This window comes from Rhizophagus irregularis, chromosome 22 (genome assembly GCF_026210795.1).
Source record: "Rhizophagus irregularis chromosome 22, complete sequence".
Classification (NCBI taxonomy): Eukaryota; Fungi; Glomeromycota; class Glomeromycetes; order Glomerales; family Glomeraceae; genus Rhizophagus; species Rhizophagus irregularis.
Genome location: NC_089450.1, coordinates 3,010,730 through 3,082,818, shown reverse-complemented (window position 1 = coordinate 3,082,818; position 72,089 = coordinate 3,010,730). Strand labels below are relative to the sequence as shown.

The 72,089-nt window shown below is 26.8% G+C and overlaps 12 protein-coding genes across 12 annotated transcripts; 5 read left to right on the top strand and 7 right to left on the bottom strand.

Annotated features, from left to right (window-relative positions):
* Positions 1-9,341: 9,341 nt before the first annotated feature.
* OCT59_014843 (uncharacterized protein) lies at positions 9,342-10,217 on the bottom strand (the record flags this gene model as incomplete). The annotated part of the gene is made up of 1 exon (XM_025330011.2): positions 9,342-10,217. The coding sequence occupies one exon, from the start codon at positions 10,215-10,217 to the stop codon at positions 9,342-9,344; it is 876 nt and encodes a 291-aa protein (XP_025186813.1).
* Positions 10,218-27,851: 17,634 nt separating this feature from the next.
* On the top strand, positions 27,852-28,436 carry OCT59_014842 (uncharacterized protein; the record flags this gene model as incomplete). Its single annotated transcript, XM_025313667.2, has 1 exon — positions 27,852-28,436. One exon carries the CDS (start codon positions 27,852-27,854, stop codon positions 28,434-28,436), a length of 585 nt encoding a protein of 194 aa, XP_025186810.2.
* Positions 28,437-31,783: 3,347 nt separating this feature from the next.
* OCT59_014841 (uncharacterized protein) lies at positions 31,784-33,476 on the bottom strand (the record flags this gene model as incomplete). The annotated part of the gene is made up of 8 exons (XM_066150280.1): positions 31,784-32,005; positions 32,072-32,077; positions 32,337-32,486; positions 32,579-32,656; positions 32,723-32,811; positions 32,976-33,050; positions 33,136-33,346; positions 33,468-33,476. The coding sequence occupies 8 exons, from the start codon at positions 33,474-33,476 to the stop codon at positions 31,784-31,786; spliced, it is 840 nt and encodes a 279-aa protein (XP_066002461.1).
* A 4,868-nt stretch (positions 33,477-38,344) lies between these two features.
* OCT59_014840 (uncharacterized protein) lies at positions 38,345-38,929 on the bottom strand (the record flags this gene model as incomplete). Its single annotated transcript, XM_025313665.2, has 1 exon — positions 38,345-38,929. The coding sequence occupies one exon, from the start codon at positions 38,927-38,929 to the stop codon at positions 38,345-38,347; it is 585 nt and encodes a 194-aa protein (XP_025186808.2).
* A 1,931-nt stretch (positions 38,930-40,860) lies between these two features.
* OCT59_014839 (uncharacterized protein) lies at positions 40,861-41,631 on the bottom strand (the record flags this gene model as incomplete). Its single annotated transcript, XM_066150279.1, has 4 exons — positions 40,861-41,038; positions 41,166-41,293; positions 41,369-41,386; positions 41,515-41,631. 4 exons carry the CDS (start codon positions 41,629-41,631, stop codon positions 41,023-41,025), a joined length of 279 nt encoding a protein of 92 aa, XP_066002460.1. The 3' UTR covers positions 40,861-41,022.
* Positions 41,632-41,692: 61 nt separating this feature from the next.
* OCT59_014838 (uncharacterized protein) lies at positions 41,693-42,107 on the bottom strand (the record flags this gene model as incomplete). The annotated part of the gene is made up of 3 exons (XM_066150278.1): positions 41,693-41,810; positions 41,879-41,905; positions 41,971-42,107. The coding sequence occupies 3 exons, from the start codon at positions 42,105-42,107 to the stop codon at positions 41,693-41,695; spliced, it is 282 nt and encodes a 93-aa protein (XP_066002459.1).
* A 31-nt stretch (positions 42,108-42,138) lies between these two features.
* On the bottom strand, positions 42,139-43,389 carry OCT59_014837 (uncharacterized protein; the record flags this gene model as incomplete). Its single annotated transcript, XM_066150277.1, has 7 exons — positions 42,139-42,150; positions 42,224-42,288; positions 42,371-42,485; positions 42,569-42,646; positions 42,712-43,147; positions 43,218-43,306; positions 43,381-43,389. The coding sequence occupies 7 exons, from the start codon at positions 43,387-43,389 to the stop codon at positions 42,139-42,141; spliced, it is 804 nt and encodes a 267-aa protein (XP_066002458.1).
* Positions 43,390-57,550: 14,161 nt separating this feature from the next.
* Positions 57,551-58,456, bottom strand: OCT59_014836 (uncharacterized protein; the record flags this gene model as incomplete). The annotated part of the gene is made up of 1 exon (XM_025310040.1): positions 57,551-58,456. One exon carries the CDS (start codon positions 58,454-58,456, stop codon positions 57,551-57,553), a length of 906 nt encoding a protein of 301 aa, XP_025186805.1.
* A 1,399-nt stretch (positions 58,457-59,855) lies between these two features.
* Positions 59,856-60,245, top strand: OCT59_014835 (uncharacterized protein; the record flags this gene model as incomplete). The annotated part of the gene is made up of 1 exon (XM_066150275.1): positions 59,856-60,245. The coding sequence occupies one exon, from the start codon at positions 59,856-59,858 to the stop codon at positions 60,243-60,245; it is 390 nt and encodes a 129-aa protein (XP_066002457.1).
* Positions 60,246-64,591: 4,346 nt separating this feature from the next.
* On the top strand, positions 64,592-65,778 carry OCT59_014834 (uncharacterized protein; the record flags this gene model as incomplete). The annotated part of the gene is made up of 3 exons (XM_025329327.2): positions 64,592-65,432; positions 65,536-65,663; positions 65,740-65,778. 3 exons carry the CDS (start codon positions 64,592-64,594, stop codon positions 65,776-65,778), a joined length of 1,008 nt encoding a protein of 335 aa, XP_025186803.1.
* An 871-nt stretch (positions 65,779-66,649) lies between these two features.
* OCT59_014833 (uncharacterized protein) lies at positions 66,650-66,871 on the top strand (the record flags this gene model as incomplete). Its single annotated transcript, XM_066150274.1, has 1 exon — positions 66,650-66,871. The coding sequence occupies one exon, from the start codon at positions 66,650-66,652 to the stop codon at positions 66,869-66,871; it is 222 nt and encodes a 73-aa protein (XP_066002456.1).
* Positions 66,872-70,740: 3,869 nt separating this feature from the next.
* OCT59_014832 (uncharacterized protein) lies at positions 70,741-71,118 on the top strand (the record flags this gene model as incomplete). The annotated part of the gene is made up of 1 exon (XM_025324315.1): positions 70,741-71,118. The coding sequence occupies one exon, from the start codon at positions 70,741-70,743 to the stop codon at positions 71,116-71,118; it is 378 nt and encodes a 125-aa protein (XP_025186802.1).
* Positions 71,119-72,089: the final 971 nt, after the last annotated feature.

The following is a 72,089-nucleotide window of genomic DNA, read 5'->3' as shown; positions in this document are numbered from 1 at the left end:
GTAACCAATCATACATTGACCTATAAAATAAGTGATGTTGCCCCCTGTACAATAATATTATTATCGTTTGGAACTGACCATAACATTTAAAAGCTTAAAAAAGTTTATTTAAAAGTTTAATTTTTTACTGTTTATATTGAAAAAATGATTTACAAATTGTGCTTTTTTCTCTTGCTGACTCTTTAGTATTTTTATAATAATGCCACCACAAAAATCTCAAAATAAAAGTAAAAAAGTAATATTTATTTGTATTCATTCAGTTAATATTTTATTTTATTTTTTTTTTGCATTTTATTAAAGATTTTTTTTTAGAATAAAAAAACTTTCACATATGTGGCCCCTACTGAAGAAGAAATAAAAAGTATGCAAACAGCAGCTCGTGGCAAAGCTACACATAATTCTACAAGTACTTGGATTAATGCACTTGAAACTTTTCGTAAGGATATTGGATTACCTGGAAAAATAGATGATGTGAATTCTAAAGAAGAGTTAGAGCATCAACTTGTTTTATTTTTTGTTTCATGTAAGCAGCAAAATGGAGCTGAATATTCAGTACAATCAATAAAATCAGCAAGATTTGCTATTGCACGACATATCAACACATATTCTAAAATTCGTCCACAAGAAATTACAAATAAAAATATATATTCTGAATTATATAACGCAATTACTGGCAAGATCAAACTTTTAACTGATCAGGGATTAGGTGAAATACATGGTGCAGATGCTTTTACTCAAGATGAGATTAGGAAAATTATTAATCATCCCACAATGCAACCAGATTCACCAAAAGGACTTATACGACGCATATTTTGGCATAATGCTTTTGAATTAGCTCTTCGAGGTGGAGAGCATTATAATCTAAAAATACAACAATTTAAAAAAAGAAAGGATGGTGGTATTGACGTTACATTTTATAGATCTAAGTGTAATCAGAGATCTTTAAGTGAATCTAATTCTAAAGCTGAAGTAATTTCAATACCTGCTGATAATGCTGTTATTCAAGATTATGAGCTTTATTTTAGTAAAAGACCACCAATTTGTGAAGATGCATTTTACTTGCAACCTTGCAACAATAATGAAGGTAATTATTTATCATGTAGTAATTTATTATTTTTTTTTACCTTTCTTTTAATTTCAAATAGTTGAGTTTACGGGTTATTGGTTCAAATCTGCTCAAATGGGAGAAAAATTGGTAAAAGGACTTATGAAAGAAATTGCAACAATAACTGAAATCGATTGTGATAAAAGAAAGTTCACAAATCATAGTGGACGAAAAACCTTTATTCAAATTTCAAAAAGTGAAGGAATTAGTGATAATGATGTGATGTCTGTGTCACGGCATAAAAATCCTCACTCTTTGGCTTATTATGAACGTCCTAAGTCTATATTGCAACAAAATACATTATCGCAAATTAATTCTTTAATTTATAATGGTAAGAAAAGAATTGCACCTGTGGTTTTAATGTAAAAGTAATATACAATATATTTATTATTTTTCTTTTCATTAGATACATTATTGTCAAATGACAAAACTGCAAATTCTTTTTCTTCAGCCTTAGAAACTTTTAATGGTAAGATTTAACTTATGAACTAATAATTCTTATGGTATAAAAAATTTAATTTTTTTTAGAATCACGGTCACCACTTCAGCAGCTCAACTCAAACGATTTAAACGAATTAAATGATGATCAACAAAATCAAGAAATTAACGGAAATGATGAGACCATTAAAAAAATTCTCCATGGGAATGTTTTTCAGAATTGTAATATTACATTCAATGTGAATAAATGATTTTTATACGAATTTTATTATATGTACACTTATAAATAGCTTATTTTAATAATATAAAGTATAAATAGCTTATATAAAGTATAAATGGTTTATTATGATATTATAAAGTATAAATAAAATATCTAAAAATATAGTATGTTATGATCATATGTACCCGAACGATAATTATATATTATTGTATAGGGGAGGAGCAATATCACTTATTTTAGTATAGGTCAATGTATGATTGGTTTTAATTTTGCCACGTCAGTGGCAAAATTAGTAACCAATCATACATTGACCTATAAAATAAGTGATGTTGCCCCCTGTACAATAATATTATTATCGTTTGGAACTGACCATAACATTTAAAAGCTTAAAAAAGTTTATTTAAAAGTTTAATTTTTTACTGTTTATATTGAAAAAATGATTTACAAATTGTGCTTTTTTCTCTTGCTGACTCTTTAGTATTTTTATAATAATGCCACCACAAAAATCTCAAAATAAAAGTAAAAAAGTAATATTTATTTGTATTCATTCAGTTAATATTTTATTTTATTTTTTTTTTGCATTTTATTAAAGATTTTTTTTTAGAATAAAAAAACTTTCACATATGTGGCCCCTACTGAAGAAGAAATAAAAAGTATGCAAACAGCAGCTCGTGGCAAAGCTACACATAATTCTACAAGTACTTGGATTAATGCACTTGAAACTTTTCGTAAGGATATTGGATTACCTGGAAAAATAGATGATGTGAATTCTAAAGAAGAGTTAGAGCATCAACTTGTTTTATTTTTTGTTTCATGTAAGCAGCAAAATGGAGCTGAATATTCAGTACAATCAATAAAATCAGCAAGATTTGCTATTGCACGACATATCAACACATATTCTAAAATTCGTCCACAAGAAATTACAAATAAAAATATATATTCTGAATTATATAACGCAATTACTGGCAAGATCAAACTTTTAACTGATCAGGGATTAGGTGAAATACATGGTGCAGATGCTTTTACTCAAGATGAGATTAGGAAAATTATTAATCATCCCACAATGCAACCAGATTCACCAAAAGGACTTATACGACGCATATTTTGGCATAATGCTTTTGAATTAGCTCTTCGAGGTGGAGAGCATTATAATCTAAAAATACAACAATTTAAAAAAAGAAAGGATGGTGGTATTGACGTTACATTTTATAGATCTAAGTGTAATCAGAGATCTTTAAGTGAATCTAATTCTAAAGCTGAAGTAATTTCAATACCTGCTGATAATGCTGTTATTCAAGATTATGAGCTTTATTTTAGTAAAAGACCACCAATTTGTGAAGATGCATTTTACTTGCAACCTTGCAACAATAATGAAGGTAATTATTTATCATGTAGTAATTTATTATTTTTTTTTACCTTTCTTTTAATTTCAAATAGTTGAGTTTACGGGTTATTGGTTCAAATCTGCTCAAATGGGAGAAAAATTGGTAAAAGGACTTATGAAAGAAATTGCAACAATAACTGAAATCGATTGTGATAAAAGAAAGTTCACAAATCATAGTGGACGAAAAACCTTTATTCAAATTTCAAAAAGTGAAGGAATTAGTGATAATGATGTGATGTCTGTGTCACGGCATAAAAATCCTCACTCTTTGGCTTATTATGAACGTCCTAAGTCTATATTGCAACAAAATACATTATCGCAAATTAATTCTTTAATTTATAATGGTAAGAAAAGAATTGCACCTGTGGTTTTAATGTAAAAGTAATATACAATATATTTATTATTTTTCTTTTCATTAGATACATTATTGTCAAATGACAAAACTGCAAATTCTTTTTCTTCAGCCTTAGAAACTTTTAATGGTAAGATTTAACTTATGAACTAATAATTCTTATGGTATAAAAAATTTAATTTTTTTTTAGAATCACGGTCACCACTTCAGCAGCTCAACTCAAACGATTTAAACGAATTAAATGATGATCAACAAAATCAAGAAATTAACGGAAATGATGAGACCATTAAAAAAATTCTCCATGGGAATGTTTTTCAGAATTGTAATATTACATTCAATGTGAATAAATGATTTTTATACGAATTTTATTATATGTACACTTATAAATAGCTTATTTTAATAATATAAAGTATAAATAGCTTATATAAAGTATAAATGGTTTATTATGATATTATAAAGTATAAATAAAATATCTAAAAATATAGTATGTTATGATCATATGTACCCGAACGATAATAGCAATTATGATGTAATATTAAAGGATAGTGAAACATAACCCTAAAATAAGTACCCTAAATTAGTTATATAAGGAGTAACTTTTGGGGAAGTTTAGAAGAGTTTCTCACGTTCTAATGTTTAATCTTTACATTAGAATTATTTTCACAATGTAATAATTTTAACCCAATAAAATTTATCTTTTATTAACTCAAAATTCGTATCTTATATTTTTATGTAATAATAAACCAAGCAATGTATTTTATTTAATAAACCTAACGTCACTTGTCATGGAAAAGGTGGCAGCTTTTTTCGCACGGCACTGCTATTCAAAATTTTACTTCAAAGAAACATATAAACAGAATAAAAATAAAAATAAAAATTCTGAAATGCATTTACACGAAAAATAAAGTATCACATTAGCATTTCATCCTTATTCATTATCATTTATTCTTTATTTACCAAAACTTTTTTATTATTTTTCTTAAATTAAAATTTATTTATTTACCAATTATTATGCAAGAACCAAATGGTCTAGAGCAATGCAAAGGACAATAATTCTTGCATTTTATTTTTCGTTTTTTCTTAAATTTAAAATTTATTTATTTTACCAATTATTATACAAAAATCATTGTCCAGAGCTACAATGATTCTTACATTTTATATTATTTTCTTTATGAATTTTTCTAACTATCACCGGGGTGATGATCACTGGTGACTGAAATTATGACAATCGACCAGCATTAAAAAAATATAGTGCCGGTAAAAATTGATAATCCTGGCCAACGGTGCCCCGGTGATGTGAAGTAAAAACCTTTCTTATTTAAAATTTAATTTATTTTACCAATTATTATGCAAGAATATTGAATATTGTAAAAAACGAAAATTCTTGTATTCTTTATTCTTAAATTTAAAATTTAAATTTTATCCCCTCGCTTTTCTCTTGCTTTCCCTCTTTCCTTCCTAGGAACCCAGCTCGTTTATAAGACTAGCGATCCACAGACAATTCTAGGTAGTTTTAATGCGCAATTACAGGGCAAGCTCCTCCTCTTGCTTGAGGAAATGCCCACAGAAAAAAAGCCAGTGGAATTCATTGTATCGCTCCCTCAAAGATAAGGTAACGAATGACAAAATAGAAATCCACGAGAAATACAGGACGCCAACACAGTACAAGAACTTCATGTCGACTATCTCCTTTCCTTTCTTCTCTCTCATTCCCTTTCATTTTCCCATTCCCATCCCTCTCACTCTTCTTTCTCTTTCCAATTATTATGCAAGAATATTGTTCAGAACGTAACAAAAGACATTAGTTTTTGGACAATAGTTCTTGAATTTTTTCTCTTAAATTTAAATCTTGATTCTGATAATGAATATAGAGAGGAATGAGGACAATAACATTAAGAACAAGACAATTAGTTTCTCCGTGATTGATCACGTGAGTGAAGAACACATGATTTAGAAGGTGATGTAGAAAAGTTAGAATGTCACTCTTCAACGCAGTTTCCGACTCCAAACACGAAATTTATTTCATTTTACATCAATTGGTCCCGCAGAGCCTGGTAGCAAACAAAGCTGCGCTTACGCGCCAAATCATATTTGAATTTTTTACATCTGTTCAACAATTACTATACCAAACGATTTGAACTAAACATAATAATAACCTTTGTGAATGGGAAAAATCTCAGCACATTTCCAAGAAAAACAAACGATGATATAGACGTCCTACAAAAACAACTAGTACTAATCTGACATCACATACCACGCAAGACTCACCGAACCTATCCCCGGATGATATAATATTAACTCCACCTCCTGCACCCATGCATTTGCACCCATTTTTTTTACCTTTTCCGTACAATGCTGGTAATGCCTAGTGTTGTTTTATAAATAACAGGAAATACGATTTCTTCTTTGAGGAGGTTGGGTTTATAGGCGTATAGTGGGTAAAGTAGTTTTCCTTTTGCAAGGGCTCCCATCATTGTCTAAATTTTTAAAATAAAATAAATAAATATCAATGAAGCTTTAAAATGGCTAACTAAATCAGCAGAAAACGGAAATAGAGAAACGAATAAAACAAGGAAACCATCAAATTATTTTTAATGAACATGAAAATTCATGACTTTACTTTAGTAAATACTTATTAAAGTAAAGAAGCAAATTACTGAATTAAAAATAAAGATATATTAAATTATATAAACGAAATCTATAAGACTGAAAAGATGACTAAATCTAAGATATAGACCGAAACGCAAAACGATAATTCAAATCTTTTATTAGTTTATTCTCAATATTTTAAATTTAGTAAATTTAGTTCAATCATTATCATTTAGTTCAATTAAATTCAAAGGGAAAATTTCTAGACGAACTTATTAGTTTCTTAATAGAAATGCAAAGTTTATAGATATCTCTTTTTATTTTAATTTTTGTGTATTCATTCATTCATGACTTAAAATTTAATAAATCTTGAATATTTTTTTTTTTTAAGTAAAAATTTTTGTATTATCAAAATAATAATTAATCATGTTCGATCAAAAAAAAAAACTGAAGTTCTATATATAAAATAATATGACTAATAATCATTTTGCAGCATCAATATAATAATATAAATAATGTAACGGTTGTTCCGGCTCTGTGGCAGGACATAATTATTAATTTATGCAGGCCAAAAAAAATCCTAATGCAGGCCATCAAGCATAGTAATATATCATTGTACATATCAAGAAATATGAACTAATTTAGGCAAATTACTACATTATTTCTCTTTTTTTTTTTAAAAAAAAAATAATTTTATTTAACTTGCATGCATTTACGTAAAAAGTATGTATAACCACGCAGTCATCGGATAAGGGATTTGAAGAATGTATGCATTACTCATAAATAAATCTCAAAATAGTTTATTTTTTTTTTTAACCTTATGAATGCATCATTAAAATTACTTGGTACAAACCTTTTGTGCTCCAACAAAAAAATTTTTTCGTGATATATATTTATTGTGATAACAACTCCGAAGAGAATTTTGTGCATGTAACAACAAAAATTTAGAAATAAATTATTTGCAAGTACCATCGTTATATTTTCATCAGTTCAATATTTGTAATAATTCAATTAATTTTCCTTAGGTTTGAACTTATAAAAAATGTGCAAATATAACCTCGATTATCGTTATTTACCACTTATTTACCACTTTGAACGAAGGTAATGCGTGAAATACCATAAATAATCGTGATTGTACAGAGAAAATAATCGTGATTATACAGAAAGTTCAATCATGCACATCATGTATATCATTAATTTTAATTTTATAATGCCTATAGCTTAGGATCATCAATTGGGCAGACTTATAGCAAAAGGGAGGGCTCAGCCAAAAATTTTTTTTTGAGATTTTATTTTAATTATATATTACTTTATTTAACCTTTCAGAAAAAAAAAATTTGTTTGTAATATATTAATAAAAAAAATTTTTTATTTAAGAATTTGCAAATTTTGTATTTTTCTATTATTGCATTTAACAAATAATATAAATGTTTTAGAAAAAAACTAATGCTTTTAATGAATTTCTTGCAAAATTTTACCCTAGTTTGCAAAAAATTGATTTTAAAAATCTTTAAAAATAATGGAATAAATTATAATTTATTAATTAACCAATAATATTAAACTGCAGTTTTTTTGGAAATCACGTGATTGTCCGAGCCCCACCTGCCCAATTATCGATCTATCAAAATTTAAAAGTTCAAAATTACGGGTTAAAATTTTCAAATTATTTTTTTAAAGAAAAACTAAATAAATAAATAAATAAAATAAATTATCCAAATATGTTCATTTATTGACTACTTTCCTTTGAAAAATGCCTCATTTAGGTTCTTTATTTTTTATTAAAAAAAAATTTTATCATAACAAAAAATGACATATGATCAATTCTGAAACGCCAAACGCCAACGTACATCGGAGTTCTTCTTAAAAGTGTAATATTTTTTTAGAATTATCATTTAAAACCTGTTAAAAATAAGCAAAACTTGATTAACCAACTAAAGATTTCTATTTTTTTTTTGTTTATGTAAAAATTCATTGAAAATTTTTTTTGCTACATATTTATTTACGTATTCATTTATTATTCGTTTATTTTTATGTTTCACATATATTTGCATCAGTTATTCTATGATTAGATTAAAATAATCAATATATTTTATAATGAATAATTTTTTTTTCAATCACCTCAATCACTCCTTTTACAGAAATTAATATCTAAAAAAAGTCTCATGAAATACGCCCTCGATGATCACATTGTTCTACAGCATTTTTTTGCATTTTTTGCGTATTCATTTAGTCTTTCTTCGTTTAAACGCGAAAAAGGAAATCGCGTGATTCATGTGATATCTGATAAGGTGATACCTGGCCAAGATTGTGTTGGTTTGGCCAAAGGATCTGCAAATTTTGTTAAGGCATTATATAAACAATTGAGTATATTTATAGACTAACGTGTATTTTACAAAGTCAACATTGTTATTATGGCAAAATTTTTTTTGTTGAATTAACTTAAGGGATGTACAATATCAAACGTCTAATTTATTATACGCATTAATTGCTGCGTTTATTATGCACGATTTTCTTGCAAGATGTTATGTTAATCAAAGAATTGGCTTGGAGAGGCCTTAATCGTTAATTGTACATTACTGATATATTTACTGCGGCCTTTCTTATTAATAAAAAAAAGAAAAAGAAACGAAGCATTGGATGAACACTTCTGGAAGTGCAGACCCTTTATCGACAATAAAAGAAGTCGAAAGTTTCAAATTTCTTAGAAAAGATAATGAACGTATATGATATTAAAGTATTGTTAATATTTAGCTTGAATTTTTTTGCATATGTTTATATGTCATCAAACAAAAGACTTTTTTTACAAGTCTTATTTTAAAATCCGATTTTGTATTAGGTCATATAGCGGCGAGTTCCTTTTCAAAATATATATATATATATATATGATGTAAAGAAATATATTTATACTATTTTATACTATATCGGGACGACACTAGAAATTATATCATTAATCGCCACATATTTTTTTTTTTAAAAAAAAAGGATCATTATTCCCGGATTGATAAACAACTTGACTGCTGAAAGTGCAAAATTATTCAAGTTTCTCCTTGAAATCACATGTTATTGAACATTACTTGTAAAAAGACGAAAATTTTTTATTTTTTGACGCTTTGCAATTTTTGGTGGTACTTACTTCCAATCAAAGTAATTTATACGATTTATACATTATCATAATATATTCAAATATTTTTATCATAATGAATATAATTGTAAAATACATGGGAAAAAAAATTTATAATAAAATAATATCTAACTAATAATAAGATCTATTATCTTGATTACCATTATTTTGAGAGCTAACTATTTGAAAATTATCATTCTGTTGAGAAAAAGGAAGAGGAGTATTTGTATAATATTGTTGATGAGAATGATTATTAGGTACATATGTATTAGAATTTATCATACTTACATAAGTACGATAATCTTGAATAAATCTCTTTTGTTCATTATAATTATGCTCACAAACAATTTTTGGTTTCAAAAAATGAATTAAGTCATTTTTCAAATGAACTTTGAGATATTCCCGATGTCTCCTAGAAAATTCTTGTTGATGTTCATACTTAAAGAATTGAATATTATAATTAATTCTATTTAAAAATTGAAATAAAAATGTATGTGAAATCATTTCACATGTTATTTGATAAATTTTCTTAATTTCAGGTGGTTCATGGTGAAACACAAAAATGTTGTTAGGTTGAACGTAATCATTCATCAAGTTATTCTCAGTATTGCTTATTAACTGAGATGCGCTTATTTCTTTACAAATGATATGATATAATTGATTATCATTGCGTGGCGTATAAAAGAACGAATGTTCACTCACAGTTTCTTGAGAATGAGCTAATAAAGATGGATGAGATACTTGTTGATAATATTGCATAGGTAGTAAAGCATTATTTGGAGCTACTGCTTGAAGGTTGTGAGCTTGATTCTCATTCTGTGGCGTAGTTAGTGGCGGGATAATAGGGATCATTGTCGAAACTTGAGAGATATGATCGTCAAAAGCGACTGGAATGTCTCGCGCATCATTTACATACGATGAAACGTTGAGAGTAGTATCAAGTTGAGGAATAAATGAAGTATTGGTGAATGAAATTGAATTAATTATTGGATCTTCAAAATTTTGCATAGTAAGCTTGAGGACGTTGATATATTCTAAATAATAGAATTTAAAAAAGAAGTACAGGAATAAGAAACTTTTCAAAAAAAAAATTTTTCTAATTTTTGACCGTTTTTATATTAAATCTCATCTTCAATCAAGGACTGAAAGAAAAGGAATAATGCTTGGAGTTAGTGTACGGTGAAACAAAACAAATAAGTCGTCCAAAACCTTGTTGTAGATTACTAAGATAAGGCAGGATCGTAAAATTTGGAATAAGCTTTAGAATTGTGGACTCAGAACTGACTCAGGTTCAAACTAAGATGATAATGATAATAATATAAAAAAAAAGATAATAATAAAAAAGAGTTATATACAGTATATATATATATACAATAGATTAATTATATAACGTATTATAAAGGTATATTGAAAGTAAATGTTAAACAATTAATGAATGCAAAAATAAATTGTAATACTAAAATTAATGTCAATTTCAATAGATAAATTTTTACAATAAAATAAAATGATTTTCTTTGACAAACTGCTTTAGTTAGTTAAGTCAAATTGAACGTTTTTGAACGATTTACAAAGTAAATCTGGCTTTATATTGGAGTCTCTCTTTGAATCATCGGAATAGTAAATACCCGATTTAACCGAATTTATAAATAATAATAGTAATATTAAATCTATTTATGATAAATAAAAATTGGGTTATTTACCCACCAACCCACCAATTAAGTCAATTATAAGCATCTAAGATTTCCAAATTTTAGATGAAAAAGACCTCGACTGAATAAAAACGAATTCTTTCTTTTTTGACTCCCGTTCGGTTGACGATTCAGAACTGAGATCGTCTTGAAGAGACCATTTAAAATAGGTTGCGTTATGAGAAATTCTTTTTCCCGCAAAAAATAATGAAATTGCTCATTTTTTCGTAGAATTTTCCAAAATTTCAGTTAATTTATTTATAATCAATGAAGATAATTCGAGGGAAATTTTCAATTTTTAAGTTTGAACGCGAGTTTAATAAAGTTTATTTTTATTATTATAATAAACTTAATAATTTTTCCACAGTTATTTTCATTTGAAAATTCACTATATTTTCAACATTTTTTTTTACAAGTAAACAGTATTAAACTTAACTAATTTATTAATACAATTTATCTGATAAACTAATGAATTACGATTAATTGTTCAATCAAGATCTTGATAAATTTAATCCTAGTTCGATTATCAGTTGTAATAATTTTAAAATTTTCATTGTTCAAATAAATTGTTGCTTTTGGTGATATTAAACCAATTTTATAACTTGAATTCCCCTTATTTTCTTCCAATTCATCTATTCTAATCCATATTAATAATAATAAAGAAATTGGTAATATATTTTATTATACCTGCACTCGTATTGGGTTCGGCCTTACATTACCCGAATTTCTTTTGGGAAACCAAACCATTTTGAGATCTCTTTTCTTTCATACCTTATTGACTGTTAATCAAATATCAATTGGGAGATATATAGGTTTTATTTGTAAGCCTTCAAACATTCAGGATTCTTTTTAATTAGTCACACGAAGAAGTATATAGTATTAATATATATAATAATAGTTATAACGTACAAACCTGTAAATGTCGTTGAATTATTTGAATTATTTCCCAATTTCCTAATAAAATTGATGCCTGCACCACTATGTAATGAGACAACGCATAAGTTCCTGATATTTTTTCCTGTAATGAACTACCAGCCCTAGATACATAGTATAATACCGATTACTTTTGATGAGGCATCGGATTAGTCTCTCGGTACACATCCTAATGACACGAAAAAGTATTTAACAAAAATTAGTTCCATTTGGTTCTTATTTTATTGTTATCAATAATTATCGCCATTTTTTGAAAAAAAAAAGAAACCCGAAAACCGGACGAAAACCGGACGAAATATAGACAAAAAAAGGATGAAAACCGGGCGAGTATTGGTATTCGAATATACAATCACAAATAAACTGCGTACACCATTTTGAAAACGGCGATAATTAATATACCACTTCCACATACTGTATATTAGAGATTCCTCAGCTATAGGAGAAAAGGGAATACGAATCGCTTTACCAATACAAGATTGAATGACTGCTATTGAATATAAAGATCGCGCAATATTTCAATCAACAGTGATGCCAGTAAAATTATTCGTAGACTCACGTTGTGAATAAGTTCGACTTTGAAATGCATTATCATTTGAAAGTTACCTTACCGCCCAAATAAAACTGTAGGTTCCATAGAATAAATAAATCATTCCTTTGAAATCAGTATATTCAATAATATATGTATAAGGTAAAGCCAACAATGTGATTTAAATTTTTTTTTATTGTGTGAAAAATTATTTCCTTTTTTTTGCAAACTCCGGTCTCGCGCTACAAAGATTAAACAAAGAATCTAAACAAACAAAACAAACAAACAAATTTTATATGAACATACTTATTTCATGTTAAATAAATATATTTATGGTAAGTTATTGCCTTTTTTTAAGTTGATTGAACTTTCATTTTTATATCACTAAATTAAGTTAAGTTGGCAGAAAACATTTTGATCAAATCAGTTAGTACAATAATACAACAGACTACTTCTAAAACTCATTTTTTATAGTTAGTTACATATGCATAATTTAAGCATATCGGCGGGTTTTGCGTAATCATATGTCATTTTGACTATTATAAAAGAGTGAAAGTGTGAGACATTAAACAATAACATTGGACTTTCAAATTGTCTAATCATAATTGTGTAAAGTGAATAAAAATTTATTTTAAAAGAAACATAATTTTTTGCATTACAATACCGCATATGGTTCAATTTTATCAATTTATAAAATTCAATAAGGAAAATTCAATATAATATAATTTCTCAAGAAAATGTTTATAATTTCCCCAGAATATAAATAAAAAAAAAACTTTTTTTGTGAACGAAGAATACATGCACATATATATTCTATTATATACGAATTTATACGAATTTTGAAAAAAAATTTAAAATATATAAATAAATAAATAAAATTTTAAATGCTATCGATGAGTTCATCATGACGTTATTGGCAAAATATTTGTGCAGAATTAATAAACATTATTTTGCAGCCATTCCCTAATTTAGGAGTTTATGAATGATTCTTCAATTTGTCTTTATTGAATGAAATTATATTTGTCATGATGAAACGTTTTCCTTATATCGGTTCATTCATACAGCAGCAAGATTATCAATTTCACAGATAATATTAAGAGATCATCGAATCACGTGCTTATGTGAAAAATCATCGAATTGAACTTAAAAAAAATTTCCGAACAAAACTTTGTTCTTGGCTCTTTAAAGGTTAAAAGTATCTGATAATATGGATTTAAGTACAAGTTGTTATTTAATGAAATTAAATTTTTATTAATACCATTTAACCTTATTAATGTTCATGTATTTTCTATGCTAACATTCAAGTGCAAAAATATCAAATACTTTAGAAAGTAATAATTGAATTATTGTAATTTTATAATGAAATGAAAGAGCAAATAAAGTAGTTTCAATATGTAAAAAATTATGGTAATATATCAGAAATTTATAATGATATTAATTTCCCAAATATTTAAAAATATTTTTAAGGATATTTGCATATATTATTCCAGAAAGACTAATAAATGATTAAAATAGTAAGAGCCAAGCATTTGCCTTCTTTTTGAATATAATTCTAAGAAAATTTATTTGGTGATTGATGAGATATTAAACTTTTTCGTAAATTTCATTATTTTTCGTTTGAATTTCGTGATCACGTGATCACAATAAATGATCGTCATAAATTTCGGCTGCTGAAATTGTAGTAATCGCAGTAACAACACTAATTATTTTAATTATCTGTCAGTTAGTAATATTCAGTATATAAAGACTTATTTATAATACAATATGTTCATTAATTTAAATTTTTTGAGATTATGATTTTTTTACGTAAATGTATACATACAATAATTAGAAGTGACCAAAAATTAATTATACTTGTTAATAATTAAATAAATAAAATTTTGAGCTACTATATTAAAACTGAGAATCACAAATTTGTCGTTTGGAATTCATTCCTAACACTTTTAAACAAAAATTTCAAAAATTTCAAATTCTTTAAACAAGTTCGCGTTCAAAATTTTAATACATATTTGGCCGGTCAAAGAAAATTTTTAGATTTAGATTTTACTAATTCTCGTAATATCTATTTTATTTTAATTTTAGAAAGATGGTCAGGTAATTCTCGTTACTATATAATTTAAATTTTTAGCATCACGTGATATGTGAACATTTTTTTTATTGGCTGCTTATTTTAACCCATAAATGGGTAGTATTACAAAATACCAAAATCGAAATTTTTTTTAAGACATTTAAAATTTTAAAATTAAAATTCTGAATCAATTAAAAAAAAAAAATTTTTTTTTATTTATATTTCTGCATTACACTACACATTTATTTTAAATATTTGGCTGAGATCGCATTTACATTCATTGAATCTAGAATCACATGATATGCGGACATTTTTTATTGGCTCCTTATTCTAGCTCATAAAAGGTTAAGTTATTACGTACAAAATACCAAAAAAGAATTTTTTTTAAAAAAAGTTGTTTAAAATTAAAATTCCGGATTAATTGAAAATTTTTTTTATTTATATTTATGCATTACTACATTTATTTTAAATATTTGGCTAAGATCTCGTATATACTTCCATTGTTGCAACACAATTTAACTTTTGATTATTTAACCAAAAAAAGTTAAAAAAAATGGTGGGAAATGTCATTATGTCGGTAACGGTTTTAGAAATCAATATGCCGCTAAAATCCTTGAAAAATATGTACAAAACAATTTAGAAACATAAATTATTATGCATCGTGTACCATAACAAATAAACACATTACGAATGAAGTACCATATTATGCTAATAGTAAGCACCCCCGAAATAATCATCAACTGGCCAGAATTATTACGATTTTGGCCAGAATTATGAGGATCTTAGCCGGGTGTTTACATACCGCAAAATATGGTAATCTTTAGTTACACGAACTCTAATTACAGTAGGTTCATTAAAACAATCAATATTCTTTAACATTCTGAAATTAGCTTTTTCCCGCAAAAATGCTCATTTTTCGTGATTTTATAATTTATAATCAACGAAGATAATTTGGGGAAAATTTCCAATTTTAGAATCGACTTTTTTTATAGGGTATATACAGTATTAGCGAAACTCACCGGATGTTCTCCAAATTTTACTGGTCTCGCTTTATCAATACAAGATTGTGTTGAATATAAATATCGCGCAACATTCCAATCAGCAGTAACTCCGGTAAAAATATTCGTAGACCCAGGTTGTGAGAACAAGTTCTTTCATAATCCGTCTAATCAATAAAAATAGCTTCGATTATTTAACATTTGAAAGTTATCATAACATCCAAATAAATTATAGGCTCTGTGGCGTAAATTTTCCATTTATATTCGATAACATAAGGTAAAGCCAACATATAATTATATTATTATTAACAAATATGAAATCAATACTATTGCAGTCGATGCCGCATTGCTGCTATACTGTATTCTGACATTTCCACTGAAATTACGTCGACAAACTCCATTAGCTTCGCCTCCACTGCCATCACCAGATGAATCAATTAAATGATCCAATTTACGACATTTTCTTTATTTTCTTATATATATAGCATCATTAGAGGATGATGTATGATCTGAATGATCTAATATATTGGAAGAAACTTTAACGGTAAAATGATGCATGTTTTTATGTGATATATCATGAAGTGATTCACGACTTATTTATTAAAATGCTAATAATGATCAATCTATTTAGTTTAACATAACAATATAAATAAATAGTAAGTACTGATTCTATTTTGGTACAATTGATAATAAACAAACCAAAAAGAATTTTGAATTGGATTTTATATGGTTTAATATATTGATCCGAATGCTCACGTTATTACATCCCACGTGATTTTGAATTTCACAGTAAATTTTTCTGATTCAAAAATTTATTAATTATCTTTAATACAAAATACTTCTTTGTTTAGATCTATTGAAAATTTGTATACTTATTTTTAGTATTAACGTTGAGGAAAAAGAAAAAGGGGAAACTTATGATAATTGAAAAAATTTTAGCTAGTATTATAATAATATAATCCGCGGATATGTTCCAATTGTTCCATCCATCAAACCATAGTACCGCGGATGGCGGATAACATGTTTGATCCGGATATTCGTATATGCGAATGACATATATCCACCGGATGACGGATTGTATTTTGGTAGTTATAGTAAGCGGTGAAATGGTCAGAACTATTATAGTTAAAAAAATTATATTAGATATCAATTCGGTTTAAATAAGACGAACCAGAACGAATCAGATTATGGTTTTATTCAAAATTGTAAGTTCAATTATTATGTCGCCGTCATAGAAAGGTTTGATTTGTGTATAACCTTTTGCGGTATTTTAACAGGTTTTTTTCATAAGAGTTTGCATATTTTTTAATACAAATTTGACATAGAATCTATGTATTACAGTGCGATAATAATTTGTTTTTATTATACTAATACAATAAATTCATTATAATATTAACCAATGAAAAAGTCATAACAGATAAGTCAGGCTATTTGAGCGTAAGGAGTAATTTTGTAATACATGACTAATTTTTCTTAAATACAAGGGGTAAATGTCCCTTGTTTATTTACTCGACAAATATTTCATCATATATATATAAAAAATTTTTTTTTCTGTATTAAAAAATTTTTTTATAATTAGACTCTATCATAACTATATTCATTTTCATTTATTCCTTCGTTTTTATTGCAAGCAAATATGTCCACAAAGATAACTAAATAATAAAAATAACATAGATGATAAATAAACTCCTTCAACGAATAACAAATAGGAGTTTGTAACGTGTAGTGATAAAACGAATTATATTTTTACACGAAAACATCTTAAAAGTATACATCCTTATCTAATTCATTTAATGATTTAATAATTTTATTTATATGCACAAAATCAGTGTTCAGCAAATGCTTGAAAAGTCAATGACAAATATTTGTAAAATTTTATTACAGCTGATTTTAAAAAGGTCGGGACACTTAGAAAATTTTAAAGAACTCGGAAATATCCGGTAAAGCTCAAAATATGATCACCATTCTCAGAATAGTACTCCAAATTAGCGTATAATTTTTATTTTATATCAAGCTTTACCAAATATTTCCGAGTTCCTTAAAATTTGCTAAGTGTCCCGACCTTTTTGAAATCAGCTGTAAAATTTTGAAATTTTGAATATTCCTGCGGAGTGGAGAATTTAGAGATCCAAATATTGCAACTTACTAATTGTATGTAATATATAATAAATTTTTAAATAAAGTGAATTTATCTGTTATAATCCGCGGCTCAACTAGCTGGCATTTTACATAACGGCTGACGTATAAACAAAACAAACAATAAATATTAATATTATTTAAATTTTTCGAAAACTCCGGAATTATATATTATATTAAAGATTACAAGGTAATCCGTACCGATACTATAAGGAAAACAACAATATAATGCCGACCGGAATTATCTAAAGAAAAAATTAGTCATATATAACACGTGCTTATAAATATTCAGTTATCCCGTTCCAACGTGACAGAAACTTTCGCTCTTTTCTTTGACCTTTTATTTTGAAAAAACTGAAACTTACACCTCTTATCTTTGAAATACACCTTCTTCTTGTTAAGAATGTGGTAAGTTTCACTTCTTTTTCTTCTGAACTATTAATTTATTAACAGCTAAATTATTAAAAACGCTGAAACGCTAATACAAAATTATGATTTGGTTGGTTACGGAGAACAGCGAAACATACTGCATGCAGTAGTCAGTACGTTAATCCATCTATTTTTGCGCGCCAGCCGTAGTTTTAATGCATGAACGTACAGGTACATCGATATAAAAAGATACATTATATAAATATATAAATAAAATTCATAAATATAAAAATAAAGTTAAGTAATGATAAGAATTTAAGAAATAGATTTTACGTTTAAGTTATATAAAATATTTCGTCCTTTTTCTTTGAAAAAAAACTTTAAAATGCCTTTCCTCTTTTTAGGGATACTTGGGTGCATTATTTAGGATTTCTTTTGTTAAACATTGTAAGTTTCTCATGGAGTTGAATATTTTTTATTTGTCGAATATTAATTTTTTTTAACATTCCTTCTTTTTAAATGTTTCTTTTTGTTTAAACACTTCTTTCTTTAGGAGTATTTCGTTTTAGGTCTTTTTTTCTGGAGTTGGCACTTTAACTTTTGTGGAGTGTTAGTTGTTTTGTAATGTTAGAACTTTTAGTTTTTCGTTTAAATGAGTTTATATTGAAATATTTAATAAATTGGTAATTTATAAAAAAATGTATATAAGGATCATTTATATAAATAAACTTTTTGAAGTTCTTTTTTATTTGAAAAATTTAAATTAATTCTGATAAATGTTGCGCAAAACTTGTGGCGAGCTGACAATCATATTTAAGAAAAAGGAAGTACAGGATAATTTTTTGTTTATAAAGCATCGCGTGATTTTTACATTAAAAAAATCAATTTCAGATATTTTATTATCAAAAAAAATTTTTTTATGTTAGTCTTTCTTGATACATCATACCTAATATATCTTACCGAATCCATTTACTTTCTATTTTAATAACAAATGATATATAATATATTTATTAATTAAAATAAAATAAAAGTAATGAAATTCATTGCATTAATTTGATTAGTTACGATTTAAAAATAGTAATAACAATCAGTTTAATTAATTTAATTCACCGATATATTAATTACCAATTTCATTTTGGTGCGTGAATATACCATAGAATAACTACTTTTACTTATTGCTTCGATAATATTAAAACTGGTTATATGGTATCCACTTATTTGTCAAATTTAAACATCCATTATAATTTTGTAGCGTTTCTTTGTTATTAAATGATCTCGCTCTCAAAGCAACCTTATTATTATAAGAAAGGACGGAATGGAAGATGAGCGAGAGGATGAAATGAAAAATGCCAAGGAAAAAGGTGGATAAAAGTAAATAATATAAGAACGTGAGAGAAATAGGAATAATAAAAGTTAGGTAGCGTCATTTATTACGTAATATCAGTTTCATCCCCATGTGTTTAAAGCAATTATTTTGTTGATAAATTAAAGTAAAAAAAAAGCATTATAAATTTGGCCAAGAATTACATAAGGTTTCGGGCATTTTGGATAAGGGTTTACGACCGCTCTTGTTTTGTTTGCTCATTGAAATCAGGGAATAATTAGGGAATCTTGAGTGACACAAAATTAAATATTTTTATTGGTTAAAATTAGTATTATATGTATAATTGAATATTATTGGTTAAAAAAGATCTTACCTGAGTAATGCTCCTTATAAAACTAATATTAGCTAATATATGTCACTGCTCTAACAATTAAAATATAATATTTGATCACATGATTTTTATTGATTTATAATCGACAAAATATTTTTTTTTTCCGATACACTCTATGGTATACTCTTGCTTACTATCACCTTGATGCGTTATTTATAATTTTGTATTATACGTAACTTGATTTAATATGTTCGTGCATCTAGACTGAATTCAGATAATACTTATGCAAGAACTCGGATAAAAGTTTCAAATTGTAGTTATTGCTTTCAATTCATTCTGTCAATTGGTGCAATTTATTTGTTTTTTACGTTCATTTATAAATATACTAATTTGTTTAGTCACTTTGACGCGTTATTTATAGAACTTGTATTATAAAGAATTATACGTAACTTGATTTAATATGTTCGTGCATCTAGACAGAATTCAGATAATCAATTTCATCAACTTCATGCAAGAACTCGGATAAAAGTTTCGAATTGTGTGTTATTGCTTCAGTTTACTTTATCAATTCAGCAAATATCGGAGGAACAATACCTTTATTTAATATTTTTAGAGTTAGATTCTTTTGTTTAATTTCACTATAAAAACCATTTCAGTTTTCTTTACTATCTCCTACTTCATTTTTACAATATCATTAGTTGATTTTTCTAATTTTAATCGAGATATTATTCTTCATTTCTTCATCAAAGAATGATTAATAAAAGAATTCAACGAATTCAACGTCAAAGACGTAGAACTATTAGAAGAATATATAGAAGATATGCACCTTTTAACACAATTTTAAATCAAATTGCACAATTACCATTACAAACTACAAATGATCCATTTGCAGTTCAATTATTCAACGGATCTTCCTTCTATTAATAAAAATTTTTTTATTATTATTGTTATTAAATTTAGTAAGTATGATTCTATATTTTGCGTGATATAACTATAAAATTCTTAATTTTAACTAATTTTGTATGTATTAAAAGCAGTCAGTGTATGGAGTTAAATATATGGTACTTTTCCGATTTTTTATATAAAAACTTCCGGATAGATCCACAAACGAGATTTTTTTCGTTGGTAGAATTATTTATTTTATTTATTTTATTTTATTATTTTCAATTTTCACATTCATATGTTATACAATTATTTTACACAAAATTTAATGATTTATCATGAAGTTTTAATATCTTGAAATTGGAAACAGAGTAAGGAATGATCGCTAAATACAATATTTCCTTGCGAATTAAAGTATGACTTATCACAATTTACTTTAGAAAACTTACAAAAATTAGTAATCTACGACCAAAAATTGCAGTAATTCTTGGGCTGTAATTCATTTAATAATTGTCGAAAATATTCATGAAATAAATATTATCAGAATGCATGTTATAATGTATCATAAAAGACGTCACAGATCAGCAAATTGGGTAATTTTTATTTTTAAATTCACGTGAACTAGATTACAGAATCAGCAAATTGGGTAATTACTATTCATGTGATTGTTATTTAAGTCACATTCTGTAGTCACGTGATAAAATTATAAACTTTTTTTTATTGAAATTTTGAAATTTGAAATTTGAAAAAGTAACCCAGCCACCGGATGACGTGAACCGAATTTGTGTGATTTAAAAAAAACACAAATCACGTGAAAAGATAAGTTAATTATACCGTTTTTATATTCTGCAAAAAAAGTTTGTAGGAGCTAAAATAAAAAATAAAATAATGTTTATCCAAGTCGAACATATAAAAATGAATTTAAGCTCTCAATCCCGATTCCCCGATTCCCCAATTTCCGTTCGATTTCCATTCCTTTATCTGTTATATAATTTTTTGTAAATTATCAGCAATCAAATCATCTATCAACATAATGCCTATACTGCTATACAATCTTATCAGTATCTACCAATTATGTCAATTATAAACATCTAAGATTCCCCCAAAAAATAGTGACTTTAAGACGTTAAAATTCTCATGGTTAAAATTAATTTTTATGAATAGGGTCACATTGCCAATATTTGTTAATTTGAATAACGTCACGATTAATATCGAAAATTTTTTTTTCAAATTTTCCTTTTAAGTCTGAATTAGCTTTTTATCTCATAATAAACTGTCGCAAATTATTTGTAATATTGATAATGATGACTGAAATTCAAATTTTAAACCATGTGTGGAATAATGCGCACATTATTTAAAATGTTTATGTGCGCAATTTCTAAATTATGTACGGAAAGTGTTTTTATACATAATTTACACTTCCAGTGGACGATACTTGAAAATTAAAATTCTATAAAAAAAAAACTTGAAATTATAAAAACCTTTATTTATATTATAAATTTACAAAAGCACCAATTAAAACACTATTATTACATTATAAAAATTCAAATATTATTAGTTCGTGATCCGTGAGCCAACTGCAAAAAATTCATATATGAATATATGATTTCGGTGCAAATTTATGACGGTCATTAGTAATTTTTTTTTTGATACCCGATTTAATAATGCTCTTTATGTAAACCCATTCAACGCCAACTTATTTTAATACATAATATTTATCCAAAATTTCAAATAGTTTGTTTTTTTACAATGATACGAGGATTATTATCATGTGATCACTGATCGCTTCACGTTGTACGATCGGCATCGATTTCTTGTTATTTGTTATTTTGTGTAGAGGTAACAAACAATAATTTTTCACACAATTTTTTACCTTGATTGAATGCCCTCCCAGGTCTGCAGTTAACATTTTACGAAAAATATAAAAATTTTCTTTTATATTGCATATAAGTAATATAAATAAATGATATGTGCAAATGTGTGCAAATATGCAAAAATGTGCGGAGTTTAAAAAATTTGTACGCGCGCACATTTCGTACATTGAATTTCAAACACTATAGTTGACACCTTTAATCAATTTTAATAAATTTAATTATATATCTTTGCAATTAGGTATATTTTTTTACGTTTAAATTCATCGTTTGAATATCTTGAAACTTGAAAGGATATTTGGGTTTAGGAGTTATTATATTTGAAAATTCAATATTTTTTTTTTCTATAATTATTAGATTAAATTGTAATTTTAGTATATTATTTTTAACATATTTAAATTACTGTGTTGTTTCCTTTTACGTACTAGCAAACTATTGTGCAAAGAAAAAGATGGACGCGATAAGTTAAAGTTTTGATTACAAGAATTAACATTTAATTTCTCATTACGAGATTAATTTAAAGAATTTTAATTTGGATTATTTTAAGACGTTATTAGGTAAACTGTATATAAAAATATTAATTTATATATTTAAAGTGAAAACTTAGAATGAATAGTACACACTTATTTTTTTTTTCTTTAGACTTTAAAAACTAAAATAATGTCGTATGTTTAAAAAAAATTACTGGCTTTTAAAAAACAAATTTTTATTAGAATATGTTTCGTCCATATTCTTGGGACCCGAGAATTATTAATCGGGTTTCAGTTTGTTTACAGCTGATTTCATAATTTACGGGACACTTAACAAATTTTAAAGAACTCAGAAATATTCGGTAAAGCTAGATATAAAATAAAAATTATACGCTAATTTTGGAGTACTATTCCGAGAATGGTGGTATAATTTTATTTTATTTTGAAATTTACCGAAAATTTCCGAGTTCTTTTGCTAAGTGTCCCGTAACATTATGAAATCAGCTCTAAAGCAAAAATCGTTACAATATTGCCGCCTGTTAATAAATATCAGTTTACATAAAAAATTTCGACTTCCTGAATTATATCGTTTATTACTTAAAAGATCTTTTACATTAAGTTGCATATAAATGATCCTACTCAGTCCGGTCTAAGCCAGTCTCGGTCTTTGTAGGACTGGACTGCGGGCCTTACTCATTTGTGGCACAGCAGGACTGAACCGGAGACGGACCAAGAAACCATCAGTCCGTCTTACGAAATTGATTTTTTCATAACATTTCCTTTTATTTTCTTTTTTAAGAACGGTTTGGGACCTCAGGTCTTACTTAAAAATATTTTTTTCTCAAATATTCCTAAAAATGTAAAATCTGCTCTTTATGATTTAAATAAATAATAAAAATTCCATAAATAAGCATTTATTATTTAACATTATAATATAATTTGTAGTTATATTTCTTTAGAAGGCTATGATCCTAAAAAAGACTGCGGTCTTGATTTATCACGTGATCGATTAGGACCATAAGAGACTGCGTCCTGGTCTGGTCTTTTTGCCACGTAGGACCAGAGAGATGGTCTTTAGGACCATTGACCATCTTTAGTTGCATAATACTTAACTATAAAATATAGGTAATTATGGCACGCCGGACTGGACAGATGTTTAAACGTAAAAGCTAAATCATTTGACGTTTAAGGTTAACTGCGAAATTCAAATGATTTGCTGTACCGACAAACTGTTTGACTTTATAGTTAAATTCTTTGCCAATACTGTCAAACAGTTTGGCGATATGAAAATAATTTTCCATATTTGGTTAAAATTCAAATGGTGCAATTTAAGTAATAATTTTCTTTTTAAAAGTCTCGTGAAATCCTATTTCCTTTATAGGAAATTTGTTTATAGATTTGCAAATACTTTGGAATAAATGGCAAATGCTTTGGGAATTAATGACAAATGCTTTGGAATTAATGACAAATGGTTTATATTTAACGCCAAATGCTTTGTACTCCAAAGTCAAATGATATGGTGTTAACGTCAAATGATTTAGCTTTTACGTTAAACATCTGTCCTGCCTGGCGTGCCATAGGTAATTGCATATATACTATAAGCCTATACAGACCCCGGCGAAAAGAATGGCGGTCAGTTTTTTTGATATCACGAATGTAATCTATAGTAAAATGTGAAATATTTTTTTATTTTCTGAAAGAGGAACAGAAAATACATATATTTCATTATTTAAATAACATTTGATATGATCATCTTCCCGTGTCAATAAATGCTTTAATTTATTATTGCATACTATTCGCACTCTTAACCAGCGTTATTTTGTTATGATATTTTAATATTTTCTTAACTTTCTCGCCATCCAGAGGTCAGATTGAGACAAATTTACCACCATTGGATTCCTCTTGACTATGTGGTTCGAATGGTGGTCTCAAAATTACTGTGTAGCATCTGTGTAATGTGATAGTTCAAGTATAATAGTGAGTATTATGAATTTTTATGTTGTATAAAGATAATCATTTCTAAAAGCAATATAAAAACTCAATAATATAATAAAAGACCATTATTTAAATCTCGTAATTGCAAGAAATCTAATAGTTGAAATTTTGTTTCAATACAAGCTTTGGTTGATGAGAAAATGAAGTTTAAACTTTTTATTTCAAATTTTCATACCAAATTCAAAAAATTATTAGTAGTATTTCTCTGTGATAATGTGATATAACTAAATGCAATTATAATATTTGGCAGTTAAAGTAAGTGGTTTTTTTTAAAAAAAAATTGGAATTTATTATTATGTAGGATTTTGAGCATTTTAAAAAAATTCATAGCAAATTATTATGCTCCGATTTCTATTAAATTTATAACTTCTTGGTTTTTTAGAAGGTAAAATAGGTGTAAAAACAACAATAAATTTTCATTTTTTTTTATTGCTTTTTAAAATAGTATTCTAAAAATCCATTGGGCATTTACAAGTTTTAATTTAAATAGGATAATTCTGATCTCATATCCAAAATAACAAATGATACTCGCACCGCCATTCTTTTCGCCGGGGACTGTAATTGAATCATAATTAACTCAATTATGGTTAAAAAATATTTATTATAAATTCGAATGTCATGATTTTATTAGAAATGAACAAGTTCAAAATAAATCACATTTCATATATTTTACATTTATTAGTCATAACTCCCCCTTTAAACATGATTAAGATGATCAGCACGGTATATGTTTTATGATCATCGAAAATTCAAATCCCGACACTTATTATTCCGAACAAATAAAATCAAAAATAAGCTATTTAATTATTATAAAAATAAAAATTTATATCTTTATATACAAAAAATTACATTTATAAGACAAAAAATTGAAATTTAATTTTTCTAACTGCAATTTTAATTGTAATGAAGAATGTAATAAAACATTCTTTTAAAGCATGGTTTTAATTTATGCACACAAATAATCAAATACTGACGTTTGGCTGAATTTAATAAATTATATGGAGAATATAAATTAATGATGTGTTTTTTTTTAAGAAATAGGCATAAAATCTGAGAAATCGCTTGATTATTATTAATGTCATTATAATACGTTTATATGACGAAAAGTTTACATAATGGTGCATAGTTTACGTATAAACACACGCAAAAACTCACTATTATGAAATTTCAATATTCTTCACTTGTTTGTAATTTATTTTTTTACCAACTTTATGATTAATATTCCGAGCTAAGAAGAGAGGGAATTCAGTTGTACATAAATATGAATATAATGAATATAATACATGCAATATGAATATTATATTACTAATACACACACACATGTATATTTATATTAATTTAATCTATATCGATATAATCAAAAAAAAATCTTCCATTAACTGGACAAATATTATTGAAATTTTACAGACGTGATTGCAATCAATCAATAGTATGTTGTACTGTTGGTAGAAAATATTTATTATAAGGAGACAAATATATAGGAATGTACTAGTATATTTTATAAATTAAATTATTTGCAGTTACAGTATATGATAACTAATTAAGTTCAATTTTTCACATTAAATTGAGTAAATGAAATTTTTAAGCGTAAGCCGTGACCGATCAACCTATCATCGCCACATTTAAAACTAAATTCGACTCAAAAAAACCAATTATACAACCAAAAAACCTTCTCCAATAACAAAATTCATCCTTGTTTATAAAAAAACCTTCATAAAGTAATGTAGATCTGTAGATCTCGGAACATACCGCTTAGCCAAAAGAAATTTGTCAATTACTTGAATTTCTTGTGTACTTTGGTAACATTCTTCATTAGGAAAGTTAAAATGTTTTCTATTGGAACCATCGTAAAGAAAAAGAGCTTTTTTTATTTGTTTTACAAATATGTTCACAATATATTGAAATTTTTTTTTACTTTTTTTATTTTTTATTTTTTTTTTGATTGATTAATTCTTGATATCTTATTTCATTTGTTAGTAATATTTAAAATATTCGCCAGGATATTTTGTCATTGTACGTTACACTTCTAAAGAATTTTTATTTTAGACATTTTAATTTATATAAAATTATTTCCCATTAGATTTTAAATCTAATAAATCTAATGATATTATTTATATCTATATCTATATATTTTATAATCGATATTTCTTAATTTAAAATTAAATAAATTTCATTGTAAAAAAAATATTTATTATTTTTTTTTTTATTATGTACATTTTTTTTTATACATTACACAAAAACCAATGGTTTATATTAATTTAACCGAAAAAAAAAATCATCCTATTTTATTTATATGTGTATGTCTCCCTTTTCATGAAATTATAATATATTTGTGTTTTTGTGTCACCTGTGTTACTGCTACATAGCAGTTATCACGTCACGCTTTTTTTTACATGTAATGACTAATGAGTTATATGTATACAAGTAACTCTACAGGAAAATAATCACATGGGTATGTTTTTCATGGCAATTTAAATATTTACTCATTTATGTGTAACCATTAAAGAATTCTTTGATAACTATATAAAGTAATAAATTATTGGTAAAACTGAAAAGCAAATTTTAAAATAAATATATATATATATATTATTATTTTTGTTTGTGTTCCGTTTCTCATCTGTTCTTTGAGCAGCTTTGTTTATTACCTGCAAACCAAAATTCTCAAATTAACTTTATAGTAACATAAATAAATTAATTTTTTTAATATATAAATGATCGGATAATACTTTGACATCAAAAAAAAAAAAATCAGAAAAAAAATTTCACTTATTCCCGGACTTATCAACTTATATGTTATCGGATTTATCGATCATAACTCATAATTTTATTCCTATTTTTCTATCTATATATATTTATTTAAAAATGCGATGATATTTCCAGGATTTTTTAAATAAGTTAAAAGGAAATTTTAATTAAATATCATATTTTATCCGAGTATACATATATCATACTATATATACTATAAACAAACTCTGGAAGCAATAATTCGTTCTGAAAAATTGATACCTCATTTATTTTATATCAATATAACTCGATAGCAAAAAGAAAACTATGAATATTAATAATTCATCACCAAACAATTTTAATAGCAATGTCCACGAATCTAATTTGCAAACAACAACTGCTACGCAGGCATACGATACATACGATACATATACGCATGCCACATATAGTAATAATGTTAATAATGCGATTTTTGATCAACAATCTCAACAACAATCCATGTTGAACAACAACACCAATGTCGCTTCGCCTAATCATAATCATCAGCAACAATATCAACATACTCATCAACCCGGCATTCCTAACAACACTACTATTACTCCTGATAACAATTATCAACAACCCACGTCAAACAATAACGTTACTATTTCTAATGATAATAATCATCACGATTCAAACAATATTCCTCATAATAACAATCAGCAGCAATCCACGTCCAATAACGTTTCACTTCCGCAACAAAATCAACCTAGTGATTCATCTCAATCTAATATCCTTCCTCTGCTTAATTCGTTTGGTATTAATATTAGTTCTCCTCAGTCGACTATTATTATTATGCCTACAACTAATTCGGATATTCAAAATCAGCTTCAGCAAGCGGTTCTTGCTTATTTAAATCATCTTTCAACGTAAACTCGGTTTCAACAATAAATTCGTAATATTCAATGAATAGGGTTTTTTCATGTTTATTCTTTATTCTTTATTTATTTATTCCTTTGTTAGTAAAGTTACTACTGTCGCAGTAGAAATATATAGTATAACTAGACCATTGTATCTTTTAACATTATTTAATAAATATTATTATTTTTAATCCTTTAACAGTGGTAAAGAGAACTATACATTTTTTGAAATTTTGATTACAAGAATTTATATCGCAGCACGTGAATTTAAGATTTCTCCAAAACATATAAAAACTAATAACAAAGTAACCAATGGTCAAAAATCTTTGTCTATATAAAGCTAATTATTAACAACAATTTTAAATCAGTTGCTTTCTAATGTATATGTGTCGAAAAACTTAAAAAAAGACGATCACCGTATAATTCACTCACGTGATCATATCAAATTGTCACTCACTCTTAATACCAAATGGTTAAATAACTAAAGTTTGAATGATAGCGATAGTATATGAAATAATACAGTAAATGAATATAATGTAAGCACACCACATTTCATAAATTATCTAATTGCGAAAAAAAAATTTTTTTTTATTTATTCAAATATATATTTTTATTAATTAATTATTATTAACAATATAATAATAATTTCCGCGCCAATACGCAGTCCACAAAATGAAAGAGAATCTAACTAAATTTGGGCAAATTGGATATTTTTTTTTTCAGGGTATTAAAAAAAATGATATCATGAATTAATAAGGGTGTTAATATTTTTTTACATAATATTAAATAATTCGTTAAACATTTTGATATCTAAAATTTATTAATTAAAGTAATTTTAAATAAAATTTTTTTAAAGTATTATTATGTACGTTTCAAAATAATGTTTTATTATATTATGTATATATGCATATTATAATTTCGCATTATAAAAAAATTAAACTTTTGCTATTGGAAGTATTTTCTATCAATATTTTTAAGAACTCGGGGATTCTCATGTTTATGTATAAACAAGGGACACAAAATTTCACTTCCAGTTGCATTGGCAGGTAAGAAAAACAGTTACACGCATTGCTTTAAGATTCTGAAGTGGCGTACTAGTTGCTGCTTCCCCACGAATATTATATTGCTTTAAATTGTAACGTTTGTTGATCATTAACTTAACCATTTGATCCCTTAAATTTATCTTTACACAAGTAGGGTTAAAACTTCTTCAATAATAGAAAAAGGTATTTCTTTCACGCCTTAAACCAGCTTGATATGAGTCACTATCCACAGAAAGCTAATGGTCTTTTGCTTTAAGATGTCACTTCCTTTGCTAACATTACTATATTCATTAGCTAAGTCTTTTTGTTTTAAAAAAAGTGTTGATATTTTTTTTAAAACAAATTTCTTTTTTTTTGCGCAGTAAGAGACTTTCTTTTTTGGGGGGAACTTCATCTTGACTTTTAGAGTCTTCAACTTCGTCAAGTTTTTTTAGAGGTTTACCTTTTGCCTTGAAATATGTATTATAAAACAAAAAGAACGAAACATGAAATATGAACATCTACAGTATCCATTATTAATTTATTATTATAATAAAAATAAATAATGTGTGAAAATTTCATGTAAAATGAATGCCAGATTATCTCCATTTTTCGATCGGGATTTTAATGCTCGATATTTTTATGAGGATCTCAATTCCCCAATTCCCCATCAAATAAATGGATGAAAAAAAAAGATTTAAATCATAATTATAACTAAAACAAATAAATGTTATTAGATTTTATTATTAAAACATTAAGATTTTTACCTTATATAGTTACTGTATGCATAACCTATTTTCTTGCCGTTAAGCGAACAAAAAAATCAAAAAATCAAAACATTTTAGTGATCTAATATATCATATTTGAATAGAAATCCAAAAAAAGAGAAGTAGAAAAAAAAAGTTCGTAAGGTTAACTAAACAAAATATCATAATAAAATAAAAAAAGTTCATCCAAGTCGTATAAAAAAATGAATTTTACACGTTAAGAAAGTTTTAAAAGTGTAATCGAGCTTCATTTCCCCATTTCCCCAACTCCATTACATTCTTTTTATATAAATTTTTAATTTTTTTAGATTATCGACAAACAAATTATCCATCTGCATAATTCCTAGTCAAATTTTGCTTGTAATCTGCCATTTATGTTAGTTATAAACATCTAATATTTCCAAAAAAAAAAAGATTTTAGATGAAAAGACTTTGAAAAAAAAATTTATCCCCCAGTTCGTTTTTTTTTATTTCCGTAAATGTATCATATTCACGGATAAAATTTTTAAAAATTTGCTGCGCTATGAGAAATGAAATTATTCATTTCTTTTGAAATTTTATTTATTTTATTATTATAATAAACTTTTTAATTGTTTCAAAATAAATTTCATGTAAAAAAATCACTTTGTATTTTCAGTTTTAATTTGTAAAATATAAAAATTTTTTACGTTTTTATCGTTCGTTTTTTTTTTTACAAATCACAATATTAATCACTTTATTAATATAATTTATTTGAATACAGATAATTGTTCGACCAAGATGTTTGTTAATTTAATCCTAATTTGATTATCAGTTGTAATAATTTTAAAATTTTCATTATTCAAATAAATCATTGCTTTTGGTGATATTAAAACTAATTTTATAACTTGAACTCCTCTTATCTTCTTCAAATTCATCTATTCTACATCCATACTAATAAAATTAATGAAAATTATTAATATATTTTATTATTAAAAAAAAGATTATTTTGTTAAAACTTACCATTTGTTCAGTTAATTCATTAATAAACTTTTGAGACATTGAATTCCCCACAAACATATCTTTGTTGATTTAATTGATTTTCCGCTGAAGTTAATGATGTTTTTGTATTATGAATATTAAGTGTTCCATTCAAGGATGCTATTAGCGAATCTTTTCCAAGATTAACCAATACAATATTTGAGGCAAGCTTAAAATAATAATAAAACAATTTTATTAGAGAATTCAAACAAAATATGTAAATAATATTAAAAATCGAACTTACATTTCTGTCATAACAGTCCTAACAAATTGTGAATTAATAGAAATATTAACGATATCTAAACACTCATAAATGAGTTCGGTAAATTCGGCCTTATATTGACCGATTCTAAACATGCTGAGGTGGTTTCCTTTCTCTCAACATATTTATTACCTCATTGACTGTCAATCGAATGTCAATTGGAAGATATATACTAGATTTTATTTGTAAACCTTCAAACGCTGACATTGCCTCCTCACAATCATACTGGATTCTTCTTAAATTTCTCATTAATTAGTCACGCGAAAAAGTAATATAATAATAATTATTACAATGTACAAACTTGTAAATATTATTGAATTGTTTGAATTATTTCCCCACTTTCTAATGAATTAATGGCTGCACCACTACGTAATGACAGATGTCCAGCGAAGACAACGCATGGTTCTTGATATTTTTCCTGTAATGAACTATCAGCTCTAGATGCATAATATAATAACGATTGCCCAAACATGTCTTGATGATGTATCAGATTATCTGGCAAGTACATTTTTGCTGTCTCTCGGTACACATCCTAATGACATAAAGATAGTATTAACAAATATCTGGTTCTTGTTTCAATAACAATTGATTAACGTACCATTCCCTACATATATTAGAATATTTGAGGGATTCATCAGCTATAGGAGATACTGCATAAAAGGGAATACCACGTAATCCTACGGCCCTTAGATGTTGACTCAAAAAACCTATTATATCAAAAATAATTCCATTCATCGTATAAGGGAATAAAACATTTCCTTTATTTTTTTAAAGTGTTGGCTATTAAATATGATAATTAATTAGTTATAATATTTAAAGAATGTTATTAAATCATGTTAAATTTAAATTATATTTACTCGTACCAATACAATTTCAATTTCAATAAGAATGGTTTCGAATCTAGCTCCATCCTTATCACGCAAGTCGCTAAGAATGATAACATCAGCATTATTTAATACCGTCTCATCAAAAGGAGAAAGGATGTATATTTTGTACCGTGGATGATGATGACACTATACTAATCTATTAAATTCAATTTTTTTTTTATAATAAATAATTAATTAATTAAGTAACATATCCATATCCTTAAATGTTAAGTTAATACCTTTTCACCTCCACAATCAATCATCCAATTACAATAACCTGAACCATATGCAGCAGTAACTTCGAGTTCATATAAATTCTATTGAGTATGTTAGAATTATATAAAAAAAAAATTACTGAAAATATGTGTATCAGCGATCCTCACCAGATTTTCACCAAATCCTACAGGTCTCACTTTATCAATACAAGATTGAATGTCTGCTATTGAATATAAAGATCGTGCAACATTCCAATCTGCAGTGACACCGGTAAAAATATTAGTAAATCCAAGTTGTGAATGAGTTCGACTTTTAAGTACACTATCACCAAAGAAATACAACAATTCCGTCCATAAAAGAAAAAATATGATTAATAAATAAATATAGATTCAATTATTTAATATTTAAAAATTATTTTACCGTCCAAATAAAACTGTAGGCTCTGTAGCGTAATCTTTCCTTTGAAACTAGTATATTCAGTAATATAAGGTAAAGCTAACATATGATTATAATTGGTAATAAATATGAAATCAATATTCCAATCGATGCTACTAAATTCAGGCGTTTCCACTATCATCACCAGTTGAATCAATTAGATGATCCAACTTACGACGTTTCTTATCATTTTCTTTATTTTCTGATATAGCATCATTAGAAGATGATGTATGATCCGAATGATTTGATATATTGGAAGAAACTTCAACAGAAACTGATGAATGTTGTTGTGCTTTTGATCCGATAATATCACAAGAAGGAAAATTCTCAAAAGTAAGAAGTATATAATCCACAATCTATTAAGAAATTCATTTGCGTTAATTTGATTATGACTTTAAAGGATGCCTATTTTAAAAATGGTAATAATAATCAGTTTAATTAATTTAATTCACCAATATAAAAATAAGTAGTAATTACCAATTTCATTTCGGTACAATTTAAATAAATTATTTTTTTTTTGTGATACGATATAAAAACACCTAAAGAATTTTTTTAGGACAAACGTGAAAAAGACCTGATTTTATATTATTTTTTAAGGTATGACAAAGCAGGTGTAACAGCACACCAATCAAAAGCCGGGCACGTGATTATAGTGAACACATATATGATGTGCATGATACATTCGGACAATGGTATTCCCTGTCCGACCTGTTTCAAAGAACCAGACATCAACTTCCTTTTGGGTTTTCGTGATAATTTACGTCCTTTTATTAACTCCACTTTATAAACCCACAAACAAATTTTGATAGTGTTGAGAGATATGATCTTTTTGATGTTTTCATCACACGAAATTTATTTAATTTTACACAGTTGATCCTCAAAGTCTTTATGACTTAGTACATTCGTTCACGTTCAAAGCAACGTTGACCAAAAAAATTATATTTGAATTCTTTTTAGCTATTCAGCAATCATTATACCAAACGATTTGCCTCAGCACAATAATAACCTTCGCGCTTGGGAACGCACGCATATCACTACTAAAAACAAAAAACGAGTTAAACGTTTTACCACTTCCCGCTCTTCTAATTCCACGTCCAATACGGTTAATCTGAGCCCTACTTTGGATTCGTCTTCTATACCTACCGCCGCGAATTCCTCTGCCTTACCCCGTAGACATCCGTTTATGTCTAGGGTTCCAAACTCCTAGGCCTCCGACTCCACTGTGGTTGGTCCTTATTACTTCCAATTATTTACATTCTGGAGGGTGGACCGATTTTTTGGGTTAAAATTCTTATATAGATTTTTTAAATGATAATAGTTTCTTTTTTTCTTTCTTTTCATTCTTTTCTTCTTCTTTTCATATATATCCGTTTCCTTACAATGCAGGTCATGCCTAGTGTTGTTTTTTTAAATAACAGGCAGGACGATTTGAGGAGGTTGGGTTTTTTTTACATTCATAGTGGGTCGTGTAGCTTCCTTTTTAGGGGTTCATCCCACAGGCTTTTAGGGCCCCATCATTGTCTAAATTTTAAAAATAAAATAAAATAAAATAAATACATTATGTTTAATTTCCTTTCAAAATTTTACTGACCAACTTTAACTAGTATGTTGTTATTAATTTTAATCCTTAAAAGTAAATAAGGAAAACTGTGAGAAATTTTGTAAAAATAATGAATTTCGGGGATAAGATATCGTGAAAATTACTAATAGTCAGATTGTAGTGAAAAAAAAAATTTTTTTTCCAACTCCAGTTTTGCGCTACAAAGATCAAGCAGCTAAACAATCAATATTTATTATGAAAAAATTGAATATAAACAATAAAAATAAATAAAAAAATTGAAAAAAAGGAAATTAGTTACATACGTAATTTTTGTGCTAAATATAAATATAATAAATCTATAATGAAAATATATCCTGCTGATCATTATATCACTAATAAAAGCCATATTTGGTAAATATTTGTGCTTGTATCTGTGCCAAAAAGTTTTTGTTTAGTTTAATTAAAATTTCCAATTTCAATTTCGTTTAACATCTGAAACTTGAATGAATAAAAAATAAATAAGGTTAAATTTCAGTATATTGAAGAGGTTGAGCCGTTGAGGTATTTTAAATAATAGAATTATTTTTCTAAAAAAAAGGGAAAAAATTAGAGCATTATTCGTTAGAAATATCACAGTGATAATTAAATTTAAAATACATCAGTGCAGGCATATTTGCTTGCAATACAAACAAAGGATTAATAAATAAATTGATAGTCATCTAAAAAAATTTTTTTTTTATAAATATGATGAAAATATTTATCGATTAAATATAAATAAATAAACCTTATCTTTATCCACTTAAAAAAATTAAATGTTATAAAGTAAAAACTCGTTCTTGTAAGGAAAAGATCTTTATGCATGTTTCCGTATGTACAATATTACCAGCAGCAAAATTTAATGCCGAGAATTTTGCCGATTGCTGGTGGTTTAATTTTAGATAACACGAATAAGGAAGCTTCATCTCAAGATAAATTCTCTGGGGTTAGACTAGAGGTTAGATCTTGACAATTAAACTTAAATATCCTCACTATATTGAAAAAGAAACATTATAGTTAACTTGTTTTATGTAATATTCCATCTGGCATCATAAAAAAAAAAGAAAGAACTGGATGTATACTTAGCGCAACTCAAAGCCCAGACCTTTTTTTAAAATCAGAGGTTGTAACTGTCAATCAGTAAAAAAAGGTAGTAATTAAAGTGGCCATGTTTGGAGGGAAAAATACAGTCTTGTTAATGTTAGAGACTTAGAGATAATCCTTGCATACTACTGTGATCCTTTATTTATAAAAATTTATGTAACCTTCAGTTCATACATCTGTAGATAAAGCTGTGGTATCTAATTAGGAATGAGGCGCAGGAATCTTAGTATTTTGGGTGTTAATGCCGATCACTCCTGCATATAATGTTCTATTTTATAATTCATTTAAATTTGTGTGGATGAAGGGACTGAAGGGTGGCAGACTTCGTCCCACAACGCTTTGTTCACAAAGAAATTTAGTGATCAAAAATCAATTACTTGAATTTCTTGTGTACTTTGGTATTATTCTTTACTAGGAAAAGTTAAAATATTTCCATTGGAACCATCATAAAGAAAGAGAGCTTTTTTATTTGTTTTACAAATATGTTCACAATATATTGAAAATTTTTTTTATTTTTATTTTTTTTGATTGATTCTTTCTTCATTTTGTTTTCCATTTAAATTCTCTCACACACAAATTTCTGTTAGTAATATTTAAAATATTCATCAGGAATTCATATTTTGTCATTGTACGTTAAACTTTCTAAAGAATTTTTATTTTAGACAATTTTATATATATTTTTTATAATTGATATTTCTAGATTAAAATTAAATAAATTTCATTGTAAAAAAAAATATTATTTTTTTTTACTAAAAACCAATGGCTTATAATAAAAAAATTTTTTTATTTAAATTTGTTCTTTTTCGATCCCCCCAAAGTCTAACGTATCTGATTATTTATATTAAAAAATTGTACAAAATCAATTTATTTTATGTTCTATTAAAAAAAAAAAATGAGTTAAAAAATTTTAGGTAAGAGTTGCATGTACGCCGAATTTACCTTATATATATATATATATATCTTAAATGGGTATATCAATCTATATAATGAGGTTGTAACTTGTAAGGCTTATTTTAATTATTTGAGAATTTTGATTGGCATAATAAACAAAGACGGAACACAAACAATAATAATATATTTCGTCATTATGAAGTACGAATATGAAATAAAACAAAAAAACGATGCAGGATTACCCGCACGTGTTAATACAGCACATATAGCATTCACAATTATATTTAAAAATTAAAATACTTTTCAGTTTTATCACAATTTACTTTATATAGCTCTATTAATAAAAGGTTTATAAAAAAAAAAACTTTATATAGTTCCACTTTATGGTGGGTAGAAGTTACACATAAATAAGTACAGTAAATACTGATGAAATTTTTCAAAAAAATATATCGACAAATGATCGGCAAAATTGAAGTGATAAAATGATGATGTCCTAGTCATTCTTTTTACTCCTTGCTTTTCGGGAAATTCCGTTAAAACTCCGGAAATTAATGTGACCGAATTGAAAATTTTCCCGATTCTTACGACCGAATTTTACCGGAAAATCCGGATTGTAAAATTATACAAATAAGTTCGAAATAAAGGTGTTTAAATAATTAGAATTTATATACAGTAATTTGGATTTATTTAAAAATTTGATATAAATAGGACTGTTCAACATACTCCCGTTCCCGTACGTAACACGATCGGCTGTTGTAAATAGCACGTTAACATTATATAACAAATAATAATACATATCTGAGTGGGAAGTTATCAAACAATTCTCGCTCCTAAGAAATAATATTTACATATAATATGTCTTCTATTAGAAATGAATTAGTTAGTGATGCAATTAATAAAGCATATTTATTAAAGGGTTATGATAAAAATGAGGAAGAACAATATGAATCTGTAAAACAAACCATTCTTAATGACGAATCATTTTCACATGATGAAAAATTAGAAGCGATAAATATAATAAGTAAGAATTTTGATGGATTTAAAATTCTTGATAATGAAGGAACATTTTTCAAAATGGACATCTTGAAATGAAAAAATTGATAACTTGATTCAAAAATGTCAAATGGAAACAATTTTACCGAATAATATAATAGAATGGGGATACCATATAATAAATTAAAAAATATTAAATATTTGAATAAAGGTGGATAATATTGCCGGTACTATTCCTCACGACCCATTATAAAAAAGGTTTTAACTTACAAAAAGCTAATTTCGACTTAAAAAGTAGTTTAGGGAATTTACAGAAAAATTTTTTGATATTTTTCGTTGGAGTTGCCTTTTGAAAGAACAAGTGAAAGAATTGTAATAAATTAAATTATTTTAATTGAATAAATAAAAAATTAATTTTTTTCGCAATTAGATAATTTAAGCATTATATTCATTCACTGTATCATTGCATATACAGTACTATCGTTATCATTCATAAAAAAAAACTTTGGTTATTTAACCAGAGAATCTCAAATTCACGTGCTGCGATATAATCAAAATTTTAAAAAATGTAAAAAATGTATAGTTCTCTTTACCACTGTTGAGGATTAAGATAATAATAATATTTATTAAATAATGTTGAAAGATACAATGGTTTGGTCATACTATGTATTTCTACCGCGACAGTAATAACTTTACTAACCATTATATGTTAGAAATACAAAGGAATAAATAAATAAAGGATAAAGAATATTATGAAACATGAAAATCCTATTCATTGAATATTACGAATTTATTGTTGAGAACGATTCAAATAAGCAAGAACTTGCTGAAGCTGATTTTGAATATCCGAATTAGTTGTAGGCATAATAATAATAGTCGCCTGAGGAGAACTAATATTAATACCAAACGAATTAAGCAAAGGAAGGATATTAGATTGAGATGAATCACTAGGTTGATTTTGTTGCGGAGGTGAAACGTTATTGAACGTGGATTGCTGCTGAATGTTATTATGAGGAATATTGTTTGAAACGTGATGATTATTATCAGTAGAAATATTAACGTTATTGTTGGACATGGATTGTTGATAATTGTTGTCAGGAGTAATAGTAACAGTGTTGTTAGGAATGTCGGATTGATGAATATATTGATATTGTTGCTGATGATTATGATTAGGTGAAGCGATATTGGCGTTGTTGTTCGACATGGATTGTTGAGATTGTTGATCAAAAATCGCATTATTAACATCATTACTATATGTGACATGCGTATATGTATCGTATGTATCGTATGCCTGCTGCGTAGAAGTTGTTGTTTGTAAATTAGATTCGTGGACATTGTTACTAAAATTATTTGGTGATGATTTATTAGTATTCATAGTTTTCTTTCGACTATCGAGTTATATTGATATAAAATAAATGAGGTATCAATTTTTTCAGGACGAATTATTGTTTCCAGAGTTTGTTTATATATATAGTATGATATACAGTATGTAATTACTCGGGTAAAATATGAAATTCAATTAAAATTTCCTTTAACCCATTAAAAAAATCCTGGAAATATTATCGCTTTTCTAAATAAATATATATAGATAGAAAAATAGGAATAAAATTATAAGTTTTTAATTTCGAAATTTAGATATAAGTTGATCGATAAATCCGATAAAATGTAAGTTCTTAATTTTATCGATAAGTCAGATAAATATGTGATAGATACGGGAATAAGAATTTTTTCACGAAATTTTTTTTCTGATTTTTTAATTTTTTTTGACCTTATATAAAAAAAATTAAATACTTGTTTGTGTAACTGACTCAAAAATATCACATACATTTTTTCAATCTTTTTCATAGTTTTATTTTAAAAAATTTCACGTCGTACGAAAAGCTCAGTTTGTCAGTTTGTGTCAATGACCCGATTATTATAAACTAATATAATATAAGTTACAAATAGCATAAATAAACAAATAAGCCTTGATATTGTTCGTTAGCATAGCGTATAAATCAATAAAAGGAAAAAAAAATTAATATAATTAATTTACAGTATGATCGACATTTATTTTAAAATTATTTATTTTGTTTAATGTAAAAAAAAAGCTATAAAAGAAAGATTTTTTCTTATTTTCCTCTATTTTTTTTTTAAAAAAAAAAAAAAAAAAAGAAAAAAAAGCCTCTGGCCTTATCTTTACCTTTATTTCCTTTTAAAATAGTTTTTTTCCTATCGACATTATCTTTTTCAAGGCTGCCCTAACATCAATCAGTCATCTTTAAACTTTAAACTATACAAATGATAAAATTTACAACCCACCAAATGATCCTCAAATTTACCACCCACCAAATGATCTTCAAATTTACCACATCATATTAAATGAGAACATCATCTGATCATACACTTTAATTGTTCAATTCTTGAACAAAAAGTATCGAACTCAGACAAGGTGAAGAGCAACACCAAGATTACTTGATCTTTTCTAATGTTCAAAGAGATAATTTGGAATTTCATTTGAAGGAATTTATTATTAATCATGTGACGCAAAAACAAGTTAACAAAAATTCTAACGTTACTAAGGTTTTGCCGACTTGGAAAAAACTCTTTCCGCTTCCTATCATTTTTATTAAAAATCCGCAGTCATACTAATATCAATATTTTCACCCGTTATTAGGAGGAAGGACCACCGTAGGGTGGCCTCCACAGGAAGCACTCCTCTGGATTTTCAGGAGAGAGGGAGGAACTGAAAGGTCGACGTGAGGCACATATAGCGATAATATATTTATTAGTTTATTTATTAAGCTATTTAAAATGTGAAAAGCGGGTCGACATTTTTAAAGAAAATAGTATTAAATAAAGAGAAGTAGAAAAAAAAATGTTCGTAAGGTTAACTAAACAAAATATAAAAAATAAAAATAAAAATAAAAAAATTTATCCAAGTTGTATATAAAATGAATTTTACATGTAAAAACATCTAAGATTTCCAAAAAAAAAAGATGATTTTAGATGAAAAAAAGACTTTGAAAAAAAAATTTGTCCCCAGTTCGGTTGACATATAAAAAATTCATTTCGTGTTTTTTTTCGTAAATGTATCATATTCACGGATAAAAATTTTTTACAGAGTTGGCAAAGACCTTAAAAATATACTGCGTCATGAGAAATTCTTTTTCTCGCAAAAATAATGAAATTATTCATTTCTTTCGATTATAATAAACTTTTTAATTGTTTCAAAATAAATTTCATGTAAAAAAATCACTTTGTATTTTCAGCTATAATTTGTAAAATATAAAAATTTTTTACGTTTTTATCGTTCTTTTTTTTTTTACAAATCACAATATTAATCACTTTATTAATATAATTATTTGAATACAGATTCTCATAATACGATTAGTTAATTTAATCCTAGTTTGATTATCAGTTGTAATAATTTTAAAATTTTCATTATTCAAATAAATCTTGAATTTCTCTTATCTTCTTCAAATTCATCTATTCTACATCCATACTAATAAAATTAGAGAAAATTATTAATATATTTTATTATTAAAAAAAAGATTATTTTGTTAAAACTTACTATTTGTTCAGTTAATTCATTAATAAGTTTTGAGACATTAAATTCCCTACAAACATACCTTTGTTGATTTAATTGATTTTCCGCTGAAGTTAATGATGTTTTTGTATTATGAATATTAAGTGTTCCATTCAAGGATGCTATTAGCGAATCTTTTCCAAGATTAACCAATACAATATTTGAGGCAAGCTTAAAATAATAATAAAACAATTTTATTAGAGAATTCAAACAAAATATGTAAATAATATTAAACATCAAACTTACATTTCTGTCATAACAGTCCTAACAAATTGTGAATTAATAGAAATATTAACGATATCTAAACACTCATGAGTTCGGTAAATTCGGCCTTATATTGACCGATTCTAAACATGCTGAGGTGGTTTCCTTTCTCTCAACATATTTGTTACCTCATTGACTGTCAATCGAATGTCAATTGGAAGATATATACTAGATTTTGTTTGTAAACCTTTAAACGCTGACATCGCCTCCTCACAATCATACTGGATTCTTCTTAAATTTCTCATTAATTAGTCACGCGAAAAAGTAATATAATAATAATTATTACAATGTACAAACTTGTAAATATTATTGAATTGCTTGAATTATTTCCCCACTATCTAATGAATTAATGGCTGCACCACTACGTAATGACAGATGTACAGCGAAGACAACGCATGGTTCTTGATATTTTTCCTGTAATGAACTATCGCATAATATAATAACGATTGCTCAATCATGTCTTGATAATGCATCAGATTATCTGGCAAGTACATTTTTTGCTGTCTCTCGGTACACATCCTAATGACATAAAGATAGTATTAACAAATATCTGTTTCATTATTAATAACAATTAAATAACGTACCATTCCCCACATATATTAGAATATTTGAGGGATTCCTCAGCCATAGGATATACTGCATAGAAGGGAATACCACGTAATCCTACGGCCCTTAGATGTTGACTCAAAAAACCTATTATATCAAAAATAATTCCATTCATCGTAAAGGGAATAAATCATTTCCTTTATTTTTTAAAGTGTTGGCTAATAAATATAATTAATTAGTTATAATATTTAAATTAAATCATGCTAAGCTTAAATTATATTTTATTCGTACCAACACAATTTCCAATTTCAATAAGAATAGTTTCAAATCTAGCTCCATCCTTATCACGCAAGTCGCTAAGAATGATAATATACAAAATATATTATAATATACCATAATATACAAATATAAATCATATAAATTATAAATCCCCGAGACCGGGACCGAATTTTAAGGATAAAAATGTTAAAACATCAGCATTACTGAATACCGTCTCATCAAAAGGCAAAGGATGTATATTTTGTACCATGGATGATGATGACACTATACTAATCTATTAAAAAAGATTCAAGTTTTTTTTTTATAATAAGTAAATAATTAATTAAGACATATCCATATCCTTAAATGTTAAGTTACCTTTTCACCTCCACAATCAATCATCCAATTACAATAATCTAAACCATATGCACCATCAACTTCGAGTTCATATAAATTCTATTGAGTATGTTAGAATTATATAAAAAAAAATTACTGAAAATATGTGTATCAGCGAAACTCACCAGATGTTCACCAAATCTTACAGGTCTCACTTTATCAATACAAGATTGAATGTCTGCTATTGAATATAAAGATCGCGCAACATTCCAATCTGCAGTGACACCGGTAAAAATAATAGTAGATCCAAGTTGTGAATGAGTTCGACTTTTAAGTACACTATCACCAAAGAAATGCACCAATTCCTTCATCGTCTGTTTATAAAAATACGATTGATAAATAAAAATAGCTTCAATTATTAAATATTTGAAAGTTATTTTACCTTCCAAATAAAATTGTAGGTGTATATTCGATATTATAAGGTAAAACCAACATATGACGAACTCACCACCTGCAACTCCACTACCATCACCAGCTAAATCAATTAAATGATCCAATTTACGATGTTTCCTGTCATGTTCTTTATTTTCTGATATAGCATCAACGTATGATCTGAATGATCTGATATATTGGAAGAAACCTCAACAGAAACTGATACATGTTGTTCGTGCTTTTGATCCGATAATATCACAAGAAGGAAATTCTCAAAAGTAAGAAATATCTAATCCACAATCTATTAAGAAATTCATTTGTATTAATTTGATTACGATTTAAAGGAAGCTATTTTAAAAAAATGGTAATAATAATCAGTTTAATTAATATAATTCACCGATATAAAAATAAGTAATAATTACCAATTTCATTTTGGTACAATTTATAATAGACGAAATAATTTTTTTTTTTTTTTGTGATACGATATAAAAACACTCGATTTTTTGGGGCAAACGTGGATTTTATATTATTTTTTAATGTATGACAAAGCAGGCGTAACAGCACACCACAGTGCAATCAAAAAAGCCCGGGCACGTGATTATAGTAAAATACCAATTGTTTCATTTTTTTTCACGCTATATTAAGGAAAAAGTAAAGAGTTTGTTGATTTGTTTAAAGGTACTTATGATAATTTAAAAAAATTTTGGTATTAATAAGCGGAGAAGTAATGAAAAACAATTACAGTTATACAGTTAAAGTTATATGTCTATTCGGCGATTTACAAGTTGAATTGCATTACAATGTTTAAAAAGCTGCGGACTGCGGACTATCAATATTATGTAATAACACATTATTACATTAGAGTTCAAACAAAGTCTCATTCATCCATTAAAATTTTGCAACTAATTTGCATGGGAAAGTATGGGCCGAGAAAGTTTTTAACTTAAATTGATCTGATAGCGAAAAAAAAAAATAAGCGGTGCTTTGCTTACATACAATTTTATTTTGTGATTACGCAAGGGATGATATGTTTAAGTTTCCTTTCAAAATTTACTGCGTATGGTTAAATAATTTTAACAATGATTTTACAATTTAAAATGTTTAAAAAGTAAAATAAGATAAAATAAGGAAAACAAGGGGAAATTTTATAATAATTAATTTATGTAAACAACTTCTGGGGATAAAGAAACCGCGAAATTTAATGGTCAAAATTGGTCAGATTGTAATAACAAATAAAAAAAAAATTTTTTTTATTATTTTTGATATAAGAAAAAAAAAAATAATAAATAAATTTTTTTTTTGTCAAACCCCGGTTTCGGCAGCTAAACAATCAATAAGATTTCTATGAAAGAAAAAAAGGAAATTAATCACATATAAAAATATGATACAATAACTACAGCGGGCCATATATAACATACTTATTTTGAGCTAAATATGGTAATTTATAATGAGAACATAATAATACAAGGTAAATTACTGCCTTTTTTATAAATTGATTGTTTTCAATAAGTTTATGTTTGTAAAAGCCACTTTTTCGTTTCGAATATTACTAAATTACGTTAAATTGCCAGAAACGTTGTCGGATTTTATTTGGTGTATGACTCATTGCATACATAATAATAGGGTAGGGAATCAAACACTATTAAATTATCACGAGATAGATATCGTCGATAATACAGTAGGCAGGTTAGAAATAGCTTTTCTAATTCTACAGCAATTCTTTATTACGATAATACATAATAATATTTGTTACTTTTTTCGTTAATTCTTCTACATTTGTGCATGACGGAGTTACCAATGAGCAGCCTTATTAGCCAATTTTATGACTTAATTTGATGTGTTATATACGAATTACATTAGACTTTGTATTTGTAATAATTTTCTTTTTCGTAATATAGTATGGGAACTTCAAAACACTTGTATATGTTGTATGTGGTTTCTGAATACCGGTGGAAATCGGATCTTGGCCAGCATTACAAAATCCTAGTCCGGCACTATGCTTTAATTCTGGCCAACATCCCGTATCCACATATGTGGATTCGGAATCCACATAGATTCCGTTTTCATCTACAACATATATAAATAATTTTATAAACTGAATGTAAAGTACGAATTGAAAATTTTTAATGTTACATTATATCCTACACGTGACTGAAATATCTTTCTCTCGGTTTTTATTCCCACAAAAAACTGAAAAAAAACTTGTTAGATAATTTTTACAGTTTTACTTAAATAAGAAAGTTGTCTTCCTTCGACTTGAAGAAATAATAATATTTTAAATTTAATCATTTGATCTGCGAATCAGATCATTATTCATGCCGAACGGTTAGTACAACAGATTTCACTTTATTTATAAACCATTGTTAAATAGCGGATAAACCAAAGAACTTTTTTACTAAAAAAAATGTGTTACACATGCAAGTTGTGTCACAATAAAACAATAATGACAATAATGACAATAACTCGTAAAATAGTAGTTTAATAAAAACGTTTTAATTTGCTTTTTATTTTAATTAGAAATTATGTTTCAAACAATGTTTCACAAGATCGCAAAATTGGGCTAATTCAGAGAAGGAGAGTATGATATTTTTTTTAAAGTACGTAGTTTTCGACCCACTAACTTAATAAAAGCAAGAAGGAACTCAATGAGACCAATAGATCATTATTTATTCAAATAAAAAAAAAAAGTTTTTTTTCTCTGTGTCACTGATAAATATTTATTGCGCCTAAAGTTACTTTTCTGATTTTAATGTTTGTCATCGTTATTCTAACTAAAAAAAGGTGTTCAATTAAAATTTCAAAGGAAATATTAATTTCTATTTCGTATAACATTAGAAACTTGAATGATGAGTCATTAAACCTTAATTATGTCTTTATAATCATATAATTAAATTTATTTTTATAAATAAAGTTTTTAAAGAAAACATATATTTTAACGTAATTTGATTTAATAAGGTTCATGTATATCTAGTTTAGGATAAAGTGCATGTAAGGACTCGGATCAAAGTTTCGAATTTGTATATATGTAATCGCTTTCGGTTCATTTCGTCAATTCGCTATCGGAGGAACAATTCCTTTATTTATTATTTTTTAGAGTTAGATTCTTTTATTTAATTTCTCTATAAAAACCTCCTCGATTTTCTTTACCACCTCCAATCTTATTTTTTACAATATCATTAAACAATTTACTCGATCCTTCTATTAATTTTAATCGATCATCAAAGAATGTTTAATAGGAGAATTCAACTAATTCAACGTCAAAGACGTAGAAATATTAGAATATATAGAAGATATGCACCTTTTAACATAATTGTAAATCAAGTTGTGCATCTGCCATTACAAACTACAACCGATCCATTTGCGGCTCAACTATTTAATGGATCTCCCTTCTATTAATAAATATTTGGTAAGTGTGATTCTATCTTTTACGTGATATAATTGATATATTATAACTATAATAATTCTTAATTTTAACTAATTTTTATATAATTTAATATTGGTCTAATATCAGTGCATGTTTAACTTTGAATATGAAAATGCGATGCAATAAAATCTTATATAAGGCTTCCCTAGTATAAAAAAAATTCTGGAAAAAACTCCGATAAATGATCATTTTCTAGTTTCATTCCCAAAGAAACTCAGACTTTGATCATTTTTATGAAAAATCTTTTATAAGGCTTAAGACTAAATTTATGGAATAATTATTAGTCGATACTTTTTTTTTAAAAAAAAAATTCTACTAGCTATGAAAATAATTTAATTATAGACTTGTAGTTTACGTAATTATCTAACTTTTATAGTCAAGTTTTATGTAACTTTATGCATATAATTTGCGTAATTGTTAATTAAGATTAATCATTATTTATTTAAGTAATTAATATATGCGTGGGTTAATTTATAATATAGATCGTGCGAAGTATTAGGTAAAGTTAGTATATCATTTTATTTTATTTTATTCGGAAGAAATGTGAAAAAGGTTAGGACAAAATACATCAGATGACTTGATGGATTTCTATATATATTTGAAAGATATAGTGTATGCTGTGTTCACTTAGTGGGGTATGGCGCGCCAAAAAGGCAATTAAAATAATTTACTTATTATTAAAAGGAATTTTTTTCTTGGATTAACATAATTTTTATTTTATTTACTTTGATTGACTTTGTTATCATCTTGCATTACTTCAAATTCAAAAATCACGGGTGTATTTGCTGCGGTTTTTTTAAAATAAAAAAAATCGAAGTGTCAGATCGACATTATAAAGTAGTCGAAAGGGCTTCATTTTTGAAAATGAATTTAAAGAATTTAAATATCATTTATACATTTATATTTATTTCATATATTTCTCCGTTTTATAAATTATATAATAAACATTTTTTCGACTTGAGAGATAAAAAAAATTTTCATTAATAAGATAATGACTTCATACAGTAAGTAAATTTATTATATTTAAAGTATTTTTCATTTTATACAATTTTTATTCTCAGAGATTTGCTTTCGTTCATGCGATTTATTCCGAGGGTTTAAAATTACTAGGGCGATAAAATATTTAGACCCCAAATAAGGTCTTAAATTTAGTTTTAAAAAATTTATTTATATTATACAAATTACAAAGCATTATATAAATAATTTCTTTATTTAAAAAACGCTCAAAACGTTTTAATTCCTTCAACTAAGCAGTTTGTCAAAGTACATTTAATTTTTTAATGCAAAATCTCAGCCAAATTCTTTTTTACCGCTTTGTTCAAATTTTTCAAAGTTAAAAAAGTAAATTTTTTTTTTTTCGGATTATTTCTTTATAATACATCCGTATATCATTTACTGATATATTTTTGTCTTTCCCGGATATTTAAAATAAAGTAAACTATATATATCTTTCTTTCAATCTCCTTCCTTTTTAGAAACGAAGGATACTGGTACTTGTTTATGTTTATGTCACACTGATTCTGATCTTCAATTAAGAATTTCCTTTTTCATAATTTCTTTGATAAAGTTCTAAAATAGGTTAAATAAAATTTTTATCCCGGCATCCTAAGTTATCCCTGAGTCAGGACCTAGTACTCCTTTGATTTTTTTTTTTTTATAAAAAGAGGTTGTTCATGAACAAAACTTTTGAACTTATTTTAAATTTGTTTTTACAAAAAAATTTGTTTTTCATATTTATGTTATCGAAAAAATTAATTTTTGTGTTACAACCATTCATGGTTACCTAATTTATTAATATTTTCGAAATCTTGAATATGAAATTAAGATAAAAATATATAAATACGTCGATTCCTGGTAATTTGGCCCACATGCCGAAAATAATATTTATGTTCACTTATTTATTAGATGACAAATAATTAGCTAATATGAATGAGACCTTACTTTCAAAGGGTAACGATATGGAGTTATTTCACTTTCTATCTATTCGTAGGGCCTTTACGCTCCCGGCATGTTGAGAAAGAATTTAAAATATATAGATTTGATTTTAAATTAACGGTTCGTTCCTTTTACTCCTAGACTAAAAGCGTATCGATTAGATTTAAATAGCGATCCACATATTCATCAACAACCAATTCTAAAGAATATCCTTTCAAAGATGGTTCGAGAACAATAACTACTGAGTTACTACTCGACGTGATAACCAGAGGAATTCTTATTCATCTTAACTTATGGAAACAAATTGGCTATTACGAGATTTGTAATGACGTTAATTGTTTTCCTCTCATTCTATTCTCACCAATTAGCTCACAGTTATTTGTTTTGAAGATATCCTTACTTAAATAATCCCACGAAATTTGGATGAAATTTCGACTTGTACTCAGGTTTTTGCTCATGTATTAAAAAGTAAGTACTATTTAAGCCAAAATATTTGGATTTATTACAAAAGCAACTACTAGTTTGGAGATAATCGAACCATTTTTTGAAACCTTTCTTCCGGCAATTTTTGAAATGAAGCCAACCTCTAAATAGATTTAACACTCCTAAAAAGAGAAAGAAGTAAAAATATCGAACCAACAGATTCACTTAATCGAAGAAACCATGAAAAATTATCTATTAATTTTAGGAAATACTTTGAGTTTCTGCAAAAGGTTGGGTCACTTGGGTGGATGAATAATTATAATGATCTAAACTCCGCTAAAATCAGGAGCAATGCTTTTATTCTCAGTAAGATCTAGACGCTTTACAATATTGAATAGTTATTGGCTATATCAGTCACAGGACTGATATAGCCTCACATCCAATAATGGTGTTATCGTTCTGACGTTTTTGATCATGCATTAATTAATAACATCATAAATAATTTTTATTTAACTTTCTATAAAGCTATTTTTAATCCACTTTATTAACTTTATTTAAACTTTTCCTACAAAATATTCATTTACACCATATTTTTTACTCCATTTTATTATATCAATCATGTGTTATTGCTATGCCTAATAAAAACATCGGTCTATGAAAATCTGCATGATCCTATTGGGCCGAACGAAAATATTAGATATCAAAGAGCTAATATCGAAAATGGTCGTAAGAATAACACAAACGATCAAACTGATCACGATGTTAACATGAATGATAGAAATATATTTTAAATATCTTGTTTAAGTTTAATAATGATAACTTCGGTGGTTAGTAATTGTCCGAAGCGTATGTAGCGTAGGACCGTTTACTTCTAATCATTTCAGATGCAATGTCGTTCTGTTCCGCATGCTTATCGATCAAATTAGATTTTGTATTTAGTTTAGTACATGCACGTGATGTAAATAACTGAACGGTTTTCGTTCCCTAGTTATAAATATTGCATAAACACAGATATTTTATGATTTCTTTTACGATTTTGTTACGTCTAAAAACGATAAACCCTCATAATAAAAAACTTACAATTAAAATTTTGGTAATATTGAATTTTTCAATAGATTACTTTAGATTACTTTTCCATTAACTTGATTAACATTCTAAATAAAGAGAAATTTTTTTCGATCGTTATTATCTATTTTATATTTCATTTATTTATTTCAGTATATTAAAATAAGTTAAAATTCGAAGTACAAATAAATGTAATTTATATTTTTTTATCGCTGTTTTCAAAAAAAATATGTAAAATTATAACAATGTAATACAAAATAATTTGGAGAAAACTTTTTTATAAACCTAAAATTAAAAATAAATTGCTTGTATCTTATATAAATAAGTTATGTGAACTTTTTCAAATACTTTTTTTCTTGAACTTCAAAATTTTTCATGCTTTTTCTATGAATTTCAAGCACAAGTGATCAATATAAAACAAATTCGAATTTGATTGAATACTCACGTAGTCGTGCTCAAATTTATTTATTCAGTTTGTTTACTATATATATTCGATATAGTCAATGAATTATATAAATTAAAAACTAAGGTTGGTTTATGGAATATTATTGCCGTATGTCACGTACACGAACGGCAAACAATAATAATGAGTTTGCACAATAATTAACACATTAACTATATACTATTTGATTTATATCCTAAATCTGATAAACTCAAAGTAAAAATAAACGAATGAAATGAAAACTTTACCGAAAAAAGATAAAAAAACATGGAAAATACAAGGTAAAAACCTAGCCTGAGTAGGCAAATGGCACGTTATTGACCAGTCATTTGAGTAATAAATGACCAAGTCATTTGACCGAACACCAACAAATTTTCTACCCCACGTGACCTTAAAATATTCATTACCGGTATCACACCCCATCGCGTTTTCACTGTTTATATTATCTGACTCCCAAAAATATTTTTTCACATTTCATTAAATGTCACCGGTCACGTGGGATAGAATTTTTAATTATAAAATTGTTGGTCATCGGCAACGATCATACGATTATGACTTCGGTTTAGGCCTTGACGGATGACAGGTCATCTGGCGGAGTTTTTTTATTCGATGGATAAGTAATACTCTTTCTTGCCAACTTCACATAAAATAAATAAATAAAAAACAATCATATGATTATATAGACGAAATTACGACGTCATTCACATAATTTATAATTCTTATCCGTAATTTTTTTTTTATCAGAATGAAACTTTGCATATCATCATATGATTGTCATGACCATTTCCCAAGAAAATATGCCTTGAATTTTATTGCGTCTTTAATAGGTCCCAGTACATATGGTGCATATTACAAAAACACAAAATCATGTTAGACCAATTAAAACCCCAAGGCCCAGGATAGATTTGGTTGTCCTATATTATAAATAATTTTCATTTAATCTTTCAATGTATTAGATAAAGTGATAAAGAATAATAATTTAATAACAATAATAAGTTTCAGCGATTGTTGTATAATTATCTTTCGAAGATAAGAAGAAATAATGCAAGCATATTGTAACACGAATTTAATTTAAAAGTTGAAGTATTATTGTATTATTGTAAATAAAAGAATTAAAAATAATCAAGTCAAGAACAATAATTGGGGATAAGTTCGATATTGTTGATTTTAAGATGAAACAAAAGTTTCTTTAGATCGAGATCCAAACGTATATGTTTTCCATTTTATGAGTTGTTTTCGGATGCACCGTGTCGAAAAATTATGCATATTCATGCCAATGTTTTGTTTCCCGTTCTTCCTAGAGCCAAAACTCTTATGTAATTAATATTATTTATAATCTTTCATCGGCGATCTTTAATTAAATGGTGACACAGTTTTAAGATCGGCTGTTAATTTTTACGATTTGTCAGTGCTATTATGTATGCTATGTATTACTTGTAATACTAATCGCTTTAGAGAAAGAAAAAAGAAAATTTCTTATATCGAAATAAAATTCGGCATAACCTTATATTCATTTCTCCATTTTCGGCTACACAATACGTACTAAATAAATAAATAAATAAATAAATATTTATATATATAAAATGATCTTCCATCGTTAGACATTGATGTAGAAAATACCCAGTATCGGTTCCGTATCCCGATGGCTGCAAAACACATAAGAAACTCGATTTATTTCCATCGTATATGAATGAATAAGATAACAAGAATTAATAAAGTGTATGTAATCCTTACATAAACTCATTTTGCGATTTGTGTTAATAAAATATGTAAGTGGCTTTTTATATTTCAGAATGAATTCAAAAAGGTATTTAAACCCTGAGTTTTTTCTCAAGTTTGAACTTTGTAGCAATTTGCAATATCAAAGCTACCATATGAAAACTTCTTTATCTTTAAAAGAATATAAAATATGTGCGAATGGGAACCTTATTCGCGAATCATCATTACTGGGTAAGCTAATACGATTTTCATTACACGTCCATTAAATTATTTTATTATTTATAAAATATATTTTTAATAAAAATTAATCAACCTCAAAAATTAGGCCACATTTATTTCAATATTTTACCGAAAATAGGTCTACCAAAATAAATGTAGCAATACGTAATATTAAAACAATAACTTTATAATCTTCTCGGCATGTGCACACTCGTTCGTGCACATCGCATTTTATTTCGTATTTCTTCACATTCGCTTATCGAATCTTCTAAGTTATAAAATTCCTCGTAACAACAATTATGAACTTTTTATTATTTTATTATATACCCTATGAAAAGCCTTTCGATCCTGATGATCTATTTTTTTCGTATCATATTTATCGCTTTTACAATTTTTTAAATTTCTTATGATTATGTACCTTGTGAAAATTGATTTATTTATTATTCGAATATTCGTAATTTTTGATCCTGGCGATTTATTTTTTTCGTATCATATATTTATCGCTTACGTACTACTGTATTCACAAATTTTTAAACCAAATTTTTTATTATTATATACTTTTTGAAATATTGATTTTGACCCCGGTTTTTTTTTTCGTATCATAGTATATACATACCTACAAATTTTTTATATATTTTGCGAAAAATTGATTTATTCATTATTCGAATATTCGTAATTTTTTATCTTGGTGTTTTTTTTTCGTATCATCTAAATTTTTTTAAATAAAATTTTTTATTATTATATATCCTATTGAAAAAATCGATTTATTTATTATTCTGATTTTTGATCCTAGAGACTTGTTTTTTTCGTGTCATATACTTATCACAAATTTTTAAATAAAATAATATTATATTATAATTTTATATAAATCACAATTTATATGAAAATGAACATGTACTTATGACTATCATTTTATCAATAGTACAGAATTTTAATAAGAAAAAAGCATAGACATGTCGGAGATTTTGTACAACATAATGAGCACAAACCAGCCCAAGTTACTTTATATTTAAGCCAAATTTCCTAATTTTTTTAACCTTTTAATCCCGAAACGCAAGTTTTTATATGAAAATCAAATAATAATTTGAGTAACGTAACTTTCTATAAAACAATATATAAAAAAGGAAATATTTAAGTTAATATATTTGCTGTAGTTCATTTCACTCGCAGCACTGTATTGTTTACCTATCACAATGATCAACTTTATCATGTCACTGTTCAATAGAATTTTATGGGATATTCTAGAACAAATCCTTTTATATTATACTGTAATTTCTGGAATATTTTTTTTTTTTTGTGTATAAATAACATAATAACATACAGCAATACACATAATTTAAGTTTCACCTGTCATCCCAAAGAACACTTTACAATTATCGAAAAAAATGAACAAAATTTTTTCTAAAATCAATAATCCTACTGTAAGTTAATCACGTGACATTACAATTACTATAACTTCGGCTTGTTATCTTGTTATCTGTCTGCATATGATATGATGTACTATTTATTGTATGGGATTAATTTCATTATGTAAGCATTTTGCCGCTCAGTTTCTAAAAATAGATCTCACCAATCAACATATTCCAACACGTGGCCGTAGAGAACAACACATCGACGAATATGTGACAAATAGTATTTTGACTGAGTTTCCCAAAATACTTTATGAATTACGGAAACACATATAATACAGCGTATCATGATTCATGATTTAAACTAACTTTAAAATCAGCCTTCATTTCAGCAGTTGTAAAACAAAGAAAATATTTTTGTTATTGTTACATAAGTTTAAAATGATCTTTTTTTTTTAAGGTTTAAACAATATATTTAAAATTACCTATTACGATTTTCAAATAGTTTAATATAGTAGTACATAACAACCACATTTGACGTTCATTACAATGCAGGAGAATTTATTTTAAAACTTCAAAGAACGAAAGTGATTTTATTTAATACTGTGAAGGTCAACTTCAAAGAAAAATTGTTTATTCTGACATATAAACATACCTTTTTTTGGATGTTTAGTTTCCTTAATTTGGTTTACAGTATTTAGATTTCCATTTTGTAAAAGTGAATCAACGTGAATCACGTGAGTTTTGCCTTCAAATTTCTGATCCAAGTTTCAAATTCATATAAATTCATATGTTATCGCTCTCAGTTCATTCTGTCGATTGATATTTTTCTTTTCTTTTACATTCGTTCATGATTTCGTTATTTATAAATCTTGTATTTTAAAGAATTATACACAAATTGATTAATAGGTTCGTGTATGTTCAGATAATCAAGTAGTTTTAAATTTGTATGCTATCGCTTTCAGTATATTTCATCAATTTGGAGGGACAATCCCTTTATTTACTAATACTTTTATTTAATTTCTCTATAAAAACTTGGTTTCTTTACTTTCTCCAACTTTATTTTTTACAATATCATTAAACAATTTACTAGATTCTTGTATCAAAGAATGATTAATAGAAGAATTCAACGAATTCAACGTCAAAGACGTAGAATTATTAGAAGAACATATAGAAGATATGCACCTTTTAACATAATTTTAAAGTTGTGCCTGTGCAACTACCATTACAAATAACAAATGATCCATTTACGGTTCAATTATTTAATGGATCTCCCTTCCGTTAATATAAATTTAGTAAGCATGATTCTATCTTTATACTGTAACTATAACCTTAATTTTTGCATACATTAAATCTGACTGAACGTTGTAAATTTTTAATTAATATTAGCCTACAGTCGGTGCTATGCTAAGTAAGGAGTTAAACATATGATTTCTTTTACGATTTGTTATGTCTAATTTTAAATATGAAAAAAATGCAATGCATAAATAATAGTGCTCCTACCGGGTCGGATTCGGTCAGGTTTGGAGAATATATCCGACTCGACCCGGCAAAAATAGAAATGATCCGATTTTAACCCGACCCGAGTATATTTAATTCGAATAACCCGGGTTAGACCCGAAATTTTCATTGGATAATATACTGTATGCTTAGTAATATATCAAAAATATTTTTTCAAATATAATTTTTTCAATAACGCAAGGTAATTGATCTACAAGATGATCATAAAGGTCACACAACTTTTTGTTATTAAAACTAAAGCTAAGCACGAATTTAAAGATATCTTTAATTTCTGTTTATTTATTGATTTATATTTGAACTATAAAATCGAAATTATATCACTTGCTTTAACAGAAATTTGACTATACTTTATATCTGCCAGGACTTTAAACACATGCATGCTCTAATTGTATCTGCTTTAAGACTACATCTTTTTGCAGCGTTCAAATCGGTTCCACTGGAAACTACTGGAATGCTGGTTGCTTTATTAATCATCAAAATCATCTTATTAGTTAATGTAATATTAATAATTAAAATAATAATTCATACACATACCCGAAATTGCAAGGTGTCTCTAGCAATTTTCGCTAAGTGAGGATATACTACCTCATTCATCTAACAAAATTATATAACGTAATCAATATTAACGTGTAATCGATATGTGATCAGTGATTTTAATGATCATCCGGGTCTAATTCGGGTCAAAACTCGAGTCAAGGAAATGAATGACCCGACCCGACGGGTCGGGTCATGCGGGTCACGGGTTATTAAAATTGTTAGTACCGACCCGATTTAAAATTCACTCGGATTGAATTATCCGGGTTAGACCCGAATTTTGCGGAGCACTAATAAATAATCTCATTTATAGCAAATTTTCATTAATAAGATTATTTATTTTATTTTATTATTTCAATTTTCACATTCATATGTTATACAAACATTATTTTAACATAAAATTCAATGATGTTTTAATATCTTGGAAATTGGATTATTGGAAACAGGGTATGCTATTGGCTATAATTGGTAATTTCTTAATAGCGATCTTCAGTAGATACGTACTAGTTGTGACAAGTATAGAATAATTAGAATATGCAGCTATCTAAAACATTTTTTCAAGTTACCTTTACAATTAAGCAATTAAGCATTATGTAACTAAATTAATTAAGATTTTTTTAAGTAATAAATGATATATAATTCGGTACAATATTTAGTAGTCTAATATACAACAGTAGTTTAAAATTAAAATAATTATTTATCAGTTATTACATGTGTCTACATTCATATCGGCGGATTTATTTCATCACCTAAATATGCTAAATTTTTGCATTATGCAGGCACAGCAAAGTTAAGGATGCGTTGCACGATATCCATAAAGATGTGTGATTAAAAAATTGATGCGATTTTAATTTGGCCGGAATTAACATCATTTTGGCCAGATTTATGTTATGTAGATCAGTGTAACATCATATGATAACGCCATTTTTTACTTTGGCTTTTTTTTTAATTTAATTTCTAATTTTAAAAAGTACGCAAGTATATACGAGTCTACAAGTTAAAACTTAAAATTGATTTTTAAATTATAAATACAATATCTATAAATACTTTAAATTTAATGTAATAAGAAAAATAAACATTTTGAACGTTCAACACTTACGACAAAAAAATAGTGAAATATAAAGATAGTACTTTCAAAATATCTTTACAATAAGTCTTCTCAAATGAACCTATATAAGCAAAAAAAAGGAGAATTTTGAATAATATTTTTTTAAAAAAATTCTTAGATCTAAGGCCGGGCAAAAAAATTTTGGCCAAAAACTTAAAATCACGTGATAAAAATTTTTTACTATAAAAAAAATTTCCATTTTTCGAAAAACTGACCCGGCCGGTCACGAAAATCTAAATTTTTTTTGCCCGGCCTAAAAGGTAAAAAGAAAAAAAAAGAAATAGAAAACTAGCCACTAAATATTCCAGTCTGACACACCCTAAGTCAGATGGGTTGTGACTAAGTCGGATGGGTTAAAACACGGTTTTTTAAAAAAATATTTTTTTTTAACGTTGGCAAGTTCAAAAAAAATTTACAACTCCCCTGATGTGAAATCTTGTGTTTGCTGATCAGTTTAGTATTACGCAAAAGGACCAATGAGGCAATAAAGTAATTTTATCCCGTGAATCAAATCCGCCCATATGAGTTTTCACTTTAAATTATATTTATTAACGGTTAATATTATATTATTTCGTTTGTAGATTACTTTTCTTTTAATTCTAAAAGTTCAGGAAATTTCAAGGACAATACTGACGCAATATATTTTAATCATGTAACGGCTTAAAATAAATTATTTTTGGTATTGAATTAAGAAACCAAAAAAAAAAAAATTTCAATTTGACAAATTTCAGAAAAATTCCAGTCTATAAGAACCAGTAAAAAAAGGTATTGCCTTTATTATAATATATTTGTAAAATACATATAGTAAACAATAACTACAGTAAATAATATTTTATCAATTATCATAGAACTATTAATTACCATTATTTTGAGAGCTAACCATTTGACAGTTATTATTTTGTTGAGAAGTATAAGATTGATCAAAGGGAAAAGGAATATTAGAATGGTTAGGAGGTATATAAGTATTAGAGTTTATCATACTTTCATAAGTACGATAATCTTGAATAAATCTCTTTTGTACATTATAATTATCGTCATAGGTATTTACTTGTGCCAAATAATAAACTAGATCTTTTTTCAAATGAAATTTGAGATTTTCTTGATGTCTCTTAGAAAATTCTTGTTGTTGATACTCATAATTAACGAATTGAATGTTATAAATAATTTTATTTAAATATTGAAATAAAAATGTATGTGAAACCATTTCACAAGTTACTTGATAAATCTTCTTAATTTCGGGTTGTTCATGATAAAACACAAAAATGTTGTTAGGTTGAACGTAATTATTCATCAAGTTATTATTAGTGTTGCTTATTAACTGAGATACACTTTCAAAATTAAATGGTATTTCTTTGCAAATGATATGATACGTTTGGAAATCATTGCAAGGTGCGTAAAAGAATGAATATTCGCTTATAATATCAGTTTTTTGAGAATGAGTTAATAAAGGTGGATGAGGTGATTGAAGTGGCATCTGCTGATAAACTTGCATGGGTTGTAAAGTATGGCGTGGGATCATTTCTTGGATATTGAAAGCTTGATTCTCATTCATATTTAATTGAGTAGGTGGCATAGAAAGTTGCGTGATAATAGGCGAAACTTGTAACATATTGTCAATAGCAACTGGAATGTCTCGCGCATCATTTATATATGACGAAACGTTGAGAGTATTATCAAGTTGAGGACTAAATGGAGTATTGGTGGTGAATGAAGTTGAATTGATTGTTGGTTTTCCAAAATTTTGAATTTGTGATTGCATAGTTTAATGATTAAAGAAAAATTCGTATTTATGTCTTTAAATATTCTATAATTAAATTACTAATTAAATTTGAGTATTGAGGACGTTGAGATATTCTAAATAATATAATTTAAAAAAGAGGAAAGGGAAGAGAAATTAGAACATTATTTATTAGTTATGACGCGAGTTTATCGATTAAAATAAATCTACTGCTAATATTAGAAAAGATTTAATTTTTAATTCAAATACAGTAATTGTCAATTGAAAAATATCTTTTAAATGTTTATAATTTTATCGATAGATATATAATAAATACGGGAATAAGAATTTTTCATGAAAATTTTTTTCAAGCCTTTTTATAAGACGATTATGAATTTGTGATCTTCATTATTCAATGATTGATGAAAAACGCTTGGGGTGGTGAAACAGTAATACAAGTCGGATTTGCGCCAAAGTGATCAGTGGTCTATCGATATTATGTCAAATTTTATTGGGTGTGACAATTTAAAATTGATCTGATAGCGATAAATAAGAAAATTAGGCGGTGCTTGCTTACACGAACGAAAGTTTAGGGGAGAATTCCTTCTGATACAACTTTTATTTCGTAATTGTGCAAGGGATGTTTTGATATAATTTTAATCCTTAAAAGGTAAATAAAGAAAACAATGAGAAATTTTGAATTTCAGAGATAAGATAATAAAAAAAAAAATTTTTTTATAAAAAAAATTGTTTTTTTTCCAACTCCGATTTCGCACTACAAAGATCAAACAAAGCAACCAAACAATCAATATTTATTATGAAAGAACTGAATACAATAACATACTTTTTTGTGCTAAATATTATATCCATCATAATGTTACTTCGGTCATTATGTAGATTACTAAATTAAGTAAGAAATTTACGCCAAATTCTTTCCTGTGTCACTGATCATAACCTTATTAGGCTACTTCATAATTGAGTTCATTAAAATTTCTAAGAAAATATCAATTTCAATTTCGTGAAAATTGGATGAATAAAATAAATAAATAAAGTTTTAAAAAAACATATTTTATGCTACTAGAATTGTATTATATTGTATAGGTTCGTGCATCTAGTTTTGAATACAGATAATCGATTTCATGTAAGAAACCGGATCAAAGTTTAAAATTTGTACTTAATGTACAGTGAGAGTGTACGATATTAACGTACGAACTGGCCAGAATTAACGTTAACGCTATCATGTGCAAGTACATAACTCCTAAACTCGGGCCAGTTCGTACGTTAATATCGTACACCACTGTACGTTAAGGACGCCCAACTGATTTTAAAATATTATTGAGTTGACCTATTAATTTTTCAATTGGGCAGAACAAGTTGTTTATTAAAGAGAAGTGTCAAAGCATAATTATTCTATAAATTCTCATGTAGAACTCAGGGTGCTATGACCCTTTCGGTTCTTTTGGACTTTCGCCTATCAGCCGTCAAGAGAAATAAAACTAGAGGAACAAGTCGATTATCTGAAGAGGATTCTAGAACGTTTGGCGAAAAGTATAATGATAATACAACCAGATGTGGACTTTCGCCCGTCAACGGCGAACATCACATAGGAAGTGATGCAATGGGCATCGAATGTGGGGAATGTTTTAGCCGAAGAACAATTAAAGGGATACAGACACAATTTGGGCAATTGTCCAGAATTTGTTCCTTGGGAGGCGATATGTGGTACCCGCAACCTTTCGAGGAACTTGCCATTTTATTTGTACACTCGTACTCTACACCCAAGTACGAGAATCAAGAAATGAGCACCAAAGAAGTGATAACTTTATTTTAGTTGAAAATTTTGAAGATAATTCTCGTATTGCAACCTTAATCAATTATATGGTTCTTGATAGTGTCATAGTGATCCACGAGAACTAATTTACTATATAAATCGAGTTGCTTCGATCATATTGTTACGGTTGGGTTTTTATGTGGGATGACAAGAGTCCAATGTTATGGCCAATAGGAAATTCTCCAGAAGATGTACCAAAACAGTCTGTTAAAGGAGTTGTATGTGAGTGTATTAGAAATCATTAATGTACATGTATGTGTGCAAAAAAAAATTATTACAGCATTGCGTTTTAATTATGGTGGTTTAACTTAATTCTTTGTGTACGCTTTCTTTCAGATACATACCTGCCGTAAAGAATGATAAATATTTATATAAAAAATTTATATATCGTTTAAAGTAGTGCTTCGATCCGGATGGGATTTTAACGGATCAATCCGCGGTTTACTACGGTTTGGCAACGGTTTATTTGAGTTGGAGCTATAAGTTTGGCCAAAATTAATAAAATTTGTAGAAGAATAATTTTTTTAAATCTGACAAAAATTATAGTTTGACAAAAATAATAGAAAAATGTTGTGATGCTAATCAACGGATCAATCCGGATCGAAGCACTAGTTTAGAGGATGAATTACGAAGTCTTTGAGTCAACTGATCTTCAATTAAAAATTTTCCTTAGATAACCAAATAAATTTAGAATTATGAACTCACATTAATTCGTTCCTAATTTCCGAATGGCAAAGTAGATAGGCTAAAAGTATGATGTGAACCCAATGATTAGTTACGTCTCTTTTCCTCATACGCCAAAGAAAATATCACACAACATGCATATCGATTTCGTATCTTTTTTAATAATTAGTGGCTAAAAGGGCGGATTGGGATATTTTTTTAGTTTTCCAAACACTGACTCAGGTCCAATAACTGCAAAAAATGGATAATCTGTCATGTACTCAAATATTCAGTACAAAGACGTGAACATAAAAAATTTTCCAATAAGAATTCTTTAACGTATAATGAAAAATTATGATCTTTTTATTCGCAGATCATTTCGATCTCTTTTTTGATAAAAAATTAAAAACTCGATCAATTGATTGTTAAATTAGTAATAAATGTTACCATTTCTTTTTTACGATATTTTTATTTTTATTTTTTACTTGTCTCTAATGAAAAAAAATACTTTGTCTTCTATTTTCTAATAAAGAAACGGGGAAAAAATACTTTTTATTTTATTTTATTATAAATAACGAAAAAAAAAAATAATTTTTAAAAACGAAAAGAATTAAAAGAATTGCTTTCTTTCTAATTTTATAAAAACGAAAAAATACTTGCTTTCTAATTTTCTAACAAAAAAAATTTTTTTGTTTTTCTCAAAAAAAAAAAAGCTTTGTCCTTGATAAAAATGTCCACTAGCTATTGTATACATCTGAATATAAGGAAAAAGGCCTCCTTCTTTCATTGTAGATAAATCAATAAATCAATACTTAAAGGAATATCTTACCTTTATAAATGTAAAATTCGACGATATTAACAATATTTCCTTAATTATTATAAATACAAAATATTGTGTTTAAGCCTTCGCCAGATAATTTGGATTGACCAGGACAATTTGAGACAATGAATAAAAAACCCTAAATTAAAAAAATTTGTAGGATTTTTTCTTCCTTCTGAACAATAAATATACTTATAATAATAATAAATATCGTGCTTGGGCCCTATAAGAAATATGTATACGGAAAGGATACGTTTTGTATACATTTTATGTACGTTTCTATAGATTCCGTATACAAATTCCGTATATTTAATAAGCAATTCATTTTTGAACATTTTTAAAAAAACTAATGTATATGAAGTGTATATGGAAAAAAATAATCATACGGAATGTATACGGAATTTTTAAACTTAATATTTTTAGTACAAAAATCTCGTATCATAACACGAGATCATGTGATTATTTATTGTTTGTTATGATACGTTTTTTGTTTTTTATATAAACCCTTACTTTGATGAGTTTGATCTTCCGATCTTCCTTTCTGTCTTCCCTTCCTTCTCTTTTTCTCTTGTCTTATTTTTGTTATTTTTTCTAAATTTTTCTTCTTTTTTCGTCACCCTCCTTTTAAAAAAAAAATTTTTTTTTCGTACCTCACTTTAAAAATTTTTTTTCATCACTCTCCTTTAAAAAAAAAAATTTTTTTCGTCACTCCCTTAAAAAAAAAATTTTTTTTTGATTTATTCTTTTATTCCCACTCTTCTTTTTTTTTTAAAAAAAATTTTCTTCTTTCTATTTCTATTTCCTCTTTATAAAAAATTTTTTATTTTTCTAACTTTGACGTCGTCTCTTTAAAAAAAAAATTTTTTTTAACTTTCCTAACTTCGTTACCCTCTTTTTAAAAAAATATTTTTTTTTTGATTTATTCTTTATTCCCCTTTCTTTTTTATTTATATTTATCCCTTTTTTTTATTTCATAGGCCAGCAGATTTTTTTTGTGAGAAGATTCAGTTTCTTTTTTCTTTTTTGTAGATCAGTTTGGGAGTCTTTTCCTTTCCTTTTTGTAGGATTGTTCAAGATTTTTTTCTTTTTTTAGGTCAGTTCGAATTTCTTTTTTTTTTTTTGTAAGTTGGGTTCAGATTCTTTTCTTTTTGTAGGTTGTTTCAGTTTTGTTGCTTCAGAGTCTTCTTTTTTTGTAGGTAAGTTTTGGATTTATTTTGTTGTTTTGGTTTCTTTTTCATCAGATGCTCCATAATTCTTTTCATTTATGTAGGTCAGACATTCTGGAGTTCTCTTTCTTTTTTTGTAGGAATGCTGACCTTTGGTGATTTGGACGATTGCAGATACTACTATATGATGGGGGGATTTTGTTTCCAATTAAGTTAGACGTTCTTATGTTTCTTTTTTTGTTTTTTTTAGGTTGTTTGACTCCAAATGAACCTGAACTTATAGATAATTTTGGTTGCAATAGGTGGTTTTAATGAGGAGGGAATTTTCATAATGTATTTGTATTTTGTTTATTTTTTATTTTTTAATTTAATAAAGTAAAATTAGATTTATGTAAATATAATTATAGTAAATTGTAATACAAATAGTAAATTCAGTGACCAAATCGTATAAATTTCGTGATAAAATCAGTGATCAAATCATGTAAATTCCATATGAATTCCGTGCAAATTCCGTATCCAAACCATATATTTAGTGATACGGAATTGTGCATTTTTCCGTATCCTATTATGATACGTTATTTCTAAGGAAAAAAATCGTATAAAAACTTTATAAAAAACGTATCCAATTTTTTTATAGGGGGGGAGTTGCACATTCTAGTATAACTAGTGAAAAAATATCAAATTTTTTACGTTCATAGTTAAAAATAATTCGCAGACTCAATTTTTTTAGTCAAAGGTCTGTAGTCGATTTATTGCATGACAAAGGAATACTTCCTTGAACTAACTAAATATGGAATTTATTAGCAATTACTTATGACCATCGATGAGTAAATTCCGAAATAAGAAGCACAGAATATAAAATACCGGGACATTTCGTTGTTTTTCCGTGCCTTACGGCAGTGGCCGCGAGCATAGGGAATTTAGCAATTTACAGATGATCGTCGATAAATCGAAATAAGAAGCACAGAATATAAAATACCGGTTGTTTTACGGCAGTGGCGATTGTTTTCAGCTGCGCACCCGCAACCAAAAGTGGCTTAGATACGGATATGTGGCATCTAAATCATCTAAATTTAATTATAAAGTTTCTTTAAATTCGCAGCATTTAATAAATGAACCTTTAGGTTATAAATGCCCATTACATAATAAATTATAATATGAATTTAGTTCATTTTGATCGTGTATTTTATTTTATTATACTCTTAAGTAGATCTGCATGTATATTGAAAATCTTAGATGCGGGACTTCGTATATCTAGATTAATATGCGGAAACTTTCGAAATTGTCAGTGAAATCCGCATGTGCTTATTTAATTTAACAAACAGAAAAAAAAATCACATGCGATCCGCAAGCTCCTGAGGATCTAGGGAACGGGAATGATTGTTAAGTACAACGGCAAGACATTTCATTAGTCCGAAGTGTAACAAGAGATTATTGAAAATTTTGAATAACTAGTCCCCTGTAAAAAATTTTATCTGTAATTTCTGTAAAAACTCCGTGAATATGATACATTTACGGAAATAACATGAGATAAAAAAAAACATGGAATAAAATTTTTATAAGGCTGGATAAAATATTAAATTGCCTGTTATTTTCAATAAAAAAAAAAAATTTTTTTCTATTTTCCATTACTATATTATTGTTAGGAATATACCTCGAGGTCACGAAATTATATTCCTTTTCTCGTCTAGTAAACTATGAAAAAATTCATTGTTTTATCATTATTCTTGATTAACGTACCATCCGTATTGTCCGATCCAACTCTATGCAATAACATAGTTCATAGCGTTTCAAGTGTCGCGTTTGGAAATTATTTATCCTTCTCTAGTGGTATACTTTTGACTTTCTTCAACAATCCCTCCAAAAATGATACTTCTTTATTTGCCAAATTAAAAAGATCTTTAGTACAAACTGCAGTCTCACAATTAATGGCAGTATTGGCTCTTATGACTTTCATGACGATCAAATTCTTCATATTAAATAGTATAGAATTACCTAGATTTCTTAATTTATGTTCTCTTGTTATGTATGGTTTATGCGGGGCAACTACTTTAACTCAGTGTATCCCGAGTAAATTTAAAAGTGTTCGCAACACTATTCGAGCCGGGCTCTTTGTTCCAATCTATATTGATCAAATGATTTTTCAAATCTATATGAAACTCGAATTTTCACCTCCTGGATATATGGGTGTGTTTCAATGGATTAGTATTCTATCTATGTTACTCGCCCTTCCATTGTTATACCTCATTAGAAAACAAGACTATGCAAATGAAAAAACAATATATGCATTCGTATATCCTTTTGTGATTCAGATTTACTTGCATGTTGGATATTTATGCTTTTATTTATACTGTGACGAAGGTTATTTATCGTCAACATTGTTATTATTCAGCGGTTTTGCACTGGGTAATGTTATTCACAGTGCTTATTACTTGGTTTTCCCGAGACGGAGATATGAAGTTCCCGACAAAGGCGATTATATTTATAATCCACCCACTAATAATGATTATTTGTACAGGGCCATTGCGTTAAGTGACTGTAAGTATTTTTATTTCTTCTGACGAAAAAGCTTAAACAGAAGGCCAAAATAGTGGTTTCAGAGCTAAAAAAGAATATTTACATTCTCCGAACAACTTATTAGACGACGCACAAGATGAGAATGAGCTGTCATTTTATGAAGGGGAATCACTAGAAGTTGGTTATATTGAAAGTATGTGGTGGCCAGCAAGGAATAGTCGCAACAAAGTTGGTCTAGTCCCAATCAACTACGTAAGTTTATGATAGGATTATTTGATCATTTTGGGTTCATTTTAAAACTAATGTCTTCATATCACATCATATTTAGCTGCAAATCATTCCGAAAGATGGTTACCATATGATATAAGTACAGGTCCAAGGCGCTGTTCAACATAATAAATATAAGATAGAGTAATTAGTAAATTATAGGAATTTAGTAATATGTAGTGATTTGCTTATTGACTATATCATTTATACTATTTATAGGATGCCATATTTAAAATGTATTTATTTTATAATTTCTCTTGTTTTAAGGATGAATCAAATACCTATTTAATATTGATTTTTGTATTAATCCTATTTAGTTATAAACTTACAATGATTCATTTTTCGTATATTAAACAATAAAAAATGCAATTATCAGAGAAAACAATGATAGGGGCGTAGGATGTTTGTGATCGACTAATCAATAACTGATTCTCGATCGGATATTTGCCGATATATACATAAATTTAGGAGAAATGATTTACTTTTTTTACTTTTTCCCGAATACGGTAAAAATTCATCTTAAAACGATCATGTATCCATATCCAGTTATCCGTTAATTCTTTTTTTTGTAACAAACCGGATGGTTTAAATTCTTAGCCCAACTCAGGCTGATCAATAATTACCCGAACTGAAGTTTTCGGATATTTCCATATTTGTTGTTACAGGAAAATTCGATGATCTTGTACCACTATATCAACAGATCTGTTTAACCATCGTGTATTTTATTTGTTCTTTAACAAAAATCACTTGATAAATGAAATTCAATAAAAAAAATTTGCTCTTTTTTAAAATTTAAAAATAAAATAACTCCTGCTCCTACTACTGGTATATTTAGCAAAAAAAAAAATATTTATAACTAATATTTATTAAATATGTAAAAAATATTGTATTTAACGCTGGTTTTAATAATAAAGTTTCTTATGATATCTAATAATACAAGTTCTAAAAAAATTATAAAAGACAACGCATAAATGTTATATCACGAAATCAAATGGATTCCGAATCCACATGCATATGTGGATACGGGATGTTGGCCAGAATTAAAGCATAGTGCCGGACTAGGATTTCGTAATGCTGGCCAAGATCCGATTTCCATCGGTATTCAGAAACCACATACAACAAATCGAAAATTGATTTTAAAAGAGAAAATAATTTATTCTAAACTATTTTCTAATATTGCTCGCGTACTGTAATAATATCATTATCGTACGACCTGACCAAAACAGAAAAGTTTATCAATAGTCTATATAAGTTTATTTTATTAAAATTTTTACAAGGAAATACTTTTAATAATTGTAATATTATTTACCTCCTCCTACTAACAGCAATAAAAAATATATCATGTTATGGTCATATGTAACCGTACGATAATAACAAAATTCTATCTAAAAACGTAACCAATAGACAATTGTATTTTATTAACTCTTATTGGAAAAATGAATAAATGATTGATTGTAATTTATTATTCGTTTCGTCAATAAAACTTAGATCTCTTCACCTTTATTAGATTTCAAAAACAGATTAATTCAAACTGTTTACGCGTAATTCAATCATTTATTAAGTCAATAAATTATTAATCTTGGAGTTTTTTACCGGATTATCCTATGAATAATTTAATAATTTAAAGATAATCCATTTGTTCCAGAATAATTCGAATTATTCTAGAATCTTGAAAGATGTTTTGAGTTTATTTTTCTTCATATTGTTTCATCAATATTGTATTTTGAAATAAACGTACTATTTCTTCATCTGTAAGAGTTGTTATTATATTAAGGATACAATATTTTCTATGATTATTAATTTTAATATATACGGTATACAGTATTTAAAACTACTATATTGTTTCCTTTTTACATATACTGCCCTATAAGAAATCTGTATAAGGAAATGATACGTTTTATATACTTTTGATATACGATTCGTATAAAAATTCCGTGTATTTATTTAACAAGTAATTCATTCTTGAATGTTTTTTAAAAAAATTAATATATGCGGAAAAATCAGTGTATACGGAATTTATAAGGAATTTTTGATAATAATTTCCTACAAGAAGTCTAATAAAAAAATGATACGTTTTGTACTGTATACATTTTTATAGATTCCATATAAAATTCCGTGTATTTAATAAGTTTTTAAAAAATTTGCTATAAGAAATCTATATATGCGTTTTTCATATTTTTATTAGTCCGAAGTGTAATTCTACACAAGGTGATACAAATGTCCGAGGATAGGTCACTTGAACATATTGAAATTCGGTGAGGGATTTGTTCTTTAATTCACAACTGGCGTTGTGAAACTTAATTATCTTTGTTTTTTATTAATAAGAGACGCTTATGTAGGAGATTTTGATTATATGTAGTTAATTAGATATTATTACTAATGTACTATATTAATGTTTGTATAATCATTATTATTGGTAATATTACATAATAAATGCGTTTACCGACATGTCAATATACACATTTTTAACATCAATCAATATACGCATTTTTATACATTGTTATACGTGTCTTTAAACTTTTACTGTATGTTGTTTTACACATAAAACGCCATAAAATTGTTTAATATTTTTAAGTAGCGTTGATTGACATCAAGGTTCGTTACTCCACATTTTTTGGTGTCAAGCAACACATGACATTTATTAACAATTTATACGACTATTCAAATTACCAGAAATCGGTTTTGTAATCACAATAATAATGAAATTTAAAAACATAATACCGTAATTATACATTTGTAATGCATACGTAATTTTATAAAAAAATTTATTTTTTTAAAAAATTATATTAAAAATTATAAAAAAATACGAAAAAAGTCTAACCCAATCAGACAACCCCAATTGGACAAAAAAAAAAAATTATAAAAAAAATATAAAAAAAATATGAAAAAAAAGTCTGACCCCAATCAGACACGTCCAACCCCAATTGGACAAAAAAAATTATAAAAAATATAAAAAAAATATGAAAAAAAAGTCTGACCCCAATCAGACACGTCCAACCCCAATTGGACAAAAAAAAATTATAAAAAAATATAAAAAAATATAAAATATGAAAAAAAGTCTGACCCCAATCAGACACGATTGGACAAAAAATAAAAATAAAAAAAAATTTATTTATTTGAAAATTAAAATTTTAAAGCCAGGCTCCTTTCTGGTGTTAAATTTACAATTTTTCGCTTGGTAAGATTTGCTGGACCAGCATTTAACACATTGGCCTTTAAACTCGGAAGGGATTTTATCGCAGTAAGCTACCCAGTGGAAACCGGTACAATAGATGCAAGTTAAGTTTCCTACAGTATTTTTATGTTAAATTTAAAAATAAATTATTGTTAGATAATTTATAAACTTTAATTTTATATTAAATTGATAAATACCAGATTGTGATGATGAGACGTGTAGCGACCAGATATTCGAGCGTGACAGGATATTTGATGTGGTTGTATCCGCTACTTCCTTTGCAGCTTCTTTGATTTTCATTGTTAAACATCTTCATTTTCTTCAACTTCTTCATGATCTGAATCCGTTACAGAAATTATGTTAGAAGCGATATCTGTGAGCTTTCGTGTCTTTTTATTAACCTTGCACGAAGACCTGGTTTTCTAATATTAGTAGAATTAATAGAAATTTTTATTTTTAGTAAATTGATATATACATTTGGCCATTTAAAAAGATGATATAGTTCATTTAAATGTTTTATCTTCATCTATATTTTTTCAATATGAAGTAAATTAATTATTCACTAATATTAATTGACATACTACCTTTAATATTATGCTTATTTCAATCGGTAGAGCCTAGCATATCATTTCACCAATAATTTCTGCTTATTTTTCCATAAATACACCATATTTGACGTATGTCTTTTTTAAAAGGCCGTAATTGTCTCATTCTTGAATTGTTAAATATATTTTATATAACAAAATCTTATTACCAAAACCTGATAACTTATTCACGGCTCCATGTCAAAAAAAAAAAATAATATATTAAAAAAATCCTAAAGACTTTTACTTACTGTTGATTATTTTTTATCGAGTTAATAGCCATAAAGGAAAACTTCTTTAGCATGTCGTTACGATTTTTTGTGCTTTAAGAACTTGTTCGTTTATTTCAAATTCGTTATCTGTAGTTTTTTTTTGATACGTTACTTGTAGTTTATTTTTTTGAGTCATTTTTTTTAAAAAAAAAGAAAAAATATTTGAAAAATAAAAATTTCGTTTTTTTATTCCTTTTTTTTCAAAAAAAAAAATACATTTTCTAAAGAAATAAAGAAATCACATTTTTCTAAAAGAAAAAGTCATGGTAAAATTCCAATTTAGGGAATAGAACATTATTTTTTAGAAAATCTTGACGTAATAATTGATAATCTAAAGATTAAAAAGACAGCTTTCCCTCGTTTCTACTAGTGTGGCGCAGTGCGCTTTTGAGAAATCCGTAGTAGTTTTTAACTGTTGTTAACTTGAAATACAAAAAAAGGACTTTTTACCACTTTGTGGGCAGTTTCAAACGTATTCGGTCCGAAGTTTATTAGATAAAACTTTTGCCATCACTAAAATAATTTTTTAGAAAAGAAAAAATAGATACAACTTAACGAGTTTTATTTGAAAGAGAACCCCTTGTTAATAATAGATATTTTGTTATACACAAATTTCTATTTGGTTTAGCTATTGTATAGCGTTTATTCCTACTTTTACTTTCTTTTTGTTATTACTATTACGTATTTCCTCCCTCCTTTCTTTTTGAATAATTTTCTTTTCTTCAAAAATTTTTCGGTGGGAAAAATTTTACATGATCTGACGATTTTGGTAATCTAGCTTGCTGAATTTCATGCAACATCTGTGAAGATTGAACAAATCAATAGATAATCAGACAACGTGCAGTCTTACGAATTTAAGTTGTCCTACGTGTATGATACGCAGTTCCCATTGAAATCTTATGCAGGTTCCAATCGTTTGTACAATGTTGGAAGAAGAAATTTTTATTATTACTGGATAATCTAGTGATACATACGAATAACCCCAAATGTTATCAGAAATCAGAATTTATCACCACGAATGCAGCTAATATATGAATGGTAAATATAAATTTAGTAATTTTCTTACTAGTTTATGTTTTACGCAAGAATTCATTCCATCTCGAGCTAGAAGAAAATATTTTGAAAGAATTAGAACTCATTTGAGTCAACAATATGAAGCTATTGAAGCGCAAAAAAGGAAACATATAAGGATATTTCAGAGAAAAGCAATAGAAAAACAAAAACGTTTTTTCGTTTTAGTTATAGAATTAGTGGATTTTATGTGGGAATTTATGAACCATGAACGAAAATCGTCAGCATCACGTGAGAGAAATTGGTCACGTGGAAGATCCGAATTCTGGACCAATGCATATCAACCGATATTTACTTGTATGGCTTATACAAAGGTTGTAGAGTTTGGAATCGATTAAGGTTAATCGATTAATTAATCGACTAAGACGGTTAATCGATTAAGGTACCTATGATCCATAACTACGTATTGCAGTGATGGACAATGACCAGGTCATATGAAAATTTTGAAATGACCATTATGACTTAATGGTCATATGACATTTGGTCATAATTAGGCTGAAATTAAGAATTTTGGCCAAAATTACAAAATTTGCAAAATTATATCACGTGATATTACACAAATTTCCTAAAAAGGCAATTTTATTTCTCATGAAATTTGGAATTTTAAGTTACACAATTATTACAAAAAAGGAAATTTTGATACTGATCTTTAATTCTGGCCAGAATTATACTTTTAATTAATCTAATATTAAAAATTTACTAAAATTTGATTGGTTAATAATATATGACTAAAGTCATATGACTAGATAATTTTAAAATGACCAAATGACCTATGACCAGTCATAGAGGTCATATAGGTCATTTTAGGTCATAGTCCAACACTGACGTATTGTACAAAACATAATTTTTCTTTTTTTTTAAAAAAAAAGCAATTCCGTAAATTTAATTTAAGCCTTGTTATTTTAAATAAGATTTTATTGCATCGTATTTTCCGCCATATTTGAAGTTAGTGGGTTGTAACTAATTTAAAAAAGGCGATGATCATATACAGTACATAGTAAAATTGTAAAAGAAATCATAATGTTTAATTCATTACTTTTTCACTGACATTAAATCAATATTAAATTAAAAAATTACAATCAAAACAAAATTAGTTAAAATTAAGAACGATTATAATTACAATATTATCACGTAAAAAGATAGAATACACTTACTAAATTTAAAAAAGAAAAATATTTATTAACGGAAGGAAGATCAATAATTAGATGCGCGAACCTATTAAATCAAGTTGCGTATAATTCTTTATGATACAATATTTATAAACAACGCGTCACATATGAAAAATTCTTCGGGAAAAACTCCAATAAAT